The sequence below is a fragment of the Emys orbicularis genome, chromosome 2, assembly GCF_028017835.1.
Source record: "Emys orbicularis isolate rEmyOrb1 chromosome 2, rEmyOrb1.hap1, whole genome shotgun sequence".
In the NCBI taxonomy this organism is placed as follows: Eukaryota; Metazoa; Chordata; order Testudines; family Emydidae; genus Emys; species Emys orbicularis.
The window spans coordinates 49,047,590-49,119,678 of NC_088684.1; the positions used below are offsets into that span (position 1 = coordinate 49,047,590).

General features: G+C 42.7%; 1 protein-coding gene across 1 annotated transcript; it reads right to left on the reverse strand.

Annotated features, from left to right (window-relative positions):
• Window positions 1-20,735: 20,735 nt before the first annotated feature.
• ATP6V0D2 (ATPase H+ transporting V0 subunit d2) lies at window positions 20,736-39,746 on the reverse strand. The gene is made up of 8 exons (XM_065399600.1): window positions 39,585-39,746; window positions 33,233-33,404; window positions 31,199-31,377; window positions 29,808-29,887; window positions 27,253-27,330; window positions 23,967-24,143; window positions 21,741-21,818; window positions 20,736-21,065 (listed from the first exon to the last, which is right to left on the reverse strand). Exons 1-8 carry the CDS (start codon window positions 39,712-39,714, stop codon window positions 20,904-20,906), a joined length of 1,056 nt encoding a protein of 351 aa, XP_065255672.1. The 5' UTR covers window positions 39,715-39,746; the 3' UTR covers window positions 20,736-20,903.
• Window positions 39,747-72,089: the final 32,343 nt, after the last annotated feature.

Sequence of the window (72,089 nt, forward strand, 5' to 3'; positions counted from 1 at the left end):
ATTAAAGATTTAGAGTCTTACTGTTTGTTTTTAAATTTCCCTCTAAGAAAGTGAAGTACAGAAATAGACAATTCACGTGTAAAATTTTATGAAAGAAAGCTAGTCATCTCACTAAACTTTTTTAAAAACTTTTCTATAAAATGCAAGATTTTAAAACTTTAAATTTCATCTTTTTATTATTAATAATAATACCACCTACTTCTTATTATAGCACTTTTCACCAGTAAAGACATATGCAAAGAACTCATTGATAAAGAGGCTCTGTTGTAAGACATACTTTGTTAATAAAAGCAAAAAAAAGGTTGACAAGATTACATAGTTTCCACCACACAGATCAGGTCAAATACTCTTTGAGAGAGTTAATTTAATTTTGTAATCATTACTTGGGGAATTGACCCTTTGTCCCAAGATTGTAAATTATTAAAATCTCCTCTGGCTTTAAAGTTGACAGTATTTCTATAATCATAGTCATGCCTTTTGTGTTGCTTGAGTTAAAGTTCTATCTACCCAAATTTCAGTTAAAAATATCTATTTCTGCATGATTTAATTTGGCATAGAAAAAGATCACTTTCTGCTTAAATCTGCTATATAAGATGTTCATTCTTCTTACAGAACTTGAACTAGATATTGAATTTACACAGAATTTTTTGTTATGTTGGACCCCAGTTCTGCAAACATTTGCATCCTGAACCAATATGCCAAATTTAAAATACAAAAAACAAAACAAGTACTGTAACAAGCATTTGAAAATCACCTTTTAATAAGAGGGTCGGCGATACGAGGCAGTGGACCAGAGAAAGTAATAGTAGGGGAGTCTTTCAATTGACTTCAGTGGGTACTAGATCAGTCCCTCAGTGAGGGAAAAGTAAGTGATGAAGAAACTACGAGAAAATGTGGCAAAAACAAGCCATAGCTTCTTTGTGTCACATTTCTTTGTGAATATAGTTAATGGACTGGAATGTTGACACTTAAAAGTGAGCTACAAGGTTTTTTTAAAAGTGCCTTTTATTGCTGTGTTAGGGTGTATAAAGATGGTGTTTGGCCTTCTTTTGATTAATTTATTTATTTATTGCTTGTCTTTAGTATTAGAAATATTAGGTTCTGGTTTTCTATTTTTACCAAAGGACTTGTATGTTAGTTGGACTGGGATGATGATACCACAGTGAGGTGAATCTTGAGTTTATAGCTTTCTAAATAGAGTGGCCATACATCCCGTTTCGGCTGGGACAGTCCCTTTTTCAAGGCTGCCCCGATTATTTTTGGCAAAAGTGGGCTTTTCTCCCATTTGCTCCTGCCACTTGATCAGTTGGCAAGAGCAAGTGGGACAAATACCAACTTTTGTCAAAAAAGTGGGATGCGGCGGAACATGCAGGGGGGCGAGTGGCAATGCCAGCCCCACACAGGGGAAGAGGCAGGGCTCGAGCTAGCAGTGATGCCAGCCCTAGCTTCGCGCAGGGGGGCAGGCAGTGCTCGTGCGAGCAGCAACACAAGGAATTGATCAGATGCCTGTTAGAGAAATGCAGTCGAATTAAACAGTAGACCTTCAGTTGCACAATGAAAAATTGTGGCCAAGCAAATGTACTGGATTGAAAAGACTTTGTTCACATTGCTTACCTTGTTGTCTCTGGTCCTTGAGATGGTCTTTTGGGGGCGGGAGGGTTCTCTACTGCCTGACTGGCTTTTTGTTGTTGTTGTTAGCCCCTGGTCAGGACAGCTCTTGGCCCTGGCCTCTAATTAGGCCTAGTGGTCTGTTTAAGTCCCTTTGGGCCATGTTTCTGGAGGCAGCCTGAAGAGGCATTGCCCCTTCACTGTTTCAGGCCTTTCTGCCTCCCTTCCTTCTCTGAGCTTTCTAATTTTATAGCAGGCCTTGTTTCCCCTATTGGTTGCAGCTGAGGGTGTCGGCCTTCATGATTGGGAGCTGTAGCAGCAGCATAGGGGTGTGGTCAGGCTGCTTGCCTATAGGCAGGAGTGGAATGGCTCCCCTCCCTCTGCTCAGTATGGTGTTTGTAGACCCCATTACGTATCCACCCCCTCAAGGCCGAGGCCCCACCTTGGCTGGCATATACTACCCCTCTGGACAGGAAATCGGCGTTACGGTGCAACCTTCCTGCCCACCGGTGTTGTATCCGAAAGGCACAAGGCTGTAGTGACAGGTACCACCTCGTGATCCTTGGGTTTCTCCTCTTCATCACATTTAGCCAGACCAGGGGTGCATGGTCCGTAACTAGCGTGAACTTATTTCCTAGGAGATAGAGAACCTATGGTACTATTGCCCATTTGGCAAGCAACCACTCCTCTATCCCAGAGTACACTTTCTCCCAGGGAAAGAGTTTCCGGATGACATATACTATTGGGTATTCTTTTCCATTGATATCTTGAGAAAGGACTGCCCCTAGCCGTACCTCTGATGCTCCATTTGTAATATAAACTCTTTCGAAGTTCGGCCTATATAGCACTGGGTGTATCCAGTGTGTGGTTGTGAGTTCTTGGAAGGCTCTTTCACAGGTGGATGTCCATAACACCCGTCTTGAGACAGCATCCTTAGTCAAATCTGTTAACGAGGCTGCTATAGTTGCAAAATGAGGTATGAATCTGTGGTAGTAGCCAGCTAAGCCAAGGAAGGCACGCACTTGTCTTTTGGTCATGGTGGTATTGTATCCATGTAAGGCATGAACCTTGTCCACCAAGGGGCGGACTTGTCCTCCACCAACTCTGTGTCCCAGATAACAGGCTTCTTCCTTCCCTATTGCACATTTAGTAGGGTGTGCAGTTAACCCAGCTTCTCTCAGTGATCAGAGGATAGCAGATACCTTGTCCAGATGGCAATCCCAATCTTTGCTGTAGATAATTATGTCATCCAAGTATGCCGCTGCATATTGGCTGTGGTGTTGGAGCACTCGGTCCATCAAATGTTCAAAGGTGGCTGTTGCCCCATGCAACCCGAAGGGCATGGTTATGAGTTCAATCCTTGAGGGGGCCATTTAGGGATCTGGGGCAAAAAATCTGTCTGGGGATTGATCCTGCGTTGAGCAGGAGGTTGGATTAGATGACCTCCTGAGGTCCCTTCCAATCCTGATATTCTATGAGTCCAAAATGGAATAGACTGAGCGTAGTAGAAAAGGCTGTCTTCTACTGAAACTGGTGTTAAAGGGACAATACCCCATTGTCAAATCTAAAGTGGTGATATATTGGGCTTTTCCCAGTTGGTCTAAGAGTTCATCCACTTGGGGCATGGCATAGGCATCGCATTTAGAAATTGTGTTCACCTTCCTGAAATCTCTGCAGAAATGTAGTGAGCAATTCGGCTTTGGGACCAGCACAATAGGACTCCTCCATTCACTCTGGGATTTTGTCACCCCGAGTTCCAACATGGTCCAGATCTCTTTCTCGATGGCTCCCCTCAACTTGTTGGGGATTAGTCAGAGCTCTTCTCGTATTACCTTACCACCTTCTGTATTAATACAATGTTGTGTTAGAAACGTCTTCCCAGATAGGGCTGAGAATACCTGTGGGAAAGTGGCCACCAGCTGAATTGCCTGTTCCCTTTGCTTATCATTTAAGTTCTTCTCAAGGATCACTGAGCCTTCTTTTAAGGAGTCTTTACCTTGGGGTCCTAGTTCTGGTTCCTCTGGGTATGGTGTGAAAAAAAGGTTTTCCCTGGCTTTTTAGGGCTTCAATAAATTTATGTGGTAGATTTTTTTTGTTCCTTTTTCCTGGTTGTCTGATCAAGTAGTCCAGTCCCCACTTTCTTTATCACTTCATAAAGGCCTTGCCATTTGGCCATTAGCTTTGATTCCAGCCAAGCTTGGAAGAACCAACAGGACTCAGTCGCTTGGTTGAAAGACACATATCCTTGCCCCTTCGTTATACTGCCATTGTTGTTCCAGTGCTTCCTTGGGGTTTTCTCTAGCATATACCTTCACAGCCTCCAGTCTGCAATGCAGCTTTAACACATACTGCACCACATTTTCAGCTCTCAGTGTTTTGGCTTTCCCAGGTTTCCCATACCAGGTCCAGTGTGTCCCTCAGTTGTCATTCTTATAGCAGTTTGATGGGTGAAAAGCCAGTAGAAGCTTGGGGTGCAACTCTGAGGGTGAAAAGTAAGGTCGGGAATAGTTGGTCCCAATGTCTGGGGTCCTGGGCAATGAAATTCTTGAGCATCCTCTTAAGTGTCTGGTTGAATCTTTCTACTAGGTCATCTGTCTGAGGGTGGTACATGAATGTGTGCAGAACCTTGACTTTTAATAGTTCCCATACTTCCTTCATCAGCCAGGATGTGAAATTCATCCCCTGGTCTGTCCAGACCTCTTTGGGAAACCTGACTTGTGCAAAGACTTTCAGCAGCTCATTGGTGATAGTCTTTGCATTCGTAGAATGTAATGGTATGGTCTCTGAGTACCTGGTTGCATAGTCCATAATGATGATTATGTGCTGATGCCCCGAGGTGCTCTTTTCTAGAGGACCTATAAAAGGTCAATTCCCACTCTTTCAAAGCGGGTCTCCACCAAGGGGAGAGGTACTAATGGGGTCCATGGGATTCCCTTGGGGATGTCAGTTGGCATTCAGGACAGGAGTTGCAGAAATTCTCAACTTCCTTTTAGCCAGGAGTCTTCAAGGATCAGGCCAGGATCCTAGACTGCATCTTTTCTTTCCCTAGATGCCCTGTGCATGGGGTCGCATCTGCCAGGTGCAGCAACTCACAGCGCTATATCTGAGGTATTAGCAGTTGTGTCCTTATCTCTTGTGTCTGCTTGTCTTGGTCTATGTGGTATAATAAGTCTGAGGGCAAAGTGTGGATAGTGCCAGGCATTTAGGGGGTCTACATCTTCTTCATCCTCCCTGGCTGTTACCTGGGAGAGCCCACACTGAAAATACCAAGGGCAGAGCAGGATGCAAAAAGGAGAGCAGATTCTCCCAAAACTGTTGGTTAACACTGAATTTAGACTCACCAACTAGTCTCAAACTGTGCTCCTAATTTCCTACACTGGTTATTGGGAAGCTGAAAAAAGAAATTGCACGGCTCCCTTTATTGCATTCCAGTTCTCTGGCTCCCAATCAGCACATGGGTCCAGTAAAGTGATAAGTTATTAAAAACTCTGCTCACTATACAAAGTGTTCTTCTGACCCCAAAGCACCAACTACATTACCAGATCAATATTAGTTTGGCTCTTCCCCAAAATACCGTACTGACAACCAATTCTTTAGTATCTAAAACTAAAGGATTATTATAAAAGAACAAGAAGAGAATTGTTAAATGGTAAAGCAATCAGATACATACATAAGACTTCAGAGTCCATATATCAGATTCTTAGCAGCATTGGTAAGTTTGCTGTCTTGAAAGAACCTCTGGAACATATCCACAGCTTGAATGGGTCATTCAGTCCTTTTTTCAATGCTTCAGTTTATAGAGAAGTTGATCCAGAGGTAGGAAGCAAGATTGAAGACAAAATGGAGATGATGCAGCTACCTTTTTATGCAAAAAGAACAGGAGTACTTGTGGCACCTTAGAGACTAACAAATTTATTAGAGCATAAGCTTTCGTGGGCTACAGCCCACTTTTTATATCCTTTGTCAGGTGACATACTTCCTTTGTCCCAAACACAAGCTTCACAGAACATGGCATGGAAAAGCCTTAGAGTTCTCTGTCCACAGGCATGCCCCTACATGTCTTGCTGACTCATAAGGTGTAGCCCCTGGCTTCTTTCAATGGGTTCATTGAACAGCTGATTTCCCTTGATGGGCCATCAAGCAGGCTTAGTGCTGATGCCCTTCTGTCTGGGGGTGTCACCCAGACACACTGCACAAGTCTGAAATACAAATATACCACACATATTTATAACTTGCAATACAAAGATGATGCAAACATATAAACAAGATTATCATACTTGGTAAATCATAACATTTTCATTGATACCTTACATGGCATAACTAGGAAGATTCACTGCAATTTTATAATATTGGTATCAATAATATCCTAAAGTGTCTCACATATTCCATACAGCATCACAATGGCTACCTGCTTGAAGGTTCAGCACAAGGTCTCATAGTTCCTTTGTCCCACTTGGAACTCCAAGAATCCAGTTAGCTTTTCCGAATCTAGTTGCAGTGGGGGCGGTATGGATAGCCTTTTTCTGGGATCATCAGCATCACTGGTGTCCGCTCCAGAGTATGTGGACCCTATTACGGCCACAGAGGGGACCGCCTCTGCCATCTCCCTCCACTCTCTCCTCACTACCCATTTTTTCCTTCTGAATTTTCTTTCCTTTGGTCAGGAGGTAAGAAGGTCAGGATGCTTTAAAGGGGAATAGGACGCTTAAAACCTCTTCTGGGATGTCTTCCTCAAGTTCCAGGGCTAGGGGAAGATTCTGAAAGAGCTCGGGGAAATATGGCCAGTCTCAACCTAATATAATGGGGTAGGGGTAGGTCTGTAGAGACACACACCTTCATCTGGTTTTGGTGCCCATCAACAGTCAGTCTTACTGTCCTAGTGGGATACCATAAAACATCACTACGGATACATTTAATAGTGTTTTTTATGCTTCTCAGGTTTCCTTGTCACCTCAGCTATCCAGTTTCAGACGAATGTCTGGTAACATCCCAAGTCTACAAGCGCTGGAGTCTGTTGGCTCTCTGCTTCAACTGGGATTGTGAGTTTCTCTGAACTTTTCATGCAGGCCCTATTCTTGTCAGTCCAGATCTGCCCGAAGTTAGACTCCATGTAGGGCAGTCTCGAAATAGGTGCCCCTATTGTTCACAGGAGCAACAAGTTATCACTTCTGCCCCTTGTTTTCTAGTGGCTCTGTCACCTTCTTTCAGGGTTTCGGTGGGTCCTTGCACCTGTGCAGGTATGGGACAAGGAGTTGGCAGGGTATTTAAGGGCATGTGTTTCTTGTCACAGGGAAATCTTACCCTGAGGTGTGCCCCTGTCTCTTATGCTACCCGTTGACCAGCCAGTTGCCTGGGCTTTCCTGGGATTTATCCAAGAGGTACCACCACTTTTGGATCCCTGGCCCATCTCCTTCCCTGGTGTATCTAGAGCTATAATTTCCTCCATGGCAGGTCCTCTAATGGCTTGAGTAACCATATGGTCCTCCATGAGGCAGGTGGCCTCAGCTAGGGTTACCGGCTGGTGCCTACAAACCCAATCTCGGCCGTCGGGCGGAAGGATCTGTATGAATTGTTTTAGGACCGCGAGTTTGGCTATCTGGGGTCCCATTTGTTTCTCTGGTTTTAAGCAATGCCAATAGAAATCCTTAAGCCTTTGAGCGACTGTCCGAGGTCGTGCCTTGGGGGGTAGTTCTCATTGCTAAAACGCTGGCAATAGGCTTCTTTGTCTAGGCCTAGCCTGTCTAATGTGGCTCCCTTCACTTGGTCATAATCTTGGGCTGCTGTGTTGTCGAGTCCCTGATCTGCAGTTTGGGCATCCCTGATGAATGGGGTGGCAAAGCAGATCACCAAAGCTGTGGCTACCCTCTCAAAAATTATCAGGAAACAATTCTGGGTCATTGTTGTCATCTTAGGGATGTTTGTCCTATGCATATTTGTATGCAGCTGCTGATAAGGAGGTGGGGGTTTTTTGGGGGTTGTTTTTTTTTTTGAATGGTCAACTTATTTGAAACAAAGAGGATAACGTACAGAAATAAAAAGTTGGACAATTCTAAGTAGGAATATTCAGAGTAGCAATAGGCTATGGCATTTTTCAGGCTTTATGACAGCTTTCCGGATTTGTGTATCTATACCTTTTCTTTGATTCCATGCAGACAGACTGTTTTCTTCCAATAGTATGAGATCATTGTCTCCTTTCTGAATAATATCTGACTTTGCCAGAATAACAGTTTTGTCAGTGATTTGCTCTTTCTAAGGCTTTGCCTCTCCAAATGCTACTTTACTGTTACAACAAGCTTTGTTCATTGATTTTTAGAGAAGGATATGAAATATGAAATGGTATTCTTTTGAAGCTTTGATCTTCAGAGAGGTTTTCCCCCCACTTTCATGCACTGTACTTGGTAGATGCAGATTCAGGTTATTTGAAAGGATTTTAAACATTTTTCATCATCCTCTTACACATGAGAATCATTTTCCCCTAATACTTTGAGAAAATATGGATAACTAGGCACTATTGGTTATATATTTGGGTAATGTCACTGGATTCAAACTTTTGGAAAGAGGGATTTGACTAAATTTCTCATAGTTTTCTTAGATGCATAATCTTGTGATTAAGTCATTGGACTGAAAGAAATCTGTGTTCAGTTCTTAGCTCTGGTTTTTTTTCTGCTGTAACCTTGTGCATGTCATTTAATCTCTCTATGCCTTGATTCTCCAGCTGTAAAATATATATTATAATTCCTTCCTCCCACCCTTTCTTGTTTATTTAGCCTGTAAGCTCTTTGGGGGGCAGAGATTACCTCTTACTTTGAGAATGCACAGCACCTTACACAGTAGGCCCTGATCTCAGTTAAGGGCTGTAGACACTACTGTAAGACTGTGCTATACCTGCCTCTCCTATTTTGCAAGTAGAGATAGAGAGAAGAAGAGGTTTCGTGTGTGTATGTGTGTGTGTGTGTGTGTGTGTGTGTGTGTGTGATGTAAAATATTAAACAGTCAAATGGTTAACCGGTAAGCATCAGTCTTACTAGTTAACCCACCTTAACCATTAACCCTCAGCTCCGGGGATGGCCGGAGCAGCCCTGGGATGGCCTGCCGACGGACGGACAGAGCGACCCCAGCCCTGGGCCAGCCGGACGGAGCAGCCCCAGCCCCTCTCCCTTTAATTGGTTAGCCAACTAAACTATATCATTTTAATCATTTAAACAGTTAACTTTTTAAACAATATTTACATCTCTAGTGGGTGTGTGTATTTTAAACATCTCCTCATTAACCACTTGTAGTTCTAATCAAGTATCACTTTGAAGGTGTTTTGTCTGTAGTATTGGGCCCATATTATCACCTTGGATTTTGTGCCGGGAGGGGGAGGGAGGCACAAAAGTAGAAAAAGACAAACTTCAGTTGCTCAAATCAGTTAGAGGGAGGAAAGTTGAGCCAACTTCATCCTCTCTCAGCATCTCACCCCTTGTATACACTACAAAATTTAATTGACTTAAGTTATGCCGACCTACAGCCACCACAGTAATTAAATCGGCTCTTCCTGTCCGCACTATGCTCCTTCTGTCGGTAGTATGCATCCTCACCAGGAGGGCTTACAGCAACTCAAGTGGGGCATTGTGGGCTACTGACAGCCGGAGCCCCACCACCCCGGGCTGACAGCCCAAGCTGTCAACCTCGTGCAAGGTGGCAGGACTCGGGCTGTCAAAGCCAGCAATGGGTGATGTAAGCAATGCAGTGTCTACACGGACACTGCATCAACCCAACTACATTGACCTAAGCGTTATGCCTCTTGCAGAGGTGGAATTATTAGGTCAGCATAGCAGGCAAGTTAAATCAGGGGGAGGAACATTGTAATGTAAAGGCTTACACAGTTAGGTTGACGTAAGCTGACTAATGTCAACCTAACCCTGTAATGTAGACCAGGCTCCAGACACCATCTTGCAATTATCCTATTACCTACATGAAATCAGCACATGGATGAAGAGCAATAGATTGAAATGGAACTGGGCAAGATTGACAGGGTGCGCGTGATAAGTGTGTAGTGCACTGGTGCCAAAACTTTTCCTATTGTGTACCCCTTACCAGTAATGGAATCTGTCCGCACCCAGTGGGCTCAGCAAAGGAGTATGGGCTGAAGATAGAGCTGGAGGAAGAACTGGAGATGGGTGAGGAGCTGGAGCTAGAGGCAGAGCTGACCTGGAGGCGGAGTGGGAATGAGAGCAGAGCTGGCCTGGGGGCGAGTGCAGCTGGGGCTGGAGCTGGACAGGGAGCGGAACGGGGCTGGGTGAAGCTCCCTCCCTGCCCCTCATGTGGCTTGGCCTAGGCCCTGTGGCATACCCTCCTCTGAACATTCCTCTGCACCTCCCTTGGGGAGTACACGCCAAAGTTTGGTGACCACTGGTGCAGTAAATCAGTTTTTGTATGGATACTGTAACTTTAAGATCCCTGCCCCTCCGTCTGGGACCACCTTTCTTAAGATGTGCAGCTAGAGGTGGGATTGAGAGCAGGAGCAACAGCTCAGAGAACATCTCTTGTTTAGAACATTTTCTGGGCTGTCTGGCAATAACCTCAAGCTGAGACTCTATTGCACTGAGCTGCCTTTGTACAATTTAAGTGTCTTTCTTCTCATAAGATGAGGTTCACTGACCATTCTGGTGTCCGGAAACCTCAGAAGTTTGGGGCAAGCTTTATCCACTTGGGGCTGAAGTATGTAATGTTCTAGCTTTGTGTGAGAACAGGTGATGATGCCTTTAATGGGCGGCTCACAGAAAGGACATGGACCTACTACTAACAATTTAAAGGAATTTTCCTTTAGCTCAAGTGTTAGAGATTTGTTATGGAGTTGAAGTCCTAGCTCTCTGTATGGTGACTGCTATAATAACCTTCGATAGCATATGGATTCATTATGAGGGGAAGGCATTTAAGGAACTAGCAAGCACCATACCATACCCACCATGAGGGAGTTCACCTGCAGATAATCAAATTTGCTTGTAGCCTACTTGTGAATACCATAGATCCAATTAATAATATCCACTGGAAAGGCTTTCTTCCGCTTGCAGCTTGCCAGCTGCATCTGTACCTACATACCTAACCATGGTAATCTCTGCAATAATTAAGCCTCAAGATCACAAAAGCAGTGTCCCATACCCACAAATGCATATTCAACCCTTGAAAATGCTCCAAAGTGCAGCAATTTGCCTGCTAAGCAACACTGAGAGGAAAAAATACATCACTCGTCCTCAGTGATCCAGTTCTAGGTCATGGTGTTAATATTCAAAGCTCTTCGTATGCTTTAAGAACTAGTTTTCTCTGAGCTGGGTTCAGTAATAGAGGAGCTGCCTACAACAAGGATAAGACTTAACAGGTAGAGGGAGAGCTCTTCCAGTGTCCACCTATCTTCGGTAAAATACTTGATTTTGTTTTGTTGTGAGGCACTTGCAGAGGTGAAAGTAAGCCAGTCCGGTCCAGTCCGGCATACCGGCAAGAGCCGATACACCACCGACCATACCGGCAGGGGGCAGCTTTGACAGGCCGGCGAATTAAAGGACCCGGGGCTCCAGGCAGCAGCCGGAGCCCCAGGCCCTTTAAATTACTGCCAGAGCCCCACTGCTGGAGCCCCGGGGCAGCGGCGGTGGCCAGGAGCCCCTCGGCTCGGGTGGCAATTTAAAGGGCCCGGGGCTCCCGGCAGTGGCCAGAGCCCCGGGCCCTTTATATCGCCATCTGAGCCCCGGGGCTCTCGGCCACCTGCGCAGCTACCACTACCATGGGGCTCTGGCAGTGATTTAAAGGGCCCGGGGCTGCCGCTACCGCAGCCGGAGCCCCAGGCCCTTTAAATCTCCCCACCTCTTCCGGTTGAGTCCCCGCTCCTTCCCGTTGAGGCCCTGCCCCCTGCTCAGGACTCCGGCATACCAGTAAGTCCTTTACGTTACTTTCACCCTTGGGCACTTGGCATTTATTACCATTGAGTCCAAGTATAAATGAGCAAGAATCTCTCTGATTGGAAAGCCAGACTGCAAGGTTTTCTGATCAGTCGGTATATAGGTTACTCCTGTTTACTTATATATTTACTTATATAAACACAAAATATGGCTTCAGCATTAACCTACAGTATCAAGTCCTGAGAGCTCAAGGCACACCATTAAGTTCAACTGGGTAAGAAATCTATTTTTCATTATTTGATATCTAGGTATGGCCTACACACCATAGGGAAATAAGCTATACCAGTGGAAGCAAATTAATACTGGTACCAGGGGCGGCTCTAGGCACCAGCAAAGCAAGCAGGTGCTTGGGGTGGCAAATTACCAGGGGCGGCATAATGCTGGGGCTCTAGCTCTGACCTGAGGCAGCGTCCCGGGCTGGATCCTGACCGCCCTGTTGTTCTCTGACCAGGTGCCACTGGGGCTGTGCGGTGGGGCAGGGGGAGCCAGCTCAGTGGGGAGCATGTCCCTGCCGCTCTCCTACGGGCAGCGGCCAGGCCCCCTCAGGCAGGAGCCAGTAGCACAGCCATGCCCCGGTCGCGGAGCGCAGGAGGTGGCGGCGGAACATGGCGGCCAGGCAGGCCGCTCCTCCAGCGCCGGCTGTGGGCTCCTCCTCGGCTTCTCCCCGCCTCCGCCTCCTCCTCCTCCTCCTCTTCCTCCTCCCCCCGCGGCGCCTGCTGCCCGGGGAGGGGAGGGGAGCAGCAGCCCGGGCTGAGCCCGCGGCCGGCTTGCGGGGGTCCCGGGGAGCAGGAGGCCCGGGCACGCTGCCCTGCGATCACCAGCCGCTGGCTGCTCTGCCCCGGGCCCCAGCAGCCAAACCCCGCAGCTGCCCCAGCTCGCTCCGCGTGAGAGCTACAGACAGTGTCCCCTGCCCGGCTGGCTCTGTCCCCGGCCACGCCGTGGCGTGACCGCCCGGGACTCTGGGGTATTGCTGAGACTACCCCAAGCCGGGGTCCGCTGCCCCTCCAGCCACGGGGGCCCTAGGCCAGTGTGGGAGCCGGGCCGCAGCCCTGCTCTCAGAGCCTCCTCCCCTCCCCGTGCTGCATAGCAAGACGTGGGACTGTGGGCAGGGCTGCTACAGCCATTTCAGACTGGGATTGGTGCCGGGGGAGTGTAGGTGATTGTGCCCTGGCTGGAGGGACCGGGCAGCCCCCTCTTTTCCCCCCCAACGCCCGTTGCTTGCTCCTGCCGGCACGGGGCTGCGACGCCCAGCTCCGGAAGGCAGCGCCAAGCCCCCTGGCGTGCTCACGGGGAAGGAGAGACAGGAGGCAGAGCTGTTTGGTGTCTCCCATGCAGCTCCAGGCCCCTCTGGCTACTCGGCAGCGACAGCCAGGCTGGGTAGCCCGCCAGCAGTGTGACTTGGTCCGACCCGCATGGACCACATGAGCCCTGGGGTTGGCGCTGACGTCCTGCCTATGCCAAGGCCTCCGATGCAGGGGTAGCCCAACTCTGCCCAGGCAGACACAGCCCAGCTCACTCCTTGGCCGGCCCAGTGAGTAAATGAGTACACCAATAGGAAATTGCTTTATTTCACTAACTACAAATTCTCTGTTTTCATTTTTTTTTTAATTTTAAACAGTCTAAAACAAAACAAAACAAAAACATTGCAAAGTGCAAACGTGTAAAAGCCAAAAAAAAGAGGGGGGGAGCCAAATTTTTTTTTTTTTTGCTTGAGGCGGCAAAAAACCAAGAGTCGGCCCTGACTGGTACTACTGCTCACACTAAGGTATGTACTGGTATACATCATTAAAAAGTAACATCCCTAACTGACATAGCTATATTAGTACAAAAACTCTGTGGACAAGGCCTAGATATCAAATCATGAAAAATGAGTTTCTTACCCTGTTGTACTTTGTTATGCCTTAAGCTTCCCTGACAGCTGGAGATAGGACACTAGATGGGGAGGGCTCTGAGTTACTATGGAGAATGCCAAGGCCTCCAGTGCAGGGGCAGCCCTAGCTCTGCCCAGGCAGACACAGGCCAGCTCACTCCTTGGCGGCCAGGAAGGCTCCATGCACTGACTGCACCTGCAAAGGTCCTCCCCCCCCCCCCAACACAGCTCCCATTGCCCGCAGTTCACGGCCAATGGGAGCTGCAGAGTTGGCGCGCGGAGCCACCCCCCAGCCCCCCCAGTGGTCGCAGAGACATGCCAGCTGCTTCTGGGAGTAGCGCGGCGCTGGGGCCAGGGCAGGCAGGCAGGGAGCCTGCCTTAGCCCCACTGCGCCGCCAGACTTTTAGCACCTAAAATCTCCTGGTTTGGCATCAGTAGCCACCCGGAGATAGGGGCTGATTACAGGAGACTCCCAGTGAAACTGGGAGGGTTGACTACCCTAGGTCAGACTAGATGATCACAATGGTCCCTTCTGACCTTAAAGTCTGTGAGTCAATGAGACTTGATTCTATAGGCTGATGGTGAAAGAAGTGTAGAAAACCAAAGTGCTAGCAACTCGGCATTTGCTCTGTACTTGCAGAAACATTTGTTGCTTAGCAGTATGAGCAAACGTCTACACCCATGCCAAAATGAGCACTTGTAACTAGAGGCTAATAGCGAATTTCAAGTGGGTGATAAGGGGTGCTGGCAGCACATAGGTGGTTAAGTGCAGTTCCCTGAATGGAAATGCTAGGTAGCAGCCATTCTTATTTACTCCTCCTGACAACCAGAAATGTTGTTAGGAGCTGCATTAGAAGAAATTGATAACATCAGCCATTGACACGAATATGTCTAAGGGTTATAAGAAAACATTCTCTCTCTTAGCTAGCCGTTCAATGCTTCATGATATATGCTGGGTCCAGTGAGCTCACTGGCCCACCAGCCGCTACTAGCAGTTCCCCTCCATGTATTTCACTCTGTTGGACTATGTATAGGAGAACACCTTGCTGCGCAGCCCTACCTGAGGCTCAGTTCCGATTTTAGGGCTCTCTTGTGTACATCCTGCAGGAACACAGCATCGGTCTCACAAAGGCCTGCTCCCATTGAAGCCAATGAGAGTTTTGCCCTTTACTTCAATAGGAGTAGGAGTAGAATTGTATCTAGAATAGTTCTTAATTGAGCTTCATTAAAGCGTTAAAGCATTTGTTATGTTTCATCCTACATTACAATTTTTATGACTGGTATTTTAGTTTTGTGGCAATTGTAATGGTTCAGTCCTGTCTTAGTTTCTTATATTATATCTTTCTAATAATTTCTTTTAAGCTCTGTTATTAGCTGCATACGGGGAGAAGATTTTAAATAAATAAATAAACCTTCTACACATGACATTATCCACAGGAAGGAGAACGTGCAGCCCATCTTGTTTCTTTTACTTGGTCTGTCTGACTAACAAAGTTTTGAGTGAAGTTCTATTGCATTTGAATATTTTCTGTTTAATTGCACTCAGATAGTTTGAGTTTTGCTTATATAAGGCCCAATCCAATGCTCTCTGAATTTGGATGTTTTTAAATAAAAGATATGCTCTAGTTCAAACAAGAATTAATCCAGCGAAGTTCTATACAGAAGGTCAGACTAGATTATCACAATGGTGCCTTTTGCCCTTATAAATCTATGAAATCACTCCACTGGAATCTTTTCCTTCAGTGGGTGTTGGATCAGGCCTTTAATTAACAGAGTACTATAGGTGTCTATAATCTAAATCATAAGTAGAGTTTTGATCATAATACAAATAATTGAGGGCTTTTTAATGTATTTGTCAAATAATAAAGGTGGCTTTAGTTTATTTAAAATTTGCAGTACTGTTATTTTGTGATTTCCATAAAATTGTGAGAATTAATTGTAAAATCCTAGATTGGTAAAACCTCTCAGCTCCGTACAACTATAAGTGTATTGTACAAATATCTGAAGATCTTCATGTTCCCCCACCATGTTACCTCACCTTATATTGAAAGGGGCCAAGTAAGCACAAACCTATTTTGGTAGCATCTAGAGCAGACATTTTATTAAGCAAGGTGAAATTGTACCCCAAATTAGCAATATTGAGATTGGCCATTGATGGATTGTCATTCCTTCATTTTCTAGTAGTACCTAGTTTTGCCAAGGATATTAACATGAATCTCTATTTCCACATACTTGAGTCTATATCCTCTAATCTCCAGAGCATCTAAAAAAAGACAAGTTGTTTTTCTAGAAATAGAGACGCACTAGCTACAAATAGACATTTTTGCTTTGCAAGTCTTTTAGTGCAAAAATATTGTAGAACATTTGTGAATTTGTCCCAAAGTGATACTTCCATTTGATGGCAGAGAAGAGATACAAATGCAATGCCTTGGCCCAAAGAAATTCATGAACAGAACTTTCGGAGGCCTTCCCTTTTGGAAGCTCTACCTGTTAACTAGGTGGTTAATAGGTAGACTACTGTCATGGAGTTTCAGTTGAAAGAACTACATCTTTTTCTTCTGATGGCATTCTGCACCAAAAAAATAAAAATTCTGCACACAATATATTAAAATTCTGCAAATTTTATTTGTCAAATAGATGTGGAGGCTCCAGCATGGCAGGCCACTGGCTGCACAGAGGTGGGAGATCACTGTGCAGCTAGTCCCCATCCAGGACACAAACTAAGCGGCGAGGCTACACCCAATCCTGACACAGCGCAAGGACTGGGCCTGCCCCAGAAACACCCCAGGGCCCTGCCCCTCTGTGTGGGCAGACAGGCACAGCAAGGCAGGATCCAAGTTTGGAGGGGCTTAATGTGGGGGGATCCAAGTGTGGGTTGAGAGGGTTCTGTGTGGGGCAATTTGGGTGCAGACAGCTCAGTGGGGGATCTGGGTGCAGGGGGAATCTGGATGCACAGGGGCTTGTTGGGGGGTTCTGGGTGCAATGGTAATGGGACTCTGCAGGGGGGTCCAGGTGAAGGTGGTTGGGGCTCAGTGGAGGGGCTGGGTATGTGGGGGATAGAGCTTGGCAGGTGGGTCTGCATGTGGGGGATTTAGTGGTGGGTCCAGATGCTGGGGGAGTGGGGCTCAGTGGGGTGGGGTTACAGGTGCAACTTGGTGGGCCTTGGTGGGGTGGGGATCCGGGTGCAGGTGGCTCATTGGGGTGGTCCAGGTGCAGGGAGGTAAGGCTCTGTGGGAGGGCTTGGGTATAAGGGGGTCTAGATGCATGGGGGTTGGGCAGATGGGGGTGTAGCTCCCTGTACAGGGATCCCTCCCCATGCAGCTGAGGAGCAATGGGTGCAGGAAGCCGGGGGACAGAGAGTTTGTAGAGCTTCCTGCAGCCAGGGGAGAAATCTGGGGTGGGTCTGACCCAGCCCCAGATGCCATGCAGGGGAGGAAGAAGTCCTATCCTCCCCAGCCAGGACTAGCAGCTGAGTCCGGCGCAGGGTAGGAGCCACCAGCCAGGTCATCCCCAGTTCCACCTCCTGCCCCACAGTGATTTACCTCTCTGCTAGCTGCCCTGGGCACCATACTGGGAAACGTACTGCTGGGGAGGGTCTCATGACGGCTCTTGTGGCTTCCCTTGGCTTCCCCATCAGCAAGTCATTTTTCTGCAGGGAAGCAAAGAAATCTGCAAGGGACATAAAGTCTGCACATATGCAGTGGCATAGAATTCCCCCAGGAGTAAGAATCTTTTAGTGACACTATACAAATGGCATTTTGCTAATCAGGTCTTTGCCCTGTATTTATTATAATTCCTCACTACTTACCTTAAATGGCAGTTAGTTTTCCTTCTTTTTACTCCTGTTAGCGCTGCAGAACTCCTATAACTATGGGAGAGTAACATGGATTTTGTTCTGGCTTACACTTAATCATCAATTAAGTTCCAAATACAGAATTGTTATTTGATGTGTTCTAATCTGACAGAACAGTTTGACTTTCTGTGGCTCATAGTAACAAATACTTTTATTTGTAAACTGAGCGAATTTGATCTGAAAGTCACAAAACATATGAAACCCCATAATATTTGTCATGAATATTTCTCAAAGTGTACTCTCAATTTAAAAATTTTAGCTGGTTTCTCTGAGGTTTTTCTTACTCTTCCTGTGGTTCTGTGGTGTGGATTTTTCTTCTTGCTATCGGAGAATGTTCATTCTGTCTTACTGAATGACTATTTCTGTCTCTGAAATTAGTTTGTTCCAATGTCATGTCGCCTGATCCAAGCTTCCTGTAAGTATTATTGCCATCTTTTTTTTTTTCTGATTTACTTTTATTCAGTTTCTTCCCACTCCCTGTGCTGAAGATGAAGAACTGGTGGTACAGGATGTTATTGGCTTGTGCTTGATCTCAGCTGCTCTTGCTTCTGAAATCATTGCAGAAGAATCTAACTTTTAGTGTTGGAGGCTTCATGATTCTGCTGTGAGGTCAGATGGGTGGCCAGTTACTACCTCCATTCAAACAACATGGATTTGCTAGCTCAGCAAACTTCTCTGTGTCTTAGGTCTTGAAGTTGGGCATTCTGAGACTGACAGACTCAGGGCAGAATTACCTGGCTTAATTGTCTAGTGGGTAATTGTCCAGTGGGAAATATCCTTTCAGTTTTAAGTATAGTCATAGGTTAGTCTATATGCTTTGCATAAGGATCAGTCCTGCTTTGCATTTAAAGATTGCATTAAAAAAAAGAGAGAGAAAGACTGAGCTTGGAACAGAAGGTGGTTTAATCTCACTTAATTAAAAGTGGACAAATTTAGTCCAGGTACAAAACTACTTATGGAAGCAATATTCAACAGCTATTATTATTTTAACTCTAGCCCCCACCCAACCCTAAAATTAAAAAAACCAGGAGTTAATGCACCTGCATCTATCCATAGACTCTCTAGCAGCAAAGTACTGCCTCCATTGGCACCCAATGGCTTCAAGTAGAGAGGGGATTCTTTCCTCTCCAACCTCCTCAGAGAAACCTCGGCACAAAGCCTGTTCACTCAGTTTGTACAAGCAGGGAGGATTTGAGTATTAGTGCAGACGCATTTGCTTTTAGTTCCAGTATGATGAACCTGTTAATTTTGTCCTCTGCATTTTTTATCCTTTATTATGAGACTGTAAATAAACTCCTTAATTCCCATTAGCAAAAGAGTATTGAGAGACATAAATAGGAGACATTTTAGTCTTCTTTTTGCCTATATTACTTGTAATGTAGCTGCAGACTAGTAAGACTAGAAAGTTTTGGTCATAGCATAATGTGGGAAATATAAATTTACAAAAACAAGATAGTAAAAATAATGCAAGCAAACAATTACATATACCAAAAATAGAATAATAATTCTACAAAACCCTAACATGTCAGTATATTGTCTTTTTATAGTACTAATTTGTTTCCTGATAATGTAGGGTTACCAGATAAGGTGGTTCAGAGATACCAAATAGACTTATAGTGAATTTCTTTTAAATAGTGACTTATATTTCCTCATTAATCACAAGCTTTTTAAAAAATTCCTACTACTGTAATATGTTCCTAAAGAAAATTGTCAACTCAAGTTATTACAAAATAATGTAAAGCATTAGTATTCTTCTGTACTATGATTCATGCAGTACATTAACATCTTTGGTTTTCCGTTCGATTCATAAGTATCCAAAACAGCATGGGAAGTTCTGGTATTTAACTCATCAGTTACATCTGGAATTTAAGAGGTGTTTATCTAAGTTATGGCTTTCCAAGGAATTTTTCTTTTTTCTGAAGTTTGAATTTATATAATCATCTTGATTTTTCTATGGTACTTATCACATGGTATCTGAGTGCCTCCCATGGTTACAGTCTCTTGACCTCTACACCACTGGCTCCATGCCCGTGGGATTTGGTGAAGTTTAGTGCACACATCCTAGGTGTAGGGTTGCCAGGCGTCTGGTTTTTGACCGGAACATCTGGTCAAAAAGGGACCCTGGCGGCTCCGGTCAGCACCGCTGACCAGTCCGTTAACGGTCCGGTTGGCAGCGCAGTGGGGCTAAGGCAGGCTCCATGCCTGCTCTGGCTCCGCGCAGCTCCCAGAAGTGGCCGGCATGTCCCTGCAGCCCGTAGGTCCAGGGGCAATCAGGGAAGCTCTGCACACTGCCCCGTGCCCCCAGTGCCGGCTCCACGGCTCCCATAGGCCAGGAACCACGATCAATGGGAGCTGCAGGGGCAGCACATGCTTGCACAAGCAGTACATACCGCACAGAGCCATCTGGTCATGCCTCTGCCTAGGGGCCAGACATGCCGGCCGCTTCCAGGAGCAGTGCAGAGCCAGGGCAAGCAGGGAGCCTGCCTTAGCCCCTCTGCGCTGCCGATCAGGAGCCGCCTGAGACAAGCGCCGCCCAGCCGGAGCCCATACCCCGAACCCTCTGGCCTAGGTCGGAGCCCCCTCCTGCACCCAAACTGCCTTCCAGACCCTGCACCCCAACCCTCTGCCCCAGGTCATAACCCCCACCCAAATCCCCTCCCAAATCCCACACCCCCTCTTGCACCCCAATCCTCTACCCCAGCCCTGAGCCCCCTCCTGGAGCCTGCACCCCCTCTCACACCCAGACCCCCCGTCCAAGCCCTGAGGCCCCTCCTGCACCCCAAATCCCTCATTTGCGAACCCACCCCAGAGCCCACACCCCCAGCTGGAGCCTGCACCCCAACCCCCTGCCCCAGCCCTGAGCCCGCTCCTGCACCCTGAACCCCTCATTTCTCGCCCTACCCTGGAGTCCGCAACCCCCTGCCCCAGCCCAGTGAAAGTGAGTGAGGGTGGAGGAGAGCAAGCAATGGAGGGAGGGGGGCTGGAGGGAGGGGGGTGGGGCCTCAGAGAAGGGGCAGGGCAAGGTTGTTTGGTTTTGTGCTATTAGAAAGTTGGCAACCCTACCTAGATGGAAGAAAGGGGCGGAAGAGCTGCAAGGGGACTTTCACAGGTTTTGTCTGTCTCGCTATTCCCCCAGTTAGTTCTTCATATCCTTTGTAACAGCAGCATTAAGAAACCCTTAATTTTCACTTAACTATGATCTTCTAGGATTGAAATGGTGGTTCTACTGGCATGTATTGAACCATGTCCTTTGAGAAAACTGCTAGTTCCAAATTAAACCTTCTGATGAGATTTCCAAAAACCACTAGTGCAAAACACAGATGTGACACTTGTATTGGCACAGGAGGTAAAGAATAAACAAACAGGAACCTGTTGGCAATTTTTATTGACCAACTAAATTAAAACGAGCACAGGGGCGGGGGGGGGACAGCTAAAAATAAGATTCAGTCAATTATTATTAGATAAAGGGGGGGGGAAATTAAGATCATAGATACAAGTATAGTTTTGCTTCCATTGTGCTATGTATAAAGGTGACCATTAATACATTTTGTAAAATCTGAGAAACTTTTTAAAAATTTTCTTCTTTAATATTCACAAATTATTTGTTTGTGCACTCTAGAACTATAAATTCTCTGAATTAGAAAATAGGTATGTAGTTGTTAATTTTGGTTCTATGTCTCTGGGAAATGCACTCAGCAATCCAGACAATATTTCTGCTTTCTTGTTCCTTCAGCTTGACATAAGCGTAGAACACTCCAAAATGGAACTGATTATTGAAGGCAAGCACATTCATTTTTACCTAAGGAAAAACATTAAATCAGAACTATCTTTAAAATAATGCATTAAAGAAGAATAGGATTCTAGAGCACTTTACAAACTTAACTAGGGTGACCAGATGTCCCAATTTTATAGGGACAGTCCCGATATTTGGGGCTTTGTCTTATATAGGTGCCAATTACCCTCCAACCCCCGTCCCAATTTTTCACCCTTGCTATCTGGTCATCCTAAACTTAACTAACTATAACTAGGGATCTGCCCACTAAAAGCATGATCAAAATGCAGCTATGTCTGGTTTAATTGTGGCAACTCTTTAACAGACCACAGAAACATCATCCAAGAGTTTAGGGCAGAAAATGAATACCGTCTCCTATGGATATTGCAGAGGAAATTTCAGTAAATGGTTTATAATTGCTTGAGATGGAATTTGGCCAGACCATGAGGCTTTACACCTGCATACGCACACTTTCAAAGGGTGCCCTGGCATTTGTTTTACTTAGAAAGTGAAACCCTCTGTTTTGACTCCTCCAAATATGCCAGCTATAGCAGTGCAGTGTGTCCTAACACAATGTTGAGTTATTGGGTCAGTACAGACTCAGAAGAAATAGCGCTATCTACTGAATGACCACCACCACTTCCTGTCACAGATGAGTAAAATTGTTTTGATAGTAATACATTTAGAGGTGGAATGTCTTACCTCATGTTCAAAAAATGCATCTTCCAGTGTCTTTTCTCCAGTACCACTTCCTACCCCTTCAAACATAGCCTTGTATTCCTAGAAGCACAAACCATCACCAATGGGAAATAATATGTTCATTCATCCTATTTATCAAAATCAAACAAACCTTCTCTGTATTAAGTAACCTTTCTGTAAATAGGAACCCATGCAGATTGTACTTGGTTGTCTGGAATGCATGGACCATGCAAATATGCACTGAAAGAGAAAAATACTGGCATTTGCCCTTGTTTTTCCTCCCCCTTTCCCTCCGAACTTCACAATTTAAATGAGAGAACTGTAAGGGGTTTGCTATTGCGTGAGTACAACTACCCCATTTACTTCAGGACTTCTTCAGTGACTTAAAAACACATTTTCAGAAAGGCAGCCTCAGAATGCAGGTCAAGCAGCTAGAAGCACAAAAATTATGCTTGCATTCACAGTTCATTTAGCAGATGCAAAGTATGGGTGCAATCTGTGTGTATTAATTTGTGATGCAACTTGTGTTGCAAAAGGGAGGCTGAACCACAAAATTCACTACAAGGATCTGATAGAAAAGGGGAAGACTATCGCCCCGCATGCTGTGTGTGTGTGTGTATAAAGAAGGGGGATGCTGATCAAATGGCACTCACATGGGATGACAGTGGGGAGGAAAAGGGAGAGAATGCAAGCTCTGTGACATAGTTTTCCCCTCTAGATTCAGACCATGTGGAAACTCTCTTACTGCAGCTTGGTGGTGCTAGGGCTCAGCATGAGAATGGGAACAGCCATGCACTTCTCTGTGCATGTGTTCGCCACATTCTCACCTCTGGCAGTGGTGAGATACCTGTACTCAAGAAGGGCTTGTCTTCACTACCACGCTAAATCGGCGCTGCTACATCAGTGCAGTGGCACCAATTTAGCACGTCTGGATAAGATGCATTACATCGATGGGAGAGCGTCTCCCGCTGACATAGCACAGTGTAGACACTGATCAAGACTGCTGCAAGTAGCATTCACTTAGTCTCTGTTGCTTCACTCTCCTCACAGAGAACGTTTGTGTTTGCATGGGTGACATGCCTCCCCAGTGGCAGTGCAACTTGTGTAGGAGCTGCCAGTGGACAGGGAGGTTCTATGTGGGCTTGGACCCTTTTTCTGTAAATCCCTATGATTTGTAGGTTTGGAATGCTGCAGCTAAACTCCTCTTCCCTGAGGTAACAACTGAGAAGCAGTGGTGCCAATTAGGGGAGGGTTTCAGATGCGGAGGCAGCCCCACACCCCAAGGTTTTTGCACTTACTCAAAGTACCGTAGGCTGTGGAACTGGAGAGGGATAGCCCAATCACTTTTAAGCAGTGGTCCTGTGCTAAATCAGTACAGCTACTGCTGGAGCAGTCTGGAGCATCACTCCAGGTGCGTGGTCACAACACCAGTGAAATTTGTCCCCACCACTGCTCTGCCTAAAACAGAGGGGTGACTGGGCTAAATGATGTTGCAGCCCGGCACATGGGGAGCTTGTTTCTGTACGGCAGAGTGCAGGAGAATCCACTGGGAAATCGACTGCTGGCGGTACTGGCTCATGCACTGTGCAGGTCAAAGAGAGGGAAAACTCTCTGGCTGAGGGAGACCCAGGATCCCTACAGGATGGGGGTGGATAAGTGGGGACCAGAACTACCTCGGGATGAGGAGGGACCATAATCTGCCAAGAAATGTCAGACTTGTCTTCACTGCCAAAAAATGAACCTGTGTTTCTTGGGACCTTTGTGGTATGGGAACAGTTTTGCTTGTAGGAAGGTATGATTTGGCCCTACTTTCATGTCTCTGTGATGGGCACCTTGTACTACACTAATGTAATAACTTCAATGTTCACAATTTCTTGTACTGAAAGCCTTTGATTCAATACACTTTTGTTTTGGATCCTTTAAATTTGATTCTTATGTTGGATACACCTCTACCCCGATATAACGCGTCCCGATATAACACGGATTCGGATATAACGCGGTAAAGCAGCGCTTCGGGGGGACGGGGCTGCGCGCTCCGGCAGATCAAAGCAAGTTCGAAATAACGCAGTTTCACCTATAATGCGGTAAGATTTTTTGGCTCCCAAGGACAGCATCCTGGGGTAGAGGTGTACTTAACTTTTTTTTAAAATGTTTTAATCTTGTAGTGCAGGGCTTTTCTTGGAACCCACATTCTGGAACATTGAAAGACATTTGAAACATCTTACATACTGCATAGTAATCTGCCACACACTTCACTTGCTCGTAGTCCTCTGCGTTGGCCAGCAGGCGTAAGCCTTCTGGATAAAGTTTTCCACAAGTTGGATATAGTTTCTCTCTGTCGTCTTTACTCAGCTCCGTGCCAAATGAATTAATAGTGATGATAAAAGCACGTCTGTCTGCTTCAAACTTAATTCATAAAACAAAACAGGTAACAGACTTAATTAGACGGCCTGATTCTAAAAAACAGCATAATAATGAGTGCTTGTGTTTAATGCCATGAATAGTCCCATTAAAGTCTAACAGGACTACTCAAATTAGTAAGTGCTACACTTGGTAGAAAGTGTTTGCAAGGAGTAGACCCTGTGATTTTTGATACTACATATTGGATGACTGCTCTGTGTCATCTCAAAAGCTTGTCTCTTTTCCCAACAGAAATTCATCCAATAAAAGATATTACCTGACCCCCCTTGTCTCTCTAAAGAGAAATTAAGAAAGTTAAGCTTTCATTCCGTGACTCTTGCACTGATGTCTCATCCCAACCACTGCCCACCCCATCATTTCCGTACTTCTTGCTTCTCAAACCATTTAATTCTGCAGACTGCTGGGAAATCTCTTCCCTCCCCCCTTGTGGATTTAAATAACATTGCTCAAAACATTAAAAAAGAAAAGATCAAAAGTAAACCGCATTTATTTCAGTAACTTCAGATCTCTGGAGAGCTGCTATTGAGATTAAAGGTGAAATGGAAAAGTTTAAAAATAATTGCTACATGTGCAGACAACTTAAAACAACAGATAAGGACCTGGCAGAGGTGAACTGAGACATTTTGCCTGCCAAGTTCAGGCCTTCAGGTTTCTGTGTTTTCTCTGCACTAAATGATTACTAACACCTAAAGTAGAGGGCTATATTTCTTCTCACAGCTTTAGATGTCAGCTCTATCTACTGCTGCAGGGAAAACAGTAAAATTCATGCCAATGTATAGGCCTTGTTTTGTGCCTCTGCACAGGAGAAAATTTCACTTATCATCCTGAGGGATTTAATTCATATTTTAAAGGTAAGTGAATGTTTAAATTATCTTTAAGTTTACCAATTCTTTTACTGACTTGGGACCAAAATAGCTTTTTTTCTTTTTTCTGTTTTTAAAGCAAAGTACCTTTTTAAAAAAAAGTTATGGATCAACTAATTACTGGGACTTGCTTCAGAATTATCCAGATCAAAATACAGCATGAGCAGAATTTAGGCAGAGTGTGAAGTGCTTCTGAGTATATGAACTTTCAAAATGCTTTGGTGAGCAGAGAATTACAGTTTTCTATTGAGCAATATAATTTGTTTACATTTTAGCAGTTGCAACACTGTATTGCAAATTTAAGAACAGATTCACATTCCTAGATCCTGCGCGTATGGACTAGAACAAGTTGTAACAGTCACCTGATTGCACTCTGGCACTGGCTTCAGCATAGGGAAAGAAAATAAACAATGGGGAAATGATTAGAAAATAAGTGTGCATGAAAAGATTTCTGGTTAATAAGTAATAGAGCCAAATCCTACTTGCCTAACTAATGTGAGTAGGCACATCAACTCCAGAGGGTCTACTTTCATAAGTAGAGAGAGCAGGAGGATTTGATCTATAATGTCTATATAGGGTGACTTTTAGCCATTATATCTATAGTATTTTGAGGACAATACACATTTTAATTATATTTGAATATAGTAACTTTTTTAGTTTTGGGAATGATCATGCAACCCTTTCTTATGGGAGTAGTCCCATTGACTGCAGGATGGCTGCATGCTTGAGTAAGGTTTTCAGGATGAGACCTGAGCATATGTATGAAAATACGGCATAAATGGCAACTTCTTCTTCGTCCATATAATTAAGCTTCTTTATTAGCTGTCTTTATAAAAAGACAGTCTTTTCAACACGTCCTTAGATCAGTTTAATGTTATGGGGTGGGGGTTGGGGGGGGGAATGCTTCTATAAAGAACTCTACACTGATAGCCAACTGATCTACTCAAAAATGCTTAGCATTGACATACTCTTGTTCCCACTGAAGTCACTGCTAAAACTCCCATTGACTTCAACTAGAGTTGGTCGGGAATTTTGTATCTGAATTATTTTCTCATGGAAAATGCTATTTCTGCAAAATGGAAACTTTCCATAGGAAAATCTCAATTTGTGCAGAAAATGGAAATGAAATATTTTATTTTGGATCAGACCAACCCAAATAAGAAACCAAATCATTTTTTTGTTTTGTTGTTTCATTCTGAATCAGCTCAATAAAATATTGAATTGCATTTCCATATTCACGCATAGGCCTCCATTCTCTCCTATAGTCTGAGCTCCCTGGAGGACTACATCTCCCATAGTGCAACACAGATTTCACTCTAACCAAGCTCTGTATGGCACATCATGGGAGATGTAGGCCAGTTTCCCTGCCTGGCCTACCATAGATCAAAATGGGGGCATCGACCTGAGCTGCCTTATTGGAGTTGTAATGTAGTATAATGGGAAATGCAGTTGAAAATGATTTTAAACAAACCACTTTGCTTCATTTCAACAAATGAAAATGAAACATTTCAGTTTTGTAAATGTCAAACTATTTCATTTGAAAACTGTCAAAACAAAACATTTCAACATTTCTGAATCAGTTATTTTGGAATTTCTATTCCACAGAAAAATTCAAAATGTCTACTTTGTGTGCCAATTTGGGGTGAAAACAAATGTGTTGAAATGTCTGGATTTCCTGCAGGATGGAAATTTCAAAAGTCACTCAACTCTGACTTGAAGCATTAAGTTCAAGGGGAGCAGAATTAGACCAACAATAAGCACTTTTGAAAATTAAACCCCTACGACACTGTATTTCTGCCAGTTCATACTCTTTAAAAATTGGTGATTTGAGACCTTCGATATCAAGAACCTAATTTCAGGGGAAAAGGTGTTAGAAAAATCGAAATCAGCTTTCTTCCTTCCTTATACCAAGTGTATTAACAAATGTAAGCGATCTCTGATACTACTGCACACGTTGGTAACTCTCTTCTACTGTGGCAGTTATAGAAAAATACTAACTGAGGCTGACTCCTCTCTTGAAATGGAATGGCTACTTCTGTAAGTAATGGTTGAATTTGGACCTGAAACAAATGTTTTCATCAGATCCTAGTAAACCAATTATCACTCAGAGAAAAGTTGAATGTCAGTTTCACAAATCGGGGAAAGAAGGAAGGAGCAGGAAAAGCATTAAATAATTGAGCTAGAAAATCCTCATGGAATACTTAGATGCATAAGGTCTGCGCTTGTCTTACCTCAAGAACAGGGCACATTATTTCTGCTGTGGTGCCTCCTTGTTTTTCACAGAACTTATAAAAAGCCTCGAGATAAGACTAAACAAGGGGGGAGAAAAAGACACATTTTATATAGAACTTCATTAAGGCCCCAGTCCAGCAAAGCACATAAGCATGTAGGTACCCCAGTTGAAATTGATGGGACTACTTACATACTTAAAGGTAAGCATGCGCTTAAATGCTTTACTAGATTGAGCTTGAAAAATTAAAATGTCTTCCTCTTAAAATGTTAGTAACATCTAAAGGATGTAATGGAGCAAATACTGCACTCTCCCTGCTCTCCAAAGAAGGTGCTGAAGACCTTTGGACTCCAGATCCAGTAAGCTTCCACTGCACAGGAAGCAGATGGCTGAGGGAAACTCAGCAGTCCAATGCAGAGGAGGGGTTTCGGGGCAGGTGCTAAAGCTGTGGGTCTGTAACTAGGAGGATACATGAGCTAATCTCTGCACCATACTTCTCAAAACCCTGAGTTAGGTCACATCAGCCAACAAAGCTACTGCAGCTTGGGGCTGTACAGCACATCCACTGCAACTGTGACCTGGTGAGGAGTCTCACTCCAACTGCCTTGGAACTTTCTCAGCACATGACCTGTTTAGTGAAACCCCTGTGTGCCCAAGAAGTAAACTTTGTGTTAGTAAATATTTTTCTGAGTTACATGCTGGTTTTTTTCTAGGATCCCCTCTAAGGGCATTGTTACTATTACGTTGTGGAAAGACATTTGCTACAACATCACAGAATCTTATTAAAGGAAGCTGTCACCAGCACCACATAATAAACAGCTAATCATAAATGGAGGCGACCTATTGAGAATCTGTCTATGGGGTTCCATGATCGACCCAGTACAATACCATCTGGAGGAAGGGCTAAACAATTCATTGATAAAATTCAGAGCTGACACTAAACTGAAGGCAGAGAAGGAGGGAATTTTTAATAATTTAGAAGATATTGAATGATCCCCCAATAATGTGGAGGAGTGAGAAGAGAGGGATATAAAGAGATTTAACAAGGATAAATGCAAAGTATTGCATATAGGATATAAAAATTAAAGCTATATATTATAAAATGAGAAATGAGTGGCTGGACAGTAGTAATATGGGAGAATAAAAACCCTGGGTGTAATTGTTGATGGAAAGGTAAATATGAATGGTAATAATGCACTGAATATTTAAAAAGCAAATGCAGATTTGGGAGGTATAAATAATACTTGTAAGACCAAGTGAATAATTTTTCCCTTTTGCACCATTATAGGAATACTGCATACAATTTGGGTCATCAACTGTAAAAGGAAGAAAGAATATAGCTGAACAAATAGGATACTAAAAAGTTTGAAGAGAATGGATTAGGAGGAAAATTTACAGGAATGAAATATGTATAGTCTGGAAATATGATATTGTCCTATGTACTAATTAATATTTGTAAAGTACTTAGAAGATGTAAATTACTTATATATGCTACAGTAAACATACGATAAGTGAAGAATGAGATACTACAAAGAAGAAATGGTTCTCACAAGCTGCTGTAGCAATGCTACAGACTAGAAAAAGCAAGATTAAAATTAAGCAAAACACTTAGATTAAATGTAGAGCTGGTTGATAAAATTCACACACTTCATCAATTTTTCCCTTTTGTCAGCATTCAAAAATGTACACTATAACTTCAAAATTTGAAAAAATTCAATCAGCTCTACTGATCATAGACAATGTCAATAATGAACTCTACTAAATGGAATTTAAAGTGGTAGAATCAAAGTAATTAGAAATCTTCAAGTTAATTACCTTTTGTAAATAAGAGAAATGTTAGTCATGCCAAAAATTGTGGGAGTTTAGAAAACCTACTATGGATGTCTTAAGATCCAACAATGCTGTTATGTTTGGTTGACAACTTAAAATGACTTTTTGCTTACGAATAACTAATAGATTAAGACTAGGATGACCAGACAGCAGGGCCGCCCAGAGGGGGGGGCAAGTGGGGCAATTTGCCCCGGGCCCCGCAGGGGCCCCCACGAGAGTTTTTCGGGGCCCGTGGAGCGGGGTCCTTCACTTGCTCCGGGGCCCCGGAAAACTCTCGTGGGGCCCGGGCCCCCGGAGCTTCTTCTGCTTCGGGTCTTCGGCGGCGGGGGGTCCTTCCACTCCGGGACCGCCGCCGAAATGCCCCGAAGACCCGCGGCGGGGGGTCCTTCCGCCCCGGGACCCGCCGCCGAAGCGCTGGGTCTTCGGCAGCAATTCCCCAGGCCCCCTGAATCCTCTGGGCGGCCCTGCCAGACAGCAAATGTGAAAAATCAGGACGGGGTGGGGGATAATAGGAGCCTATATAAGAAAAAGACCCCACAATTGGGACTGTCCCTATAAAATCGGGACATCTGGTCACCCTAATTAAGATACTAACTTATACCCACGGCATTTTCATTAGTGAGATTTTAAAAAATAGAACCTGATGATGTTCTATCATTTTCTTGTGATTTTTTTTTTTTTACTTTTGTAGGAAGTTCGCAGTATAGTATTCTAAGAAGCACTTACCTTGTACAGTTTGTTTCGCATTATTTCAATGTTCATTTCGTCCAAGTCATTTTCAGACAAGCAGCCTTGAAAGAAAGGAGCTGAAAGCAGAATATGTTAAATTACAGAATAAATTAATATGGAGATATGTGAGCATCCCTGACCAGTAGCAATCTACCAATTTTGTGGTAGCGATCAAGGAATTGTGGTTTCAAGAAAGGGTAATTTGAGGGGGAAGTGGGAAGAGAAACAGGAAGGTAAATATGTGAAATCCTCTTAATTTTTCTCTTTATACTAGGATTCTGCTGCAAGGGGAATCAATCTAGCTGTCAGTGCCCAAATCTCCAGAGAGCATCAGATGGGAATGGCTAACAGAGTAATTCTTTTAAGGCCCTAACGTACTCCCTAGCATTTAGCACAAGTAGTTGGGCTGGGCTTTGGGGAGATTTCCAGAGGAGAGTGAAGAAAAGAATCTTCCTTTCCAGGTCATGGAGCTGCTCTGCAGAGGGTACTCAAGCCCAATTGGTGGTGTAGCCTCCCTTCCCTAGCCATACTCCTTCTGTGTGTGTTTTTGTATATGGGGAAGGACCAGAGGCTCCATATAACAAAGGATCCTCCAGCCCCAATCTTTCCCCAGTCCATCCCTGCTCTAGCTCCTTTACACAGGGAATGCCTACAGAGTTGGGCTCAACACAGCGCATAGGGTGCACATAAAATCCTATCCCACTTTGTGCAGTTGAATAACTTAAAATTACAATAAGTGTAACTAACAAAGCTATGCCAATTGTTCACCATATTCCTTTGCTTGTATATTGTATCCACAACCTCATCCCTTGGTCTGTTTTATCTTTCGATTGTAAACCATTCAAGGCAGGGATTGGCTCTTTCTGTGTTTGTACTGTGCCCAGCACAATGGGTGCCTACAACCGACTGAGGCTTTTGGGCCCTGCCATAAAATAAATATTTAATAATAACAACTGGTGCCATTACCAGGGACCTTGGCGCCTAAAGAGGCATGGGCAGGATTTTGTCCTAAATGATTCACTTAAGCTGTTGGCATATGTTTACAGTAAACCTTGAAATAACAATTCAACCATTATCAGAGTCACTTGATATTTCTGAAAGTAAGCTATAAAAGTCTGATCTAGTGTAGCATGTTTTCTATATGTGACTGCTATCCAGGTTAAATAAAAATTGTTAATCAACTGTCTTATTTTAAAGTTGTTTTGTGAAATGCACAGAATACCACTTCAAAACTGCATCTTGTCCTGCAATGCAGTTGCCAATTACTCATAGGTTAAATTATCAAATCATATAATATCTGGTGAAACAACTGCTGGTGTGATCTGAAATGAAATTATCAGGAATATGTGAAGAGGAGCATCTGTAGACAAATCATTAAATTTTCATACCTAATGGTGTGTCAACCAAAATTGCATTGAATAGCTCTGCAGGGTTTGGGGCAATGCTTACTGCTTCCATTTGCTCAAAACTGCCCAAAGGGTGGCACTTAGGAACAAGTTCAGCTATGGGTCGCTGATGCAGTGTACCAGTTATCAACAGAATCACGTTGTCAATCATATAGCTGTACCTGAGTTTGAAAAAAAAGTTACAAAACAACTTGATTTATTTCTTAAATATAAAAGAAACCCTACAGACCTAAACCACCAAAATACTTGCTCTGTTTTCATCTATTCAGATATCAACATCTCACAGACAGAAAAATGACTGCTAGATAACATTAATTTTGAACGCTGGTGTTGCTTTGATATATAAGTGCTTTTGGACTTATTCTAAAGAAAGGACTAAGTATGAATGTAAGGTAAGTCTTCTTATGCAGCATTGCAGCCTTAGGATGTGATTTTGATTTAAAATCTACTAATACATTGCATCAAAAGTACATCTGATGAACTAGAAGCTGTTGCTGTTTGGGGAAACTGCTGTTTCCCATGAGGAACATTAGGATAACTGCAAGTATCTAATGTGCCTGTATTCAAAGTTCCTCTGGAACCACCTCTGGTGATGGAGTTCTTCTTTTAAGTGAGCTATCATGATTTGTGGACACTATAACTACAGAGCTCGGGTGGATGACCCTGGCCTCCTGCAGATCCCTCAGGATCCTTGAGACCAGCCCCATGGCTATAGGGATCCTCTCAGAGATTTCTTCCCTCTTAGCAGTCTTCTGTGGGTTTTACCATGAGAGTGAATGATCTGGACCTTTTCAGTAACTCTGAAATTGAAATGCAAAACCTATCACTCATGGACATCATGTTGCTATGACCCTGAGGAACTTTGGGGCTGTAACACATGTGGATGCCATAGATTTCCATAGTGTTTTACGTGTGACATTTAAAGAATGGATACTACTCTTCAGGTTTGCTTCACTGATTCAGAACAGATTAATGGAATTTCCTATGCAAAGTTTGAAAGGAGGTTAAAGGATTTTGGACATGTAGCTTAGTGAAGTGAAAGGCATGTCACGTACTATGAAAGTACTATCCCTACTGCAAAACACCACAGTGTATGGTGAGAGGGGAGGGAAACGTGTGCATGCAAAACTGTGAAATGAAAACAGCAATAATTTTTGAATGAAATTCTGTGAAACAAGAATTGTGAATTTTGCACAGTTCTAAGTGCATAACTGTCCTAGTGCGGTCTTGCAGAATCACCATGTTTATTAGTCCATGCACAAAATTAACTCAGCCATCTTTATGATAATGAGGAAAAAATTAATGATACTTTACTTTTGTGTCAGGAAAAAAATATTACTACCCCAAACTAAGCTGGGAAGTAAAGTTTTGCAAGTTTGTCACAGTCACCAAGTATTAAAAGGTAAGGTAAGAATGTGTATTGAAGTGCTTACTAAGAGAAGAGGAGATTTTGCTAAAGCATCCAAACCAACATAAATCAGGTCTGTGTTCTCTCAGTAATATGTTGTTAAAGTCAAGAACAGATCAGATAGCACTTAGATCTTTCAAAAATAAAGCTACTAGGATCTAAACATCTCACTAAAGACCACAGAAATTCATATTTAGACTGCCACTTTGAAACAAAATGCAGAGTTTGCTATCTGTATGGAAATATAGAGTATGTACTCTGCATTAGAACTCCTATCCTCTATATCATGAGTTTCTTCATCTTGCCAAAAAATCCAAACCCTAATTTAAAAACAATTATATTTTGAAAAATTTAAATCTCTCCTCCCCATCTCACCTCCCCCCCCCAAACAAGTAATACAACTTTGAAACTGTTAGTCCATGATGTAACAAATAAGAATAGATTTTTATTTAGGTTTCTAAACACTGAGTTACACTTCTTTAAAATGGTACAGTATTAAATAAATTTCACTCATTGGCCAGCTGTGTGTAAATTGCAATAACAAGAAATTTACCCTGATTTACTTTGAATAACTGTGGCAATTGAAATGAACAGGTAACTTAACTTACGTGATAAAGTTCAGAAACGTGGCAAGTGGCTCAAAGGCGTGGTTTCTAAAGTATTGAAATTCTGTGAGTAATTTGGCTTTCAGTTTGTCATCGATGGTGGAAACAGTGAGAGGGCCAGTTTCATTGGCCAAGAAGTTGCCATAGTCTGTGGTCTGTAGATGTAACTTCAAGTCTACAAATAGATTCAGAAGAGACTGAGAATAAACGGTCACAACACTAGAAATGGAACCAACTGGAATAACTTTACATGTTTCAGTGCTTTTACCCTATATTTCCATATTAAGACTTGATTATCTTCCAGTGAAGTCAAAGGGAATTTTGTCATTATCTTCATTTAGAGCAAGTGCAGGGCTAGCACAAATTTGCACCTCCTTTTCCTAACCAGGCTTTTTTACATACCATAGGAGATGACAAATCGTATGTCGCTCCTCAGAAGTTGTATTAGGGCAGGGCTGCCATAATCTCCATAGAGTCACACCAGTGATGCTGCAGTGGTGATGGGCTGAAACAGCACATTCTCCCACCTGCTCTACCTCACCCCCTCCCCAGTCAACTTTATTCACTATTTTGGCTGTGCTGTCTTCCGGAGCGTGCTGTTGCACCACCGTAACCTACCTCCAGTTGACTTTCTGACTGCAGAGCTCCTGGTTTATGTGGGTAGAAGCTGAGATAAACCAGGAGTGAATCTGACCCTATAACTTTATTAGAGAATTCTTCCGTTGTTCAGATGGATTATTTACATCTCAAGGAGGACTATGTTCTTATATATGTGAAGATATATCAAAACTCAGATGTATACTTGTAATGGTACTGCTTAGCCCAGAAACGGGCTCCAGCCAAGTTCTGTACAGCACAGCTCAAGAGAAGTCACTCTTATGCTCTTCTGACATTTGGGCCCTGACCTTTGGACTTTTCTAACTTCTGCTGTTAGCAGCTCCAAAGGGGCTATTCTAGAAGCTAGGTCATGGACATAGGAAAATCCTGTCCATGCTTCCTGCACTGGGAGGGTCTGCGGAAGTCTCTACAGCAACCCTGTGCCACCAAAGGATTCCCAATATGAGTTCCCTTAACTATTGTCCCCTGGCTTTATGATCATTTTCCACTACCGGTGGCAGAACAAGCAATTTGGATTTATTTTTAGTATTCAGATCTGTTTAGCATTCATTCCCTTAAAAAATAAAAAAATAAAACGCCACTGGCATATTCTAAAATAATAGCTTCATATGCTTTAAGTGATAGAGTTTGGGATAATGTGTTTTTTGTGATTCACAATTATTACATTTACAAATGAATTCCGAAGTGGTGGTTAGCAAAAAGTAGTAGACTTGCTATAGTACCTGATAACATAGCCTTTCTGAATACTGTACAAATTTTCTGTTGAGCTCAATAAGACTGCCATACAGAGAGTAACCACCAGACTGGGCTCATTATAGTGATCACATTCAACACACTCCTTTTGTCAAACTAACTCAGTCCGGTTAGTACCTGTGCATCTGCCAGTGTTTCTCTAGGTCTTCCTGCACCAGACTGAATGCGGCCAGTATAAACTAATTCCTTATGAAGGAAATCATGTTAAACAAGTCTTTACAGAGTTGAACACAAGATTCTGTTGACAAAACATTTGTAAAGGTTATGTCCTTTCAAGCACATAGACAGTGGAGTCGGATAACTAGAAGTATTCAGAGTGCTGTAGTACAGGTTTCTTTTCTAACTGAAAAAATACTCAGCTTAATCTATAGTTTAATCTCTAGATCGAGGAAAAATATAAGCATGGTAAAACAATCCGACATAAATATAATTATGCTTAAAATCAAGTCTAAATATATTAAAAAGCTTTTTGTACTCACCCATATTTTGTATCACATACCTACATTTTCTATGAAGATGAAAAGTGATAATTTAGCTTTCCTTTTTGTTTTGTTTTTTTTAATGTATCAAACAAATATGTAGGGGTTAGAGTACATTACTGTGTCAGAGAGGAATAGGAATCAAGCTTCCCGTGATCTATTTCCAACTTTGCCACTGACTCATTTGCCTTTATTTACTCCTCACAAATGCATTCCTAGCACCTTGGGATACAGCCACTCTTAAGGGGCCTTCCTCTCTGGGTGAGGTAGCTAGTCAACCCCTACTGCATAACCCAGACACCACTCTCAAGTATCAAGCTCTGCAAAGAGCTGTTAACATACTTCACTGATAAGATTATCAGAATATGTATTGTATGCAGTATTGTTGTAGCCATGTTAACCCTAGGATATTAAAGAGACAAGGTGGGTGAAGTAATATCTTTTATTGGACCAACTTCTGTTGGTGTGAGAGACAAGCTTTTGAGTTTACACAGAGCTCTTCAGGTCTGGGAAACTAACAAGTGTCAGTGCTAAATACAAGGTTTGAACAGATTATTTAGCATAAGTAATTAACACATGTTTCAAGGTGAAGTGGCCTGTTAACACCCCATCAGTCACAGGGAGGAAAGGGGAGGGGAGAAGTTGCTGGGGGAGTTGTTTGTGGGTTACAGATTGCTGCAATAAACAATAAATCCAATGTTTCTAATTAGTCCATGATTTTTGGTGTCTAGAAAAGTTAGGAATGTAAGCTTCCAGGCTTGTCTTTTGAAAGTGTTGTGAAAGTTTCCTTTGAGGAGCAGGACTGATAGGTCAGATACAGAGTCATCACTTTTGCTACAAGTGTTTGCCCACAGGTGATAGGGTGTTTTTGGCTATGTCTACACTAGAGACCTAATAGCAGCACAGCTGTATCGCTGCAGCTGCACCACTGTAAGGTCTCCCATGTAGCCGCTCTATACCAACAGGAGAGAGCGCTCCTGCCAGCATAATTAAACCACCCCAATGAGTGGCAGTAGCTATGTTGGTGGGAGAGTGTCTCCTGCAGACATAGCACTGTCCACACTGGCGCTGCTGTCGGTGAAACTTACGTCAGTCTGGGGTGGGGGGTTTTCACACCCTGACCAACAGGTTTTACCGACAAAAGTACTGGTGTAGACATAGTCTTTGTCTTCTATCATTTTCCTGTAAGAGTTCATTCAAGAGTGTAGTGATTGTCTGGTTTCACCCACATAGTTGCTATTGGGGCATTTAGTGCACTGGATGAGGTACATCAGAGGTTGTGACAAGGGTGGTTAGGACCCATGGATCTTCAAAGGTGTGTTGTGGGGGGAGGGTGTTGCAGTGAAGATATGTCTGCAATTTTGCATCTGTTGTTCTGGTGGGGTGTGGTGCTGCATTGTGGTAGTGTGTCCTGGTCTATGGGGAGGTTGTTTCTGACAATTAGCTTGGAGAGGTGGGGGACTTGTTTGAAGGTCAGAAGGAGTAGTTCAGGAAACACTTTTTTCAGGATGGGGTCCCTGTCAAGTAATGGTTGTAGTTGTAGAATATGTATTGAGCTAACTGGGAAAGAAAATTCCTCCTGTGACCAGATTGTATTATCTGCCCCATCACTGCTGACTGAGTTTGGCCTCATCACGAGTTTGGCCTTTCAGAAACTCTGAAAAATTATTAAAGTAACAAACCTATTAAATGGATCCCTGCTCCTCTTGGCTGGTAAAAGCCAGAGAACAGTAGCTATGCCCACTACTAATGGAAATAGTGACTCCTTTAGAGAAGCACATTAACCCCAAATTACTTGAAAAAATTCAATAATTCATCCAATCCTCAGGAAGCCAACACTTGACCCGGAGGAGCTCTCCACTATTGTCCAGTCTCCAACCTCCAGTTCCTGGGCAAAATAATTGAGCAAGTAGTAACCATCAAGCTCCAACAACACGTGACATTGGCCAACATCTTCGTTGCCTCACAATCAATGTTCAGACCAGGGGAGAGCAAGGAGACTGCTGTCAAAGCATTAAAAGACTCTCTCCTCATGGCCATGGACACAGGATAAGATCTCAGTGCCCATACTGCTGGACACTACATACAGGGACCTATATCCCTTCAGCTTTGACACAGTGGACCCAAAGTATTACTAATACACCTCCATGATATAATGAGTATATGGCCCACCACTACAGAGACTCCAATCATTCCTTTCCAGCAGAACTCAGAGAGTGGTGATGAGTAACTGCTCCTTCACTCTAAAACCCCTCATTTGCAGGGTCCCATAAAAACCCACACCATTTATTCCTTTCAATATCTACATGAAACCATTGGGGGAGAGAGAGGAAGATGCCATGCCCTTAAGTTTCCACTATAAGTGATGCTCACAATTCAAACACCTGTTTTTATTCTCATACCTCTTGCAACTTCCCACCTCCCCCCAAAAAACTGTGCCTCAAGCAGAGTTCTGTCCCCGTAAAGAAAGAAGTGTCAGACTACATGAAGTCTACTAGGGACTTTGCTATCGCTATTGATTTTTATGCTGAAGGTGCTCATATGCTATGGTGCTGATTAACAGTATAAAACTCTAAGATAGGTAGGGAGAGCAAAAGCAATAGGATGTTCTTCCTATGGAGGTCTACCTTAAGCTGCAGCTGGGACTCCATCGAAGTGGATTCCCTGGGAACTGCCCCGAAAAAGCTCTGAATCAGCACATCTGTCTATCTTCCGTATTTTATATTGTCCCCATTACTGTAGCATCTGAGCGCCTCACACTCTTGAATGTGTTTGTTGTCCCAACTCCCTTGTGAGATCAGAAAGTGCTATTATTCCCATTTTACTGATGGGGACATCATTTGGCTCTGGGTTGGACTTTCTGCTGCTAAGGTCACAACCTATATTGGGACAGGGTAAATTACTTTGAGGGCCTACTCTCATTGATGTTAATGGGAGCAGAATTGGGCCCCTAATCCTTCTGTGACTTAGCTACCTACCTATGAAATAAGAAATTATTGCTATCCTCTTTGCATATAGTTGTTTTGAGGGTAAAATATTGAGGGTGAGACCCTCGCCAATGTGCCAGCTCCTATACTTTGGGTAAAAGGGCCAGAATGGCATAAGGGGACCCTAAAAGCCCCAGTTGAGGCTGGAAAAGGATTTCCCTCAGCACAGGTACTGTGACGACAATCATAAGGCTTCCAATGACCCAATCATAAGCCCTGTGATCAATTTTTGAAAAGATTGGGTATTTTTTTAAATGTCTGAAAAATAAGATTTTTCTCCAAGTGAGGAATTTCTTCACTCTTTGAGAAAACAGCTATGGAGCTAATTTATACTCCAAGGAAACTCAGGGAACATCACCTGTTTGTCTCCTGGAGAGCACAGAAGACATAAGGAAGAAAGAGCACTGGGTTTAATAACTCAGTCATTTTGTCAGTTATTTCTCTCAGCATTTTGAAGTAGAGCTTGTACATTCATTGAGCAGGAGATATTTGTCTCATGGAAATTACCTGCTGTAGCAGGAATATATCTGTAGAATTGGTAAGTTCCTTAGGGCATATTTACTAGTACAAAGAGGTTACAGGAACTGGTCACACTTCCAAGCTATTATAAGATCCACTAGCCCAGTCTTGTGTAAGGAGGGAGGAATGAGCGTTGTTGTGGGCAAGTTTCAGCTTCCTCTCCTCTCCTACCAATTCTGCTACCATCACTGTAGAAGCAAAGCTGCTAATTTTCCAGACACAATGAATTTGCATTTCTAGTCATTATGCTGATAATTTGACCTAATAGAATTCCTAAGTGTAAAAGATTTTGGTTAAATAATTGCAGTTATTATTCTCAGATACAGAAGAAAGCCTGTGTTCATTTATTTGCAAAAGAAATTTTCTGCTTGTAAGTTGTTTTTTTCAGAAATGCCTGGAGAGGGATCATCTCCTTATCTATTCTCACAAATCTGCATGATCTAGTCTGTGGCCAGTCTGACCCGCAGAAAAGCTGCTTTGGAAACAGCTGCATGTTCCCTTCTCCTCTGCAACAAAGTCACCTTCACAAAAGCCTTTCTTCATTTAAGAGTAATGCAAATTTATCTCCCTAAAACCCAGTTTTTCTCCTTTAAAGTGGAAAGTCTCTTAAAGATCTAAAAACCATGCAGTAACACAGTAACATCCTATGGAGAAATCTATGGATTTAGTACCAAATTATAAGCTTTTTCCAAGTTTTGTGAACCATCCTATACAGATATATAATTCTGTATAGTATGGTGAAAAATTTATAAGTAGGGTATCAATCTCTTTGAAAATCTCAGCCTATAGATGTATTGAGTAAATTCTATAGAACCATATTGACTTCACTCCTATTAAATTCTCTAGGACATTTCCAAAAGGGAAAAACAGGATTATTACTTGCTTTCAATAACATTATCCCTTATCATCTTTCTTTTTCTGACCTGTCTCTTTTTTAACTTTCATCAGTGATCTAGCCAACAGTATTTGTTCGTTTACCTTATCGAGAGACAGACTCACCTTCCAGTGTTTCACATTGCACTAGGTTGATGTAGTCTGCATTGGTCAAGATCCCAGCTTTAAAACCTCGGACCAGCCCCTCCAGGTAGCCATGGTCCACATTGAAGTAAAACTCTGAGTACCCCGTCATGGAGATAAAGAGCGCTCAATCTCTGTGCTGTTTTGTGGAAGTGACAACCTTGAGTACTAAGTCTTGTGCTTCTCTTTTGAAGGTGATGACCAATAGTCACTAATTTCCAGTCAGCTCGTGGTTGGGTTTTACTGACTTGTTTCTTCCTGTTTATTGCTCCCAGTGTAGTTGGCTGCACTTTGCGTGATGCTTACAAAACACCAGCTAATCAGCCAGACAACAAATCTAACTCCTTCCTGTCAGAATCAGAACTGGGATCTACTATGGGCTAAGGAGAGACAGAAGAGGGGGCAAAGGATTTAACCACTTTTTACATAAAATGATTTGGAGCTGGACTTAGAATGTACAATCAAACTTGAATTGGATTTTCATCCTTCTTGAATATATTAGGGCCAGGGTTTTTTAGGTCATCTCTGATCACATATTGAACAATGATTGCACTAAATTGCCTGAATGCAGATGCTGCCATTCAAGAAACTCATATAATCTGAAAATGTCTCTTTTTACAAAAGGAAGAATTGTCTTTTGCACTCCAATGTAGAGAGCAATGTGTAAAAAATGCAAGATTACTATCCTGATTTCCTACCTCATCCTGAGGTGTGATGGGGTATACAAAGCCTGCACTGGTGAGGAAAGGGTTAATGACCTCCTTTGGCTTAATCAGTCCTGCCCTGCTACACCTGCCATGGGTGTCAGGCTTGGACAGAGTAGTTAAAAGGGAAGAACACAACTCAACTGGGGGCTGACTGGGAAGAAGATCAGATCTCCAGCTCTCACTCTGAGGGTATGTCTACACTATGAGAGTAGTTCGATTTTACTTAAATCGAATTAGTGGAACCGATATTACAAAGTCGAACTTGTGTATCCACACTAAGAACAGTAATTCAACTTTGTGAGTCCACACTAACGGGGCAAGCATCGACATTGGAAGCGGTGCATTGTGGGCAGCTATCCCACAGTTCCCGCAGTCCCCGCTGCCCATTGGAATTCTGGGTCGAGCCCCCAATGCCTGCTGGGGAAAAAAATGTGTCGAGGGTGGTTTTGGGTAACTGTCGTCATTCAACCGTCACTCCCGCCCTCCCTCCCTGAAAGCGCCGGCGGGCAATCAGTTCACGCACTTTTCTGGTGAGTGACAGCGCGGACGCCACAGCACTGCGAGCATGGAGCCCGCTGCAACCATCGCTGCAGTTATGGCCGTTGTCAACACCTCGCACCTTATCATCCACCTTTTTCAGAAGCAGATGCGGAGAAATCGGGCGAGGAGGCTACGGCAGCGCGGTGAGGACATTAAGTCTGAGAGTGGCACAGACCTCTCGCAAAGCACGGGACCCTGCGCCGTGGACATTATGGTGGCAATGGGTCATGTTGATGCTGTGGAACGGTGATTCTGGGCCCGGGAAACAAGCATGGACTGGTGGGACCGCATAGTGCTGCAGGTCTGGGATGAATCACAGTGGCTGCGAAACTTTCGCATGCGTAAGGGAACTTTCCTTGAACTTTGTGAGTTGCTGTCCCCTGCCTGAAGCGCAAGGACACCCGGATGCGAGCAGCCCTGACTGTCCAGAAGCGAGTGGCCATAGCCCTCTGGAAGCTTGCAACGCCAGACAGCTACCGGTCAGTTGCGAACCACTTTGGCGTGGGCAAATCTACCGTGGGGGTTGCTGTGATGCAAGTAGCCAACGCAATCGTTGAGCTACTGCTCTCAAAGGTAGTGACCCTGGGAAACGTGCAGGTCATCATAGATGGCTTCACCGCAATGGGATTCCCAAACTGCGGTGGGGCTATAGATGGAACTCACATCCCTATCCTGGGACCAGAGCACCAGGCCAGCCAGTACATTAACAGAAAGGGCTACTTTTCAATGGTACTGCAAGCACTGGTGGACCATAGGGGACGTTTTACCAACATCAACGTCGGATGGCCGGGCAAGGTTCATGACGCTCGTGTTTTCAGGAACTCTGGTCTGTTTAGACGGCTGCAGGAAGGTATTTACTTCCCAGACCACAAAATAACTGTTGGGGATGTGGAGATGCCTATAGTGATCCTCGGGGACCCAGCCTCCCCTCTAATGCCCTGGCTCATGAAGCCCTATACAGGCGCCCTGGACACTGAAAAGGAACTCTTCAACTACCGGCTGAGCAAGTGCAGAATGGTGGTGGAGTGTGCTTTTGGACGTCTCAAGGGGAGATGGAGAAGCTAACTGACTCGCTCTGATCTCAGCGAAACCAATATCCCCATTGTTATTGCAGCTTGCTGTGTGCTCCACAATCTCTGTGAGAGCAAGGGGGAGACGTTTATGGCGGGGTGGGAGGTTGAGGCACATCGCCTGGCTGCTGATTACGCCCAGCCAGACAGCCGGGCGATTAGAAGAGCCCAGCGGGACGCGCTGTGCATCCGGGAGGCTTTGAAAGCTAGGTTCCACAGTGAGCAGGGTAACCTGTGACTATTAAGTTTGTTTACAGAGAAGCTGCACCTGACCCCATTTCTTTACCCGCTTAATGTTGACTATCCTCTCCAGTTACATACCCCCTTCACCCCTCTGCCCCCCTTCCAACACACCTTTAAAAATAAAATAAATGGAACTTTGTTCATTAACACCGTTTTCTTTATTAAGGGTTTCGTGGTAAAGGGTTGAAACTGGGACGCAGACTGTGGTGGGGAGCGGGTGTAGTGATGGAAAGGACGCTTCTAAACTCGAGGAATGACAGGCTCCCGCTCCTAGAGCGGTCCGCAGTGGTGGACTGGTTGTTTCAACGGAGCCTGCCACCCCTCCTTTTCGGGACTCTGTGTGTGGGGGCTATGTGACTTTGTGGCGGGGGAGGACGGTTACAGATTCCCTGCTGCGTGGCTCTGTCATCCAGGCTAAGGACCGGTGCATAAGATCTGTAACCGCCCTCCCCTGCCACAAACTCACATAGCCCCCCCACACAGAACATGAAAACCACCTCCCAGACTGACCAGGGTGCCTAGTGACTGCAATGTGTGTGTGACCTGCAGCTGAACCTGCCCCCGTGTCTGTACCCTGGTAAAGGTGACTGTCCTCTCCAATTACCAACCCCCTTTTCCCCCCTTCAGACACACTCTCCTCTAAAAGAACCTGACGGAAACAGTAATTAACAGAAACATATTTTTTATTAACAACTACACAGTTAGGGGATGACACTGGGATGGGGGCTTGGGTGAGGTGCTTTTGGAGTGAAGGAAAGGACTTATCAAAACTTTGGGAATGAGAGCCATCTGGTACTTGAGCAGTCTGCAGGGGTGGAGTGACTGTTTTCACGGCCCCTGCCACCCCTCCTTCTTGGGACTTTGGGTGAGGGGGGGATGGGACTTTGTGGCGGGGGAGGGCGGTTAGACAGAGACTGAAGCGGGGCTTTGTCCTCCTGCCTCCGGTCCTACAGAACATCTACAAGGCGCTGGAGCGTGTCCGTTTGCTCCCTCATTAGTCCAAGCAGCGTTTGAGTCGCCTGCTGGTCTTCCTGCCGCCACCTGTCCTCTCGTTCGCTGTGTGATCGCTGGTATTGCAACATGTTCTCCCTCCACTGGGTCTGCTGTGCCGCCTCGGCTCGGGAGCAGCCCATAAGTTCGGAGAACATCTCGTCCCGTATCCTTCTCTTTCGGCGCCTAATCTGCTCCAGCCTCTGGGAGGGGGATGCCGGGGTAGGTCGGGAGACACTCGCAGCTGTGGGATGGGAAAAAGGGAGTGAATTCCTCACAAAGATACATTTTTGTGAACAATGAACATAGTCTTTCTCTGTGAACAAGCCCATGCACAGCACCTATCACATGCGCACTCAGGACAAGGTCGAATTTTCGGCCTTCCCATTCAGTGCCTGGGGTCTTGGAGTACAGATCACACAAGCGGGGCAGGACAGCGGAATTCGGGTAGCAGGCGGACATGGTAAGCCGTAGACTTTTGGCTGCTGAAAGCTTAATTTATAGCAGTGCCCTCCTTTCACGTTCAAAGCAATGCCCCTAGCGTTGGCCAGTTCCTGCTGCCGGCAATCTGGCCAGCATGAACTCTGCCCCTGTCCCACCCCCCTTGCGGCTGTCCCCGGGAAAGATCCCTGTATGCTGTCCCGTCCCGCCTCCACCGCGTGGCTGTAAACCGCCGGTTACACTTATGTAAAGGAACAGGCAATCAGTCCCAATACTAACATTACCCTAATTTAAAGCAGGTCACCATGAGTGATATCACTCTGATGAGGATCTCGGACACAGAGAAAGACCGCATGCTGCGTGAATGCCAGCAAAAACCAGGGCCGTATGCGGCCATGCTGTGCGAGGCACTGATCCCGGAGTACTTGCTGCTAGCCTGGCGCGGAAAAGTTTCCTACCATGGAGGACGCAATAAGGCCGCTCTCCCCAGGAACCTAATGCAAAGACTTTCAAATTACCTCCAGGAGAGCTTCATGGAGATGTCCCAGGAGGATTTCTGCTCTATCCCCGGACATATTGACAGAATTTTCCAGTAGCTGCAGTGGCGAGGACTAAAAAGTAGAGTGCCTAGGGCAAAGTAATCATGAAAAACCCATTGTTAATATTCCATTCCTGTTCTGATCAAAATAAATGTTTACATGTTTAAAACACTTACCGACTGATCCTTCCCCTGATCAGGGTCAGGGTTAACGCCTTGGGAGGGTTGGTAAGGGATCTCTGTGAGGGTGATGAAGAGATCCTGGCTGTCGGGGAAATCAGCGTTGTATGCGCTGTCGACTGCCTCGTCCTCCTCATCTCCTTCCTCATCTTCCCCGTCCACGAACATCTCCGAGGAAGCGGCCGTCGACAATACCCCATCGTCAGAGTCCACGGTCAGTGGCGGGGTAGTGGTGGCGGCCGCACCTAGAATGGAATGCAGTGCCTCGTAGAAACGGCATGTCTGGAGCTGGGATCCGGAGCGTCCGTTTGCCGCTTTGGTCTTCTGGTAGCCTTGTCTCAGGTCCTTGATTTTCACACAGCACTGTGTTGCATCCCGGCTGTATCCTCTCTCCGTCATGGCTTTGGAGATCTTCTCGTAGATCTTCGCATTCCGTTTTTTCGATCGCAGCTCCGAAAGCACGGACTCATCGCCCCACACAGCGATCAGATCCAAGACTTCCCGATCAGTCCATGCTGGGGCCCTCTTTCTATTCTGAGATTGCATGGTCACCTCTGCTGGAGAGCTCTGCATCGTTGCCAGTGCTGCTGAGCTCGCCACGATGTCCAAACAGGAAATGAGATTCAAACTGGCCAGACAGGAAAAGGAATTCAAATTTTCCCGGGGCTTTTCCTGTGTGGCTGGTCAGAGCATCCGAGCTCGGACTGCTGTCCAGAGCGTCAACAGAGTGGTGCACTGTGGGATAGCTCCCGGAGCTATTAGCGTCGAATTCCATCCACACCTATCCTAATTCGACATGGCCATGTCGAATTTAGCGCTACTCCCCTCGTCGGGGAGGAGTACAGAAATCGATTTAAAGAGACCTCTATGTCGAACTAAATAGCTTCGTTGTGTGGACGGGTGCAGGGTTAATTCGATTTAACGCTGCTAAATTCGACATAACCTCCTAGTGTAGACCAGGCCTGAGAGAGAGAAGCTTGGCTGGGTTCAGGAAATGTGTGAGAGACTGCTGCCTTCCAGAGGCTCCCTAAAGGAAGTAAGGCCTGGCATGAGATTGAAATTGTCTTTTACCTGTGCCTGGCTTGTTCATGTGTGGTAAGACTGTGACAGCCAGATAAACTCTATCTGCCCAAGGCCTTGGTAAGTGGTTTGTCCCGATACCGGGAGTGAGCTACTTCACAATACTTCTTGATTTTTTCCCCCCATCAGTCCTTCCCTCTGGCTGATTCTGTCACAGTCCAGGAGAACAGAACACAAAAATTGAGACAAATACTGAATACTTCTGGTATGTACTAAGAGATGGAGTACCTGATCCCTCTTTGTGCCAGGCCTAATACAGAAAACATTGACTTCAATGATAATCTTTCTATTGATTTCAATGGGCATTGGATCAGGCCCAAACATTCCAGCCAAGAATGGATCCTCAACGAAGTGCCTGACCTTCATAGGCCCTGGGAGTGGGCATCTAGAGGTCACCTCCAAGCTATGACTTCCCCAAGACTGTGTCAGGATACTCAAGCTCTGGTCATTCAAATGTCAAAGTACCTTATTAAAATACAGATCTTACAAGAACAATCTCATTGATGTAAATTCAATGATCTTTTTAGGCTTCTCCCTTTTGATTTGGACTCAAAATAAAATTTCAAATTTTGTTAACTTGATCAGTAATGTGTTAAGCTTAATGGATATAAGAATAACAACTGTCTGACTTAGTCATTTCCTGTGGTGTTTCACAGCTGCTGTTGAAAGGCATTTTCTAAAATTAAAGTGTGTATGTGCTAACTATCATCAGATTAATCTATTGGGTCAGAAGTGGCTGTACACTTCCCCTTTAGCTAAAAAAGGGGAGGAAAAGGACTTTATTGCCTGTTAGGTGATACTTGTGTGTATGCTTGATTAGTGCTCAGCAACACTGAGATCAGGTGCATAGCACCTACCTTGTGGTGTCAAGGAGAGGGTTGAGCCAGCAACAAAAACTACAACAGCTGTCTGTCCTCTGCATTTAAACACTCAGCTTCATTTTCAGAGCTTTGAATGGCTTCAGTGTAGTATATGAATTGAACATAGGCTGTGATCAATTACATTGAAATGTGGCTGTAGTCAGAAAAGTAACTATCTAAGATGTCACTCTTTGTCAGCACCTCTTCCCTGTGAGCCAGATGCTAAAGGGCCTCAATCTGATCTCCAATTTTGTGTCTACAACCAATTGCAGGTGAAATGACACACCATTTAAACATTAAACATACTAGGTAGGTAGAGATGTAAATATAGTCATTTGCCCTGCAGCTAACTGGGAGTGCTGAATTGTTCCTGGGAAACTGGAGATTGTTTCTTGAAAATCAAAATGTGTTTTGAGTCATGTTTGTTAGCAGAGCTCATCCAGCTATGGAAGAGTGAGATGGATTCTATTCTGTCTTGTGCATATTAAAAAACCAGTCCCCCACCCACCCACAGACAAATTGAGAAAAGTGGATATGTCACTGAGAGAACATATTTCTCCTTCCCGCTATCATCCTTACAGCACTTTAAATTTAACCTTTTGTAGGAGAGCTGTCATAGAAAAGCCACTTTTAGGTGCAACGTGATATGCAGGGTAACTCAGATGCTACCTATCTATTGCAGGGTGTTCTGTAGTACTCTCACCACTGTATCTAATCACTTACAGGTATTGCAGTGGCTGTCTAAACATAATTCTTCACTTAGGCACATACAATGAGTTTCTAGTACTTACTACAGGAGAGTCTGCCTTTCATTTTGTAGGCAATGTCTGTACAGATGCAAATCACTTTAGTGTTTCTGGAAACAGCGTGTAACTTTTTGTCAGTCTTTTTCCACTCTGTCCTAAACTTCCTTTAGGTTGAACATCTTGATCTGTCTGAAGGAGTGGGAAATCACTTGGCAAATCTTTCAATGCTAACCCCAGAAAACAAAATAAAACTCTCAAACTTCATGAAGGCTTGGCTTTCTATCATGTATGCTTATGTATGTGATTGATAGTGCTGTGCAAATATATTATCGTATTATCAGTGTTGAAGGGTCACTTACTCATGTGATGACACTTACTGATTTATATCCAAGGGACCTATTTGTGTGAGTAAATGAGCAGGATTTGGCCATTTAATAAGTTCCTCGAGGCATCCTCATTCCTGCAGTGTAAAATGCTAACAGCTCTGGTGCTTCTATAGGGCCACACTGTGAACTCCTTACTCCTGCTGTTGGCCAGTTATTTCCAAGTGTCGCACTTTGAAATAGATGAATCTGTCTATTTGTGTAACTGTGATTAAGGGATTCGCAGTGTAGAGCATAATAAGTTAAGGAAAAAAGAACTCATACTCTTGGTATCCACATAATCATTGCCTTGAGATGCCGCCCTACTGCTAAAAGACACACACAAACCCCCCATTTAAACCTGCTATTTTTTAGACAAAAAATACAAACATTACCATTGCTTTCACCAAAAGCAAGTATTTTTTATTGCATACATCTCTAAGGTATGCATTATATCAACAAGTAATACCTCAGAGCAGGTAAACTCTGGTCTACCCCAGTCACAGCCACATTAGTACTTGAACAGGGAACAAATCTAGCTTGTGGCCATTCAAGGTTATATTGCTGAGGCTCTTTCAAAACTCTGTTAGGAGAAAACCTGTGCAGAAATGGCTCTTGCAATATGTCCTATTGGTAGAAAGGTTTGGGCTCATATGGATCCTTGACTGAAGCAAATTCCACAATCAAGGATCCTCCACTGAAAAATTTCTACCCCTTATCCCCACAAGTTCTACTGGGGGGACTATCAGCCAAAGTGTCCTCACTGACCTTGGATTTTGTTGTGGTGTAGAGAGAAGTGGTCTCTTGAGATATATATGGGTCCCATATTGGGCTCGAAATGGCCTTAAAAGATAAGGGCTAGGATCTTGAATTGGACCATACAATACATGTAGATGGATTACATTCAGCAAAAGACTTGATTGATTTTTGGTACAAGGAACATTTATAAAAAGAGACTGCCTTGGCAATGGCTCAGAATGGATTTATATCAAAATTTAGCTAATTAACAAACGTTTTTAGTATGCCCTTTATAAATCGAAGACTTTTTTTCTAATTAAATGAAAGTTGCCAAAACACTGCAGCAGTCAGCTAAAACAGTGACTTGATTGTTCCCTCATTTTGGTTAACTTGTCTTTTTATAGAAACGTCTTGTTGGTCTCGTACACCCAAAAGAATGGCCTTGCTCAATACCTACTGTTGCAACTTCTGGGTAGTAGTGGCTAGAACAGTACATTTCTCTTATATTTTGTGGCTGACTAGAAGTATACGTAAAATTCTACGAGTATGTACTCTGGATATTTATACACAGATGTCATTCAGCATTAACAAGTTTCCATGAAAGAAAATGACACTGTCGCCTATTAACTTTGTTGGGGGTTAAGGGGTAAAGGTTGAGATTTTTCAAAAGAATTTATAGCCAGACAGCTTCCTAGTGGTAAAACAAATACAGATAGCATGTAGATCATGTTTATGAGGGTAAGTTAGTTCAGGCCAAACAGAATTAACATGAAAAGATAGTGCAGATCTAAGGTCAGAATTTAGCCTTTGACATAAAAAGGTTCAGAGTAACTCTTTATGAAACAGCATATTTAGTTTTTACCACAAGGGGTCATCATAACATTGCAATAAACTACCTTTATTCCAATCTACCAACTTCCATAGCCAGAAATAAATGCACAAAGGGAAGACAATTTCTTTTTTTTTTTAAAGAACTAACTGAACTAAAGTGAAAAATGAAAATATGAGTTCAAGCTACTGTATATCTACTCAAGTAAACAGTTCTGTTTTCCTTGTACATGCATATTAGTCTTCCTCCCATGTTGTCCTCCTTTAAATATTTTCCTTTCTCTTATTTTCCTCTCTTGTTACAATGTCTGTAAGAGCTAGTATTACAAAGCCTGAATAACAGATGACAAAGAATCAGCTGATAGGGAGCACTGAGTAATTGGTTCTCTTTCACTTAAACTGATCTTAAAGTATATGAATTCAAAACATTTTATTTAGATGGAAATAATTAAAGATACAATTTTTACAGAGCTCTATTTATTACTCTTCATTCAGGCAAAACTTGTACTTTGCTAAACCAGAAATGAAATAATTCGCGAAAGCCCTGTTCCTGCAAGCACTTAAACATGTGACTAACTTTGTGCATGTCAGAGTCTCACTAATGTCATGATATACAGTTGTTTTCTAATGTGTAGGATACATAGCTTTTTCTAAAGTACAGTAAAGTTCTGTAGGGGTCTGTATGGGAGATTTTTCTGACCTATGGCTGACTCTACCCCTCCTGCCCTGCCAATAAGATAATATCACCTCCATTATCTACTCAGTCTCTGTCTGTGATGTAAAGAGCATAATCCTTTCTCTGGTCTCTGACTTTTCTTCATGGTAAGCAACTTGCTGCTGCTTAGTCCAAAAAAAGTGAAGTGGATTTTGTTTGAAGCAAGCTGGGCAGTTTAGTTGGGAAGTTGTGCACTAAACCAGATTATATTCATATTAATTTCATAACATTTTAACTCATCTAGAGAGAATTTGGAATGCAATGTTTCTAATATGCTGCTGACACATGCTTGTGATGGCTTTGAAAACCAATTACACCAAAGTCCTTTAATTACATGCTAAGCATAGCTTTGGCTATATCCCAAATTTAAGATGTATTTATCTTGCTGTAAACATCTGAAGAAAGTATGTGATCCTCCCTAGGAGTCTTTCTTAAACACTAACGGTTGGAATGCCTCAGTCACTGAAATATTGGTAGAAGAATTCTGGTTGCAAGAATGTCTGGCAACAGATCAGTGGTCTCTTTTTCAGAAGTGCTGAGCACTTACTACCCCACTTGAATTTACTGGGAGCTGCAGATGCTCAGCACATATGAAAATCTAGAGCAGTGATTCTTAGCAGGTGGCTCAAGAACACAAACAACTCTTTATGGTGTTTTGTACACTTCTTGCTTCTTAGGATTTTGATCAATACTTTCAGAAGGGCAGGTAGTAGTGAGCAAACAAATTGGCATTGCAGCATGCTGTTGAGGTTCTCCTCTCACATGAGGGTGGGGGCAGCAGGAACAAAAATGCTGGGATTCTGTCATAGGTAAGAATGGATCTTACCACTGAAAAAGCAAAAGCATATTTCCCTTCCTCAGCTGCTGGGACGAATGGGTTTGAGCAGATGATGATGCACTGTCATTATATCTTGACTGCATAAATATGAAGTGATTGCAGGTCGTGGTTGAACATTATCCTATGTCAATGCAGTGTCACGGCCTGATTATTTTGTGGTTTTCTAATTCCTAATCTAATGATTTAAATAGCTTACTACTACATTAGAGGAAGCGTATTTTGCTGTCTGATACAGCATTTTCTACCTGGTCACTCACTTCTTTTTACAGTTTCACTGTCCTCTAGGCATTGCATTGGCCTCTCTTTTTGCATCTTATCACCATGTGACTTCATCTGGTCACAGGATGGCTTCAGCTATCAAATCTACCTTGATGACTTGCAGACTGACCTCTCTACTTGTCTTCTCCTACATCATTCAGTTTCCAGCTGCCTCCGTGATGTCTTCCTGGATGTCTCGATGCCGATTCAAACTAACATGATCAATACTGAACTCTTCTCTACTTCCAAATCCTCCTCTTCCTGGTCACAGCTGAGACTGCCACTCTTTCCTGTCCTTCAGGCTCCCAACCTCAGTGTCATTTCTTCTTCTCACTTCACACATATAGTGTTGAAAAATCTTACTAGTGGTTGTTTAACAACATCTCCACGATCCATTCATTTCTCTGTCTCCACTGCCAAACTCTTTGTTCAGGCCCTGACTATTTCTCACCTCCTGGATAGTCCTCATGGCCACAGAAATAATCTAACTTGCTTGCCATTTGGACTTTGTTCAGCCCTCCTTCAGATCCCTTCATTGTATTCTTTTTATTTCTGCTCCCAATTTAAGCTCCTTATCTTGATCTTTAAGGCAAGATCTATAGCTACCTCTGTACTGCTTTCTCCTTCTTACTTATCCCCTTGCTCCCCAAGACATTGTCTTTCTCCCACTTTCATCTCTAGGCCTTTTTCCATGTGTCCTCATATACATGGATTCTACATCCTCCCTTACCCAGTCCACTTTTTAACAAGGTGGAGCAGCCACATAATCTTGTCATGTTGAAACATTGACACTTTCAAACTTCTTCAAGCAGTCTTGAAGCTGTAATCCATGATACATTTGGGAAGCAGAGGAAAGCTGCCACAGCTTTTGAATAAAACACATTTGTAGTAAGAACTTAATACTGAGTGAACCTCATCCACTGCTTTCCCTAAGTATTAGTCCTTTGCTAGCCTATCCTGGGGATCATCACTTGTACTGCTTACTACATTCTTAGCCCCACAACAATTTCTAACACGAATAAGAATTGTTATTGTTTTGTTGCTCATAGGCCAAATAGCCATACTTTCTTTCTAGCCATCCATCAATTGTCTACTCCAAAAGTCAGGCAAGCATAACATTATGCCATAATCTTACTTGATCTGTATTTTGCTTTGGCTGTGATTATAAATCCCTCAGAGATCCTTGTTTTTTACTGGATAAATGTTGAACATTGTTTAGCAGATAGGGAGGCTGGGTGTATACTTAAGTTGTGCCTTTCTATGTACTGGTCCAGAAGACTGCTAGCTGGCTTCAGATAGCAGATAGTATGGAAAAAAGATATTGCAGTAATATGAAGTGGCAGTTCCTTCAACAGACTACGTTACAAAATGTAACCTTTTTAGATACCATTCAAAGAAGACTTATGCGCTCCCTGCCTACCACATCTTTGATAGACTGGCTGATGCCATGAGATTAATTCAGGGTTAAATATTAAGTGCATGGGGAACTCTTGATGCCTTCCTACTGACCTTTAGCTCCTCTGCACATTTTTAGATTTCTAAAAGGCTGATGTAAGATATTTCACTTAATACTTAGCTACACTCTCATCCTTCTTATAAATTGACCTTAGCCTTCCTGACAGGTGCCATCACCATCAAGATAGGTTCTTGTGCCTATGGAAAGATTCCAGGAAAGGGGACAAATAGACTTGCAATCTTGAGATATAGCTGGAACCTTATGGTGGTTTAACCCCCCTCTCCCAGCAGATATTAAACACATTGTGTGCTCAGAGCCAGAATGAAAGCATTCAGAAATAGGAGTAACAGTGTGACATAGCAGGGTGCAATCCAGACCAGTGGGAGACTGTCACCCCCGTCCTGCAACTGGAGTGCCTAGCAATGCCTTACTGTTGTAGCTCCCAACCTGGACTGCTTACAAACAGCTTGCCAGGTCCCTCCCAGAAGTGTTTGTGTAACAGCCACCTGCCAGTCACACTGTGGCTCTCACTAGCCTTGGTTATGCTGCAGGGTGACCCCAACAGACTCCTAGTCCCAGATTTTACCCCAGAAATGTATGTCTTCTACTGCCCACCCCTCACCTGGACAGGTCAAATATATTAAGACCATTATTCATTTAAGGGAATAATATACATCAATTTGCCACCTTAAATGGAGTTATCCAGACACTTCAATTTAAACACATGGGATTAGCTAAAACAATAAAACAAGTTTATTAACTACACAAAGATACATTTTAAGAAATGGTTGCAAGAAAAATAAAGATAAAATGCTTTCTAGTGCTAAACTTGACAGATTTAACTTCATTCAAGGTAAAGCTCTTACTCACATGCTCCCAACAGCATTACTGACCAAAATCTCAGGTCAGGACCTCTCCCCCAGAGTCTTTTGTCTTCTCAGCTGTAAAGAGTGAAATGGACAGGGAGAGAGAGGAGAGGTCCCTTGGGGTGTTTCACCCTCCTTTTTATAGTTTGTCTCCCTTTGTCCCCTGGTTCTCAGCTGGAAATGCTTTTCAAAGTCTGTGTGTAAGGATGTTTTCTGCTGGATTTTTTCACCTGGGAGAGCTTCCTTTTTCTCCCTTCCCCCTTTCTGCTTAAATGCAAATTAAAATAAGCATACACTCCTTTGTTCAAGACAGGTCTATTTGACCAGTTTGGTGCTAGGTGAGTCTGAACATGTATTTTTTTAACATCATACAGGGGAAAATTTGTAACTTTACACATAATACTGCTACACACATTTTACCATGATATTACTTACTGATAAGTTATTAGTTTTCACATGATACCTCACAAAGCATATCTTGTACAAAGATTATTACAATAGTGTGGGGAGTTTGAATACGGGGGTGCATTCTGTCACAGAGTGCCTGATTGTTTCCCACTGCCTTGCGCCTTGAGGTCATTTATTCTTTACAAAAGCAGATGTAAAATGCTACCATCCTGATTTGATAGCATTTTGCAACTATTTTGTACAAGTATAAACAAATACACAAGGTGCAAGTCAGTTGGAGAATTAGGACCAGAACCTTCAGTAGCAATGAGAGAGGCAATGCTACAGCATATAAAATCCAGAGATAGATCCCCTGCCTATTTATGGCAGATGTCTTATAGTTAATGTCCCAAATGAATGCTTCCTCTGATAAAAGGATATTGCTATCTCTAAAATAGATTAAACTTCTATTATATTAATCCATATTCTAACATTCTTCTATCTTTTGAGGTGTCTAGCATCCATGAATAGAATCAAATTGAAACATGTTTTCACTCTTTATAAAACTATTGCTGCTCTGACATTAAAACTATTTTATGGTGGTCAGATGCTGTACCATAAGCTACCTTGAGCTTGCACTAAGGATGGGTGGACCAGTTGGGCTAAAACAAGTACCTGCAACTTCCACTCATTCTTTAAACAGAACTTGATTTTTTTGGAAAAAAATTGTTCAACTTTTTTTGCAGGAAGTTCGGTCAACTTTTTTTACTGAGAGTATTATTCATTTTTGCCAATCTTTGGACTTCCTAAATCAAGCTGCAATTGGAATTAAATGTGCCAGAATACCACAGGAAAAGCTATTCTGAAAGAATTTCTGGCCTGACTGGAAACAGGAAGGAATAATAATAATTAATAAAACCTCACAGAAGAGTCTGGGTCTCATGAGACTTCTAGCTCAGTTTTGCAGTCCAAAGATGGTTGGATAGTTTTGGTTAATGATCAGAAAAGTAGTCCAAACTTCTGAGTGCTTATTTCAGCTGCACCAAACGTCCAACTCTCTATCTGTTCATCCTTTTTGATTCTCTCATTCCCTGATAGATAAAGGCTGTATGGAAGTGGATGACTGACAGTGCCAAATGCCATTGAGAGAGAGAGGAAAAATGAATATGGAGAAGAGACCCAGTCTAGGAAAGGGGCTTTAGAGACCACGCAGGGGTTGAGGAGCACCTTCAAAGTACTGCCCCTTTGCCTCACTAGCTACTGTTCTGTTGTCCACATGTGACTCCCATCTACCTCACTCATCTGCGAGTGAATTATTAAAACCATGGGTGTATTGCTAATCTGTTCATACTTTAGTTAAAATATAAATGTAATATTGTCTGCAATTATATGAATCTAATATATGACATAAAAATGAATCAACTTTTTTTCCCCTTTGGCTTTAAATCTAATGTCTGATGTGTTAAGATTTTTTCACTAGATGGAGCTATAAGATACTACTGTACATGTTGGCAACTTACTGAGTTGGTGAGTCAACTTAGTAATTATACAGGAAACAGCCTGATCAAAATCATTCTAAATTGTAAAACATTCAATTTGTTACTTATTTACATTATTTTTATGCTTCAGCTCGCAGCTGGATTTGTTCTTGGTGTCTGTAGATCATAGAGAATGTGATCCTAGTCCCTTTGACTTCAATAGTAGCAAAATCAGGCCTAACTGTAGTATTTAGGAGTGTGCTTGTCACTTTATTGACTCATGCAATGGCAGTATTGCTTTTCAGTGTTTTCATTCCAGATATTTTCTATTTCAAGACTATACTGGTCATGATAATTGACAAAAATGAAATTATAAAATGTAAAATAATAAAGTTATATAGGATGTTGGTGTGGATGAAAGCAAGGGTTTAATTAGGAATAATTTTGGTTTGCTTAGTTGCTTCCATTGTAGCAGGATTAAAACAGATTTATATTGACAGTGTTCAACCAATTATTTATGTGGTGAGTTGTGTATAAAGCGAGTAATTATAGACTTCTTCTGAAAAAAGTGTAAATGGTGCTGAACTGAGACGATTGTGTGATATTGTCGTGAGTTTAAAAGGAAACCTCATAAGTTGAGCCCTGTGCGGATACAAAAACATGGATCCACATCTGAAAGAATCAACTTGTATCCAACCCGCAATCTGCACTCCGTCTCTTATCTTTATCCACATCGGCACTGCACCTGCAGCTGCATGGTAACTCATAGTGCCTTTCATGAGGAGTGTCTGAGTGCGTGCATGTATATTGTATAAGAAAGCTATATGGCTTAATAAATGTGCACGCAATTATTGTTTTTATTTTAAACATCAATCTTATACAACAGGCATCAGAACAAATAGCCTTTTACATTAAAAATAATAAAACAAATGTCTTAAGTCAATAATGCTCAAAATCACAAACTAAACTATAAAATAAGAAAGTCTGCCGCCTATTTAGCTTGTGATTTATAGTCATCACACTTAGCTCAGCATTCCCAGTTTCTTTGCAGCTGTCACTGTTCTCCCTGTGGAAGCATTCAAGGGGAATACTATTGCAGGGCTACCATGCTTAAAAGGAGCTGAGCCCTGGCACCTCTTGGCTTGGCAGGTCATCCTCCTAGAGGGGCTGAGAGAGGGGAGCAAGGCACTCTGTGACTCCAGATCAGTTTCCCCAGCTGGGCACAGGAGGGGGTTGCAAGTGTTAGGGCCAAGGGGGTACAGTGCAGGGGTGAGAGGCACAGGAGGAGGGCGCAAGGGTTAGGGATGCTGGAGGGGGGTGCTGGGGTTAAGGGTACAGAGGGGGTGAAGGTGTGCTCCGGTTGCCCAGCCAGTGTTTAATTTCTGCCATATCAAGTCAGTTGGAGAGAGAGGCAACTGCTTCTGCAAAGTAAGTTAGTATTGCTTCATGATACAGCAATGAAGTCAGGAGAGATTTCCTAGATTACTTTTATGCTTAAACTGTGGTGATAAGTACATGGGGGATTTTGCTGCCTGTCTTGATCTATCACCTCTGCTTTCTCTGTATGGGGTGGAGGAGAGGGAATATAAACTCTGGAAGGCAGGGAAGCAGCCTCATAGGCTATGAGCTTCAGACAGCTGCTTCCCCACTTTTGAGATCCTATATTTAGAGCCCTGCACCAATAAAAAATTTGTATCTGCATTTGATCTGCTATCTGCAAAAATGGTCCATGGATATAAAGTGAATATCCACAGATTTGCAGGGCTCTACTCATCGGAAAGATGCTACACTTTGATGTTTTTTTCCTAAGTGCCTTACTAAATGTATAAATACTTTTTGTTGCTAGATTCCATTATGTCAGGAATAGAACATTCACGGCTGCTGAATTAAACTTGAAGCTGGCCTCCCTTCAGCAAATTGCAGATATTATTTTTCAATATTCACATTGTAGTTTTAGAAGACTATACCCAGAGTTTTTAATTGTTTTCCCTTTTATCCCATCCCTTATGCAAAAATTCCATCTGTTGATGAGTATCAGCAATTCTGCAGAATAATGGGTGATTGAAGTGCCAGAGCTCACAGTCATAAAGAGAACTCAAATACAAGTAAGAGTGCAAATACCACTCAGGGTACAAGTTTTGAATACCACATTATTCTTTGAATAGAAATAGAAGCAAAAATCACACAAGCGGTCATTTCAGGACTGGAATGCTTATTTTTTCTTGGTAGAAAGTCATACACATGAATGGGGATATTGACAAATGTTTAATAGTAATACAGTAGAACCTCAGAGTTATGAACATCTCAGTAATGGAGGTTGTTTGCAATTCTGAAATGTTCGTAACACTGAACAAAATGTTAGGGTTGTTCTTTCAAAAGTTTACAACTGAACATTGACTTAATACAACTTTGAAACTTTACTATGCAGAAGAAAAATGCTGCTTTCTCTTTATTTTTTAGTAGTTTACGTTTAACACAGTACAGTACTGAATTTGCCTTCCCACCCCACTTTTTTTTTTTTTTTGGTCTCTGCTGCTGCCTGATTGCATACTTCCGGTTCCAAATGAGGTGTGTGGTTGGCTGGACAGTTCGTAACTCTGAGGTTCTACTGTATTAGAACTAGAAGGCATAATATTATAACACAATAAATAATTTGGAGCAACCCCACCTCTTTTGTCATGATGGTGCCATAAAACCATCTATACCTCTTGAATTCCAGGGCCTGGTTTTTTGTGCTCAGTGCAGGACCTGAGAGATGAGGAACTAAGTTGATTTACATCACCTTTTCTGGGACCCTATTTCTTGAGCCAGTTGGAAGCTGATTTGGCCTTAAATGGTATAAACATGGCTTCCTACGGCCCCCAAGGGGCTATTCTGGCAACCAAGAATAGCCAGAGTATAGAGAAGTTCTATAGACCTGTGCCTCTCAAAGCTATCCCATTTAGGCCACGGGGCTGGGAGAAGGAATAGTTTTGGGCTGCTATGCCAGTTCTACACCATCTGGGAATTTTCCATACACACCTGTAGAATTTCCAGCTGGCCAAAGCTGTCAGTTTTGCACTCCTGCAGGGTGGACTAGTGCAAAGGGACTGGAGCAAAACAGTTGGAGCTGCAGTGAGGAACTATGCCAAAATATCTAAGGTCTGGCTTGGTGAGACTAAAAGGTGTTATATGGTGCTTTGGAGATGGAGAGAAGTTGTGACGGCACAACAGACGCCATAACAGAGGTGGCATGGGGCACGTGGATACAGATGTTTTACAGTCTTTTGGGGAGGGTCAGTAGATGGGACAGCATGAGAATTGATTTATTGTTGTACAAGGAAATCAAGTATTAACCTGTAAGGCACCTAATTACTGTGTGTTTTTATTTTTATTTTATATCATAATTTCATGACGTGAGAACAGAAAACAATTGACCAGCTTGTACCTTAAATTGTCAAGGCAATGTACAATAAAACACATATAAACTTATCAGCAAGTCCCCAAAATGCCGTCAGTAATACATCTCTATTAGACAAAATATTAATAATCAAGAAGCAGTTCCTGTTTCAAAAAGAAAAATCAAATGCATGTTAGTAATGCTTACAGCAAAACTCTAATTACTTTTATGCAAAACAGTTATGAAAGACTAAGTTAAGAGTATGTTTTCATGCAGTCCCTAACTAATTCAGAGATCTACATCTATTTTATATTTTTATCTTGAACAAATTGTAGCAGTTCCTTACCAACTCTTATTGTAGTTTTTCATAATATAATCAAAAGCAAAGAACATGTTGACATTTTAAGCTGGTACAGTAAATAAAGCCTTTTCAATCTGCTCGGTACAGTGGTGGACAAACATTTAGATAAGAACATTTCTCTTAACTATATTGCAGATAATTTACTGACCAAAAGACTCCAGTAAGTTGGCCATAGTGAAAACTGCTTTTAAATATATTGCTCCAGATCCTCAGCTGTTGCAAATCAATATAACTCCACTAAAGTCAATGGAGCCACACTAATTTACACCAAATAAGGATATGGCTTACAGTACTTATATGTACCACTCACAAACTGGTGCTTTCTGGAGGGCTTTAATACACATAGGACTATGAAGGAAAGCACCACTCTGAAAAGCTTACAGATAATTGCTACTAACTTTACAAAGTACTGTGAAATATGTAGTTTGCAAAAATCTTCATTTACTTCTCCTTTTTCTAACTAGTGGTGTTCTCCAAGGGTCAGTCCTAGGACCAATCCTATTCAACTTATTCATAAATGATCTGGAGAAAGAGGTAAAAAGTGAGGTGGCAAAGTTTGCAGATGATACTAAACTGCTCAAGATAGTTAAGACCAAAGCAGACTGTGAAGAAATTCAAAAAGATCTCACAAAACTAAGTGATTGGGCAACAAAATGGCAAATGAAATTTAATGTGGATAAATGTAAAGTAATGCACATTGGAAAAAATAACCCCAACTATACATACAAGATGATGGGGGCTAATTTAGCTACAACGAATCAGGAAAAAGATCTTGGAGTCATCGTGGATAGTTCTCTGAAGACATCCACGCAGTATTCAGCGGCAGTCAAAAAAGCAATCAGGATGTTAGGAATCATTAAAAAGGGGATAGAGAATAAGACCGAGAGTATCTTATTGCCCTTATATAAATCCCTAGTATGCCCACATCTTGAATACTGCGTGCAGATGTGGTCTCCTCATCTCAAAAAAGGTATACTTGCATTAGAAAAGGTTCAAAGAAGGGCAACTAAAATTATTAGGGGTTTGGAACGGGTCCCATATGAGGAGAGATTAAAGAGGCTAGGACTTTTCAGCTTGGAAAAGAGGAGACTAAGGGGGGATATGATGGAGGTATATAAAATCATGAGTGATGTGGAGAAAGTAAATAAGGAAAAGTTATTTACCTGATCCCATAATACAAGAACTAGGGTTTAAAACAAATAAAAGGAAGAAGTTCTTCACACAGCGCACAGTCAACTTGTGGAACTCCTTACCTGAGGAGGTTGTGAAGGCTAGGACTATAACAGCGTTTAAAAGAGAACTGGATAAATTCATGGAGGTTAAGTCCATTAATGGCTATTAGCCAGGATGGGTAAGGAATGGTGTCCCTAGCCTCTGTTTGTCAGAGGGTGGAGATGGATGACAGGAGAGAGATCACTTGATCATTACATGTTAGGTTCACTCCCTCTGGGGCACCTGGCATTGGCCACTGTCGGTAGACAGGATACTGGGCTAGATGGACCTTTGGTCTGACCCAGTACAGCCGTTCTTATGTTCTTATGTTCCTTCCTTGCTTCTCCCAAGCAGATGGATCTTGTGGCATTTTGTCTTGCTTTAGAACGGTAGATATCTTTTCTACAGTATGTGGGAGCTCCTTCGTAACTGGGCATAATCTCTCTTGCAGGTTTGGTTTCACTGAATTTTTCTAATTTGTGTTGTTATATTAATGCATTAAAGGAATCTGTAGAGCTGTCTAGTTCTACTCCTGCAATGATTATATCACTGCATCTGAGCAGATCTATAATCATATAGGTCCTTAAAGAATAGCAGAGGAAAATCTAGATTACTGTCAATGCTTGCTTGCCACAGTGCCCCCTCTTAGCTAGGATGACCCTAGGCCTGTTCCTATTGAAGTGTTTAATCTCCTCTGTTGCTTAGTAGGACTCAGAAGACAGGGTGGCAAAATATTCTTCAACTACAGTAATACTTCTTGATGTGGTGTCTTAAATGCTGTGCAAATTTTGCTCGCTCTCTGGGATTTTACATCACTATCAACTGCTGAAAGATTCTTCAGTTTAACAGTCAAGATTTTCTCTCCTCTGCTCTCAGTCCTTATTGTTAGTGGCTATGAGGAATGGAAGAACAGCATTACTAATAGAAGGCAATTTTAACTAATGGGAATTCTGGCTTGAATACATTTGTTCTTAAATGAGTGATTTGATTTTTCTGTGTACTTAAAATGCAGAGCATATTAAATTTTAGGGCCTAATCCTGCTAACATTTATCCATATGAACAATTTTACATCTGTGAGTAGTTCTGTTGAACCCAATGGGAGTACTCACTCATATATAAAGTTATTCCATATATGTAAGTTTTTGCAGGATTGGGCCTTATTTGACAAATGGGATAAAATGATGAACAAATCATTTGAGACTGATAATTTACTAATTAAATAGGACTACTCTGAACATCATGGGCTGAAAATTATTGAAGATAGTTTGTAATATGACCCCATTTACTTAAACATATAAAGCTGGAAATTGGAAATTTTAAATGGCTATTTTAAAAGATGCTAATAAGATCTTATGGTTACAGATCTTGCTTTAGGTTTTCCTTAGAGTGGAGCATAGACTCTATAAATACATAATGTTTTAGAATGAATGAGAACCATAATGGATGACTTTACAATTATTTTTAATAGAAAATCAAAACTTCTTGAGAGATGAGCTGGGTTATCAAATAGGTCCTTTCCATCTCTGCATTTTCCACAGTGGCCACTGATTTTGTATTCCTCAAAGCTTTTATGTGCCCTACTTCATTATAGACAATGGGAGCTGTAAATTTTGAACGCCTCTGAAAATCAGATTCATGGGGAGACTCTCAAAAGCACAAATGGGAGTTAGGTACATAATTTCACTGACTTTCAATGGCAGTTGGGTGCCTTTGAAAATCTCTCTCATGGCTGAAACTGAAAGTTGGGTACCTAAAATCTGTGGCCATTTCTGTGAAGTTTGCCATATGGGCCTCTGAAAACATCTGCTGGTCCCCAGTGGTTATCTGTGCAACCAACTAAAAATTGAGTCAAATATTCAGACCATAATTAGTTAGCTGTACACAATTGACAGCATTATATGTTTAGTTCCAAAGGTTCTATTCAGGAAAGAAAACCACAACAACAATGTGAAGATAAGTGTTTAACTGTGCTATGGATGTTTTCTCTTCAATAGATTCCCTCCTGATACTAGCCTAAGCAAAGCAAGAACTTTGCAAACAGAACTACTGATTACTCATTAAATGGCACAGTTACTTTACAGGTGTGGAGCACATATCTAGTTCAGTTTGATTCTGCCAGCTAAGCAGCAGCTGCCACCATATTTTATGGAGGGCATGGAGGAGAGCAGGGGATAGGAGGTGAGGGGGAATTCCTCCTGCACTAATTACATATAAAGTGAAAAATCAAGAGCGTTTCACAGTCTCTCCCTTTCCTTAAAATAGGAAAATGAAAAAATTGCACGGACCTGGCCAAAATACTTATTGATTCCACATGCATGAGATTTTGGTTATTGTTATAAATAAGGTTTTAACCTTTTTTAAAAATAGGTAATTTACATTTCTGTTCCCATGAAGATAATGGTGAGTAGTTGACTTCAGTGGGAGCAGGCGAATAAAAGTTTAAATGTATAAAATTTACTATCCACTGCTGATCAAGGTACCTACTTAACTTTTAACAGTCTCTCCAACAATTCAACACTTTCTTTATCCAAGGTATACTCCAGGGGTCGGCAGCGTTGGCACGCGGCTCGCCAGGGTAAGCACCCTGGCGGGCCGGGCCAGTTTTATTTACCTGCTGACGCGGCAGGTTCGGCCGATCGCGGCACCCACTGGCCGCGGTTCGCCGTCCCGGGCCAATGGGGGCGGCGAGAAGCGGCGCGGGCGAGCGATGTGCTGGCCGCGGCTTCTCGCCTCCCCCATTGGCTCCGGACCGCGAACCGCGGCCAGTGGGGGCCGCGATCGGCCGAACCTGCCGCGTCAGCAGGTAAATAAAACTGGCCCGGCCCGCCAGGGTGCTTACCCTGGCGAGCCGCGTGCCAACGTTGCCGACCCCTGGTATACTCTATCAGTTTATTCATAGGATGATGAATGGACAATGGGCCCTCTGTGTTTGTTTGTGTTAATACTATAGTTAATCCTACTTTCTTTTGATCTTGTTTTCACTGGTGATTTTTATCCATTACAGTGATAGGAACAGTGCCACAGCTACATCAGTGCAAACCCTTAATGTAGACAGACAAAGTTACTGTTTGCACCAGTGGAACTCTCCCCTGCTTAAAACCAGAGTAAACTGCATTGTTGCAAATTGAAGTTATAGCAATTTAGCCTGTATACACTAGGGGTTTGCATCAGTATGATTACAATGGAATTCAGGACTACGGATGGCTGAAAGTGAGGCAAATCCCCAGTGAAGAAAAGCCCTTTACTACCAAGTGAAATACATTCAGATCTTAAAATTGAATAATTTTTGATGCTGTGATTGGATTGTCTTAGCAATGTCAGAAAATATATAACTTTTTTTCTTCCTAGTTTATAAAGGTACTTCATGCTTCCAAAATGTCTGTTTAACACTGTTTATGTATAAAGGATAACTATTACTTTTGTAAAGTCTTTACAGAATAAAGCAGTCAGATCTATTTCTAAACAAAATTCTAAAGGATTTAAAAATCTGAAGTGGAAGACAAAGAAATGTTTGTTATACCGTAAGCTCTCACAACAAAGCTAATAAAGTTAATCTGGTTTTACTGGATGTAATGGAGACCAGAATCTGGCTCTGTGACTCTTTTGCTTGCCTATTCTCCCCTCCCCCAACTTGCTACATATCAGGCTTTTATGTGGATCAGTGGCTTAGGCAGAGGTTATGAGTTACTAGGGCAGAGCCCTGGGACTCCAGTTCCACTGTGTACACCTCATCTAATTGCACCATGCAGAAAGCAAGCAACATTTGCAGCAAACTTTCCAATAATTTCTAGCTTGAGCTATTTCAGGAAATACCTGCAGTAAATCCAGGTTATGTACAGTTCTTGCTTATCAATATTTCTCCATTTTATTATTAAATGAGTAAAACTAATGTTCACAAACTGAGACCATTGGATGAAATGCCTTATAAGTGCAACCGTTCTAATACTTATTTTTTATGCTTCTCCTTCCTTATTTCATTAAAGAGAATGCATTTTGTCATGCTCAGTAGAATGAATGAATGTAGTGAATGTCAAAGGTGTTGTTAAATACTGTGGAGTCAATGCACCTGGAATGCTCTAGAGAAAAACTGAACAAAAATTAAAATATGCTTGCAAATGTTATGTATGTTTGAGTTTAATGGTCCATAAGGAACATTTTAAAATTGGAGATCATGTCCTGGCTTTATTAATGCACCAATTGAGGAAAGCATCCCTATTCAGTAAATTTTAAAGCCACTGTTTAAGGCCATCAAAGTCTATGGAATTTAAGCACATGATTAAAGTTAAGCATCTGCTTAAGACCTGTCTTGAATAAGGAAGACTGAATTGTGGGGTGAGAGATTTCAATTGGAATCTTCCATTGCAAATGGAGAGAGAAAAAGAGGGTGCACATGTGTCCTGTTTGGTGTGAATTTTATTAAGACTAAAGAATAATTACATCATCACTTAAATGTCTATTTCCAATTAATTTCATGAGGAATGTAACTTAACCTACTCCCTTTTCATAGTCTCCATGTTGTAAATGTGATTGTTGCCTACATGGCCAAAGTTCACTCAAGGCTTTTGCCTTGGAGGCTTCCATACCTGCCCCTATCCCATTCCCCTTCATCTGACCTGGTTAGGCAATACGTAGAAAGATTACAAATCTCCACTGCAGGTAACTGTCATTTTTATAGGAAATTAAGGAAAAGTTAAGACTTTGCTTCAGGAACAACATCACTAATTTAGGACCTAGTGCTGCTGAACTCCAAGGGAGTTTTGTCATTGACTTCAAGGAGCAAGATAAGAATCTTAGAACAGGGACCCAAAGCAATTAATATTTTATGCCACATACACCAGTGGGGTGGAAGGAAAGAAATGGATGGGGGAGAGGAGATAGAACTGATGTGGAGACACAGTGCAGGGGGAGAATTGGGACTGGCTGGGTAAAGAAACTAGGGACAAGGTGTGTGGGTAGGGAGGGGACTGAGAATAGCTGGCAGGAGAATAGGACTGGAAGCTGGGGTGTGGGGGAGAAGACTGAGATTTGGAGTAGGGAGAAAGACAGGTAGTTTGAAGGGGGAGACTAGGACTGGCTGGGCAAGCAGACAGGGACTGGGATGAGAAGCCTGAAGAGTGAAGTTTGGGACTGGCTAGGTGAGGAGAATGAGAATTAGGGAGTCTGGTGTGGGGAAGAGATTGGACAGGTTGGAGGGAATGAGGCAGAAGGGGTCAAGTTTGGGAGGAATAAGCAGAAAAGTCTGTGCCTATTGGAGCACACTCCCCTCCAGATCATGGAGTGAAATCCACGATTCCTTAGTCTCAAGATTCCTCAACTGTCAGCAAATATCTGTGAAACCCACTGACAAAAAATGTGTCTCATTGTCCTGTAATGCTGGTGCAAATAGAGGATAACAATGTACTACTGCTATCAGTTACTCCATTTGCTCAAGTGGTAGAGGTCTGTGTGGTGAATATAAAGCATCCTGCTTATGACCCATGTGGATGTCAATATAATGCCACATGATTGAAAAATCAGAAATTCTGTTTTCCTGCATTTAAAAAAAAACAATTCAGCACACAAAAACTATGTTAGAAGTACATTTCTATAAGACCTCTACCTCTAGGCTATTCTATGGCACTGTGTCCTGAATGAGCAGGAGCTCTGTGGGGGGAAAATAGTATGTGATCATGTAATTAAAGACTGTATCCTAATGCATATGCACAGGAAGCCAAATTAAGCTTGCACAGGTAACCTTAATTCTGGCATTTCCTAACTTTGGAGTGCTTGACTTTGCAACATTAAAGTTCTTTTAAAATTGATGTTTTTATTATATGCTTAATAAGGTCATGTGAAAAGATATACTTTTGTGTTTATATATTTTAAAATAATTCTAAGTGTAATAACACACGTCATGGTAGAAAACTGCAATGAGGTACATGCATATCTAAGGGGCTGAAGATCCTTAGCTTTGGACTTATCTCACAACACATAACAGCTACTGGATGGATATATGTGACTATGGATGTACTCTGTTCATTATTGTTTTGAGACACAATTCTGGTATGCCATATGCCAGCAGTGGGGACTATGAACTGCAGTCAGTTACTTTGAGTTCTATACCTCAAATCATTCAACTGTGGGAATAGATTCTTCAAGGCAGATGTCTAGGAGTTGTCAGATCTGTCAGTCATGTCACACTCTGGATTGTTATTTTGTGTTGGTTGAGAGTAGCATGTACAGTAGTCCTAGACAGGAGAACAAAGGAAAATATGATGACCATATGGCTTTTAGAAGATGGTGTTTGTGTCTCCCTTGCTCTTTCTAACTGAGAGAACTGGGTTAATTCTAAAGATTTGCGTAGTACAGCAGTATAAGCAATAGCATTAGGAATTTTTTGACTGTGTGCTATTTACAGAGTAAAATAACAGGGAAATTAGATACAATAGATAGGCTAAATATATATCAGGGCTAATGAAACATCAGGTTTCAGAATACAAGCCAACCATCAACTGCCTGGGTTTAGGAACACACTTTCCTTATGGGCAGATTATTCCATAATGATGTATTATAGAATTTTTATCTTCTTCTGACGCGTCTGACGCTGGCCACTGTTAGAGACAAGATACTGATTAGATGGGCCATGAGTCTGATCCAATATGGCAATTACAATTCTAGACAGAATAAAAATAACATTCTGAAAAGCCATCTTTCTGTTTCCAAAGGTTTTAAAATAATGGATTTCAGATTAGTCTGTCTCCTTCACTCTCTTCAGATAATTTCAGTCATAATTCCTGGCCACATTCTGAACAATGCACTGCTGTATAATGTAGAAAACAATACTACTTTAAAATGTTTTAGTTTTTGTTGCTTTAATTGGTTTTTGAGGTAAGACATAACATTATTTTTTGTCTGACGTAAGACTTTTTGAATGAAGCATCTTTTTCCACAATCTTGGCAGTATTGCTTGTTGTAACTTGCCTTCTGAGTCCTCCTTTGAGGTAAGCTTGGCACATTGTTATGTATTAACTCAAGCTGAAAAAATTGAATTATTCCTTGCTGTGATCCTTATGGTTAGATGACAGATGTGTCGTACAGTGAGACCAGTTTGCCTGTAAACTATATAGTTAGCATTCATCTCACCGCTGTCTGAAGGGCCGAGGTTTATAAAGTGCTTAGCACTTATATGACTCTTTACTTTTTCAAAATGCTGTACAGGCATTAACTAATTAGCTTTCACAACACCACTTTGCGGCAATTAAGTATTAGCATTCCCATTTGACATCCAGAGATAGTAAGTGGTAAAGAGCTAAATAATTTAGCCACGATCACACAGTGAATCACTGGTAGAGCTGGGATTAGAGAGCAGGGAGTAGATTCTCACCTGGTCTAAATTGTTATAGCTCCATTGACTTCAGTGCAGCTATGACAATTTACACCACCTGAGGATCTGGCCCCAGGAGTTCCCAGTCCCAGGTTTAATCTCCTACTTGCCTCAGCTTGTAACTGCCATTCCCCCTTTCTGTGACAAACACTCTGCTGTTGATTTTACAATCATCCCTGAAGATGCAGGAGTTCAACCTCCCTAAACCTTCAGAGGACTTGAGAGCTGTATGAATCATGGGTCATCTACAGAGGACAGTGGCCCAAGTCTCAGCACAACTGGGTAGAAACATAGAAATATAGGGCTGGGAGGGACCTTGAGAGGTCATAAAGTCCAGCCCCCTGTGCTGAGGCAGGACCAAGTAAACCTAGACCATCCTGACAGGTGTTTGTCCAACCTGTTGGTAGAAACCTCCAGTGATGGAGATTCCACATCCTCCCTTGGAAAGCCTATTCCAGAACTTAACTGCCCTTATAATTAGAAAGTTTTCCCTAATATCTAACCTAAATCTCCCTTGCTGCATATTAAACTCATTAATACTTGTTCTGCCTTCAGTGGACATGGAGAACAACTGATCACTGTCCTCTTTCAAACAGGACTTAACATCTTTGAAGACTGTTATCAGGTCCCACTCAGTCTTCTAAGACTTCAAGACTAAACATGCCCAGTTTTTAAATCTTTCCTCATAGGACAGGTTTTCTAAACTTTTGTATCATTTTTTTTGTGCTTTCCTCTGGAGTCTCTCCAATTTGTCCACAACTTTCCTAAAGTGTGACACCCAGAATTGGACACAATACTCCAGCTGAGCCCTCACCAGTGCTGAGTAAAGGAGGACAATTACCTCCCATGTCGTACATACAACACTGCTGTTAATACACCCCAGAATATTAGCATTTTTGCAACTGCATCACATTGTTGACTCTCATTCAGTATGTGATCCACTGTACCTCCTGGATCTTTTTCAGCAGTACTATCACCTAGCCAGCTATTCCCATTTTGTAGTTGTGCGTTTGATTTTTTTCTTCCTAAGTGTAGTACTTGTTGTTGAATTTCATTTTGTTGATTTCAGACCAATTCTCTAATTGGTCAAGAACTTTTTAACTTTTTAAATTCTACTTCTCCAAAGTGCTTGCAACCCCTCCCAGCTTAGTGTCATCCTCAAATTTTATACGCATACTCCCCATTCCATTATGCTACTCATTGATAAAAATATTGAATAGTACCAGACCCAGGACTGTTCCCTGCAGAACCCCACTAAGTACTCCTTCCCAATTACAATGAACCCTTGATAACTACTCTTTTAGTATGGCCTTTCAACCAGCTATGTGCCCGCTTATAGTAATTTCATCTAGATCACATTTCTCTAGTTTGCTTATGGGACTGTCATGTAGGACTGTGTCAAAAGCCTTACTAAAATCAAGATATATCATGGCTACTGCTTTGCCCCTATCTAGTAAGCCAGAAACCCTGTCAAAGAAGGAAATTAGGTTGGTTTGACATTATTTGTTCTTGGCAAGTCCATTCTGGCTATTCCTTATAACCCAATTATCCTCTAGGTGCCTACAAATTGATGCATAGTCTTACCCATGGCTGCCATGTAGTCCCCTTATAAAGGCTTTGAAGCTGCACAGTGTTGTCAACAGCAGTAACTCCAGGGCATACTTCCATATTGGAGAGTGTACCACAGAGAGTTACCTCTCCCCAGCTTTCTTACTGACCTTTTCCCACCAAAGCTGTGGAGCTTAATGCTTGAGAAGGGCTTCTATGAGCACCTATGCACCAAAGCAGCCAAGAGGGTGAGGAGAGCTACATTTTACCCATTTTGTCACAGTTTGCTACTGCGCATTGTATCCATTGTTACTATCGGCTAACCATTATTGTTCCTACATGGAAGATAGTATGCAGAGGGAAAGAGGGCAGAAAAGGAGAATCAGGAAGTGAGAAATGTATGACTATTGTTAGCTGATGTAATTTGGTTGGGAGATGGGACAGGAAAACAGAAACAGGAAGTGGCAGCGGTTTGAAAGTTATAGTTCATTGTTAGTTGATTTTTTTAGGCATCTCTGGTCAATCTCGCTTTATTTAAGTAGATCAGAAAACCCTTCAGACAGTCAACTTTACCCACCAATTTGTACAAATTACAGTATGAAGGCCTGCATGACAGATATGTTGCCACTTTCAGGACAGAGTTTTATACTATAGGCAATATCACTTTCAGATACTGTATTTTATTTGGTATTGTATCTGCCTGGTGCTGAGTCTGTCAGCATTTTGGGGCAGGGTCTTGTTATTCATTTGGCACATTGCATCTGCTGAAATGGCATGCACATTTGTGATAGCAGGTAAATAATTTGTTGGTGTTTCAGCACTGAATATAAGAACGCTGTCTCAAAAGAACATTTGATGGGTACTCAGGGTGTTTTAAAAAGTACTGCCTACTATATGTGCTAGCTATTATCTAGTAGTTAGATTGGGAACTGAGTCTTAGAACCTCTATGTGTAAGCAGAGTCTGAATGAATGCTTCCCTGACAGCTAGCTGGGAGGGGAAGAGACTTTGGGTGTGTTTATGTAAATACAGTTTCCTCCTGCTCTGCTTAGATATCCAGCAGCTGGAGCAGTGTTTTGCTCAAAGTAATTAACTTTGGCTGGTGTTGGGTTACAAATCACTTTAGTACTGAATGCAGGGGTAGTGAAATATGGTTACCAATGTTGTAATTATTGTAGGAATACAGGGAAGCAGGACTGTGCTTAACCTGTCCCAAATGAGGGGGGTCACCATCAGCTGAAAGGACCTCAGCTGAAAGGACCTCGTTAAGCCAGGGACTTGAATGCCAGAGAGTATCCCAGCCAGGAGATTGCAAACCCTCTGCAAGGGTCCTCCCTAGACTGGTTTGACCTGTTCCTTCCCACTGTTCAAAGAAAGAATTAAGTAGGCTTCATTAGAAGCCTCTTTTGTTATTTTAAATGCTCAATGAGAGTTGAAATCAGTTGTGGTGGGACTGTGTTTCTGCCCAGACTCATAAGAGCCAAAAAATCACTGAGAGCTAAAATCACTTGAGATGGGTCAGTGTCTCTGCCCACCCTGCAAAGAGCTGAAAATCACTAAGAGACTGATGTGCAGAGGTCACAGCAAAGAGGCAGGTGGCAGCAGAAGGTGACTGACAGTCGGCTGGCGAATGAGTGGTTGGTGAGGTGGTGAGCCAAACAAGTGTTCAGCAGGGCGGCTGGTGGTGAGGCGGTGAGCAGAGCTAGCAGCCACTGGGTGGCTGGTGGTGAGGCGGTGAGCAGAGTGAGCGGGGCCAGCAGGGCGGCTGGCAGAGAGGAGCGGCAGGCAAGTGCCTGAGCAGCAGAGTGAGTAAGGTGCCTCCTTACCTCCAGCCAGGATGGGAGGTGAACTCTGCAGATGCACCTCTGAACTCTGGATCTGCACTGACCAAAGACAGCAACTGTGAGTGGGGTGTGGAGAAGGGACAGGCACATTAAAGGGACTTTTGGGTTGCTGGACTTAAGACCCTGAGGGGAAAAGGACACTGCCCAACTTACTTGGGGGTGGGTCTTTTGCTCATGGTTTATGTTTATGTATTTGTCGTGTTTTCCCAAATTAACGCTGAGTTACTTCCCTCCTTTTATTAAAATATTCTTTTCTACACTCAGACTCTGTGCTTGTGAGTGGGAAAGTACTGGCTCTCAGAGGCACATAGGGTGGTGTGTAATGTTCTCAGGTTACGGGGTGGGAGCTCGAGCCGGTTCTGTGTTGTATCGATGGAAAGGAACCCCTAGACATTGAACCTAGCCCTGGTTGCTGCTGGCTTTGCCTGGCAGAAGGGTTACATATATCCTAGTTCCTGCTCTGCCACTGGCTTCCTGTGTGGCCTGGGCAGGTCATTTATCTCTGTGCTTCAGTGTATTCATTCTGCAAAATGGGTTTAAAAGACACTCCACTTAAATGGGACACATTTAACTGGGAGCACCAAGGGAGCTGATTTAAGGCAAATGATAATACAGTGATTCATACTTAATGAGTCTTAGGTGGAATTAAGTTTACATGAAAAGAGAAAAGGTTAGTGTGGTGGTAAAGCATCACACTTGGTATCATACATATATAAAGCCACTTTTTGTTGTTCCATCTACAACGAGGAGAAGATGAGAGGCAGGCATCTGTACAGCAGAAAAAATAAGTTGGTTTGGTTACATTAACTCTAAAGTTCCAAACTTTGAATGGTTCAGGTTAAAATTTAGTTTTAACTTTGAATTTCCTGCCTTTTAATTTTTTATTTACTAACTATATCTGTCTCTCATGCACACTCTTTCATTAACATTAATAAAATAGTGGTTCTGTTAAACTCAAACTTCCCACACTGTCCTTTTCTGAAGTCTATTAGGATAGGCTTATGAATTGTATTAAATATTCTTTATCATGGTTAGATTTCCTAAGCTTCCAGAAGATAAAAGTTGCTTCCACCAGAGTTCAGCACATAGGATATTAATAACTATGGATCCGTAGTCCAGGGGGAAGTGGCTGGTCATAGAATAAAACTCACTTCATCCTCTCTTCATACTAATATTTAGCAAAGCAAGATGTCACGTAACTCGGTGGAACCTTTCCAATAAACAATTTGAGTCCATATTAAATATTTTAACTGCAGTCTGTGCTAAATAATTACTTTTGTTTACTCAGCTGCTTTAGCATTATTACAAGTTTCTGGTCCCAATTATATAGAAGTATTGAGAGCCCCAGTGGCTGTGAGATAAAAGTATTTTATTTTTCAGTTAGAAGGTCTAACCAGTGCAAATGATTTAATTTTCTACTCCTGAAATCAGATTCAATGATACTGTTCATAAGAAAGTG

Excerpts from the sequence above, each read along its gene's own strand:
- ATP6V0D2 (XM_065399600.1), bottom strand. The coding sequence starts at position 39,714 with ATGACGGGGTACTCAGAGTTTTACTTCAATGTGGACCATGGCTACCTG. Across the intron at positions 29,888-31,198 it reads TTTGGTTGACACACCATTAG|CTCCTTTCTTTCAAGGCTGC; the intron begins GTATGAAAATTT and ends TTCTGCTTTCAG. Across the intron at positions 24,144-27,252 it reads TAATGTGCCCTGTTCTTGAG|TTTGAAGCAGACAGACGTGC; the intron begins GTAAGACAAGCG and ends TTATGAATTAAG.